The 72,089-nt window shown below is 34.7% G+C and overlaps 1 protein-coding gene and 1 long non-coding RNA gene across 2 annotated transcripts; one reads left to right on the forward strand and one right to left on the reverse strand.

Annotated features, from left to right (window-relative positions):
• Positions 1-650: 650 nt before the first annotated feature.
• Positions 651-43,800, reverse strand: LOC121432088 (alpha-catulin-like). Its single transcript, XM_041629940.1, has 18 exons — positions 43,762-43,800; positions 42,338-42,527; positions 31,866-32,041; positions 30,801-30,920; positions 29,409-29,498; positions 28,505-28,699; positions 26,488-26,697; positions 14,218-14,304; positions 13,223-13,381; positions 12,332-12,424; positions 11,638-11,788; positions 11,187-11,224; positions 9,234-9,242; positions 6,203-6,253; positions 4,140-4,343; positions 3,512-3,691; positions 2,300-2,383; positions 651-1,775 (listed from the first exon to the last, which is right to left on the reverse strand). The coding sequence occupies exons 1-18, from the start codon at positions 43,798-43,800 to the stop codon at positions 1,590-1,592; spliced, it is 2,262 nt and encodes a 753-aa protein (XP_041485874.1). The 3' UTR covers positions 651-1,589.
• LOC121426051 lies at positions 15,038-17,845 on the forward strand. Its single transcript, XR_005971553.1, has 4 exons — positions 15,038-15,267; positions 16,101-16,184; positions 16,444-16,653; positions 17,645-17,845. It is a non-coding gene; the product is annotated as an uncharacterized LOC121426051 (long non-coding RNA).
• Positions 43,801-72,089: the final 28,289 nt, after the last annotated feature.

Below are 72,089 nucleotides of genomic sequence, written 5' to 3' on the forward strand. Positions count from 1 at the left end.
AGATTACCACATGTGTATCTTTGTCGCACTATAAACGAATATACAAAAGATAAACAATAAAGAAAGGAAAATGAGAAGAAAATAAGCACCAGATGTAGGAGAAAAATAAAGAGAAACACAAGAAAGGGGTGGAGAAGAAAAAGAATGAGACATAGAAATAAAAAAAAAATAGAAAGACCAGTACAAGGAGAAAGAAGAGATTGAAAGGTAGAAATGAAATTCAAATACAGAAAGAAAAACTTAGTATTACTATTCCATGCAGAGGGATTGCATTAAATGACAACCTGTGCTTGTAAAACCATTGTACAATGTTCATCACTTACAGCTTAAAACAAAAATGAAGAACAATCGCTCGGAAATGGAAATCACTTAGTACCTATCAATGTAATACACAAGCATACTAGTCTGAAAAAAAAAAAAGCAAAGTTATACGTTTATTGAAAATATGCTTTGAAATTGATTTACTATAACAGAAAGGTAGAAATATAGTTTAGAGCCATGTATCCCTTGCATATTGTCACAAAAAATTTCCTTTAGAAGTTTAAGCATGAATTGATTCCAAATTGACTTACATGATTGTACTTGAAAGTAGATTAAGGAAGATTATAGCTTCCATTGGCTTCTCATTTTGGGTGTCATGAAAGTCATGATTGATTGCACATAACAGTAATTTATCAAATATAAGAAAATATCACTTTTATATTTCATCTGATTGTGTTTCATATTTCATTGAATGTGATTTGAAACGTTAATTGGGTTAAAATATCTAAGTACTCGGAGCATAAGACATGAAAGATACAATTACTATGCAAGTGGACATGATGATAAATATTAACATTGAAATCTTTTAATTATTATCAATACTTTTTTTTATTACCTCCATAATCATTGAATAAAAACAACCCCAACAGAGAAAACAAATGCTTGATAGTTAAATTATTTTCAGTAATCCCAAAGGATGACAGAAGATTTATACGGCAAAGAATGCCACTTAATCTTGAATTTATCACATGATGATAAAAATCAACACTAAAGACAGCACCAACACATTAGCAATAATTTAAGAGAGTACATTATTCACGATTCAAAATGAATACTGCTGTTTGCTCAAGTTCATTGGGATGGTCATATGAGAAGTTAAATTCATAAAATGCTAATCATGTTTTAATATTTGATGATTACTGGACATTTTTAATTACAAAAAGGAAAAGGTACATTAGGTGGGTGCAGGTCTTGTCTATCCAGTGTCTGACGAAATAATGGCTCCAAGACAATTTGTTCTTTTCCAGTAGTACACCCTCAACACATGTGCAAACCCTATGCATAGTTTACAAACATACAACTCTCTGAAGCACCACAATAGCTTTCCAGAGGTTCATCCTGACATATCAACACCTGGTGTATGCATAGTAAAACATGACAATAGAGACGTGGTGATCAGGAACTGGTAATACATGAAGGTAAAAATGCTCACAAATTCCATTCACTTGGATAAAAATTACACGAGTGTCCAATACAGTTCCAATGGCAAGACTCTTCCATTAATGACTGATTACTCCCTCTGTGAGTTTGGGTCGATGGGGCTTGTGTTAGAGTCTATCAAAAGAGTTCATTTTGTGGAGTGTCTTCTGCACCCTCATGATGGATCCGTCACTCATAAAGCCAGAGCTTTGACTGAGGGGTGAGTCCATGTCCGAGCTGTTGCTATGGAGATCCATCATTTGGGGCGGTTTTCTCCATCGGGAGATGGGGGAGTTTGGGGTGGACACATTGTACTAAAAATAAAGAATGAGGGGGGTGAGAATGTTCAACATTAATACAATATGTAAGCCATCAGAGGTTACCTTATAATAAAAATACACATGACCATATCCTTATATATAGTTTTGCAAGGAATCACTTCTGCATGAAAACAATAACCATCACTGACAAATCACAACACAATATTTTGAGACTTCAATTTTCTGCCAAATATATTAGCAACTTTAAAAGCACTTTACTCTGATAATATAAATGCAAAAAAATAATTTCTGAACTGCAACATGCCATAAATGAATGTATCATGATTTAAACCTGTAAAAGTTGATTGTGTCATCTATTTTGTTTGGAAGTAAAAGTTTAATTCAAATTCAAATATTTTTTTTCATTTCCAACAGGGAATATGATACAGAACATATAAAATTAATCTGCTTATTCTTGTAGTGCATTCTTTTAACCTAAGATTGTCATGTGTCTAATATGCTTGCACAGTTCCAATAAATACAACTGAATAAACAAATATAAATATATATAACCTCACCTTTGAAGATAATGAGTAACATATAGGAACTATTCTAACAATACAAAGAAGTAGACTCTTGGTTTCTTGAATCGTACAGTCAACCTATGGAGGAAAACCATAAAGAGAGAAATAATACAATTGATTTAACAGAAATTCAGAGTGCCTAATTGTGACAATGGATCGTGGAAGAAACTTTCTCACATACAGCTTAGGAAATGGTGATTGTAATTTACTTTAGAAATTAGGTACACTGAGGACTCTTCAAAATGATAGGATATTGACCAAGTTCTGATTACTGTCACATTCTGACACAATAATACTTGTATCGGAGTACCCATAGATGTTTGACCCATACATCTTTAAGCTGTTTTTATAACTTTTGAATGTTGTTTTTTGTGTCATTAAATTCAGTGATCATGGAAGCTTCAAAAATTCTTGATGGGAGGTGTCATCCTCCTTCATGAAAATTTCAAGCTACAATATTCACACTCTTGGAGATAATGAAAATCCTCTGGCTTCACATGACTCTACACCGCAGAAAAATGACATATAATTAAAATGTGACAATGATTAAGAAATTCAACCAACTGTTATTATCATTTGTATCATTTCAGAAAATTAACACTCCCTCCCCCAAAGTGATGGTAATGAACTCAGAGGTGATATTGATGGTAGTGATGATAGGTGTCTGAGGTAATGGTGAATTTAAGTTTTGTGTTGATGTTGGAAGCAGAATTCAGAATTCTTCTGTATCTCTAAACACCTGGGCTCCGTAACATAAAGATTAGCGATCAATCGCTAATCTGATGCAAAATACTGACCAGGAACCAATCAGAAGTGTTCTTTCATAATTGCAATTCATTGCTAAGCATCGTGTCACTGGCCCTGATGTACATGTAGATTTACATGTACACCGATAGCTCAACATCTCACAAGATCCATCCCAGGACCAAGTAGGAGTTTCATAAAGCTATCATAAGTTACGAACCACTTTACTGGTGATCCTTTCTTAGGTACCAAATCAACATCACCAAAAAGCTTGTGTATATTTATACTTGACACAAAAAAGGAACAACAGTCATTTATGAAACCACTTGTAACTTACAAAAAAAAGAAGCTTTATGGAACACCCATCAGGACCAGGTACATTTTAAGTTTGGTGATGTTCTGATGAAAACCGACACCAAAAGGGCAACACTGACCTTAAGATCATCCAGTGTCCAATCTTACCTTATTGAATGTACTGGCTTTTCCTGCTGATGGTGACTTGGTAGTGAAGTTGAGCTGCTGACAGTGTGATGGGATCTGCTCTAAGTACATCATCAGTTCATTCCTAAGCTGACAGTCTGGAACCTGACCAACAAACTCACGGACTGATCGGAAGAGCTTATTACCCTCTTCAGCAAAATACTGAAAAGACATTTTAAAACAGAAGAGAGATAGAAATGAATCAGATCACTATATAAAAATATGAAAATTCGGATCTCTTTTGGCAGGAGCATCAACATGCTCAACTTTTTTTTAAAGAGTAGCTAATCAATTTATCATGTACTTTACTGCATGCTTATGACCATCAATGTTGCATAAATTATCAAAATTATGCAAAAAGCAAGGTGATACTTAAAGCATTACCAGTATATAATGTTATCTCCAATTTTAGCATAAATGTGATTATCTCCATTTTTATCAACATCAGCAATCCCATCATCATCATCACCACCACTACCATCATAATCATTAGTATCATGATCATCAACACCCCTACCATTAACATCTTCACTGACGTTTTCAGCGTTATCATCATCATAATTAATGTCATCATCACCATCTCCACCATGACCACCACCATTGTTCTCACCTCTGCTTGCTTGAAGAGGTCTAATGTTGTCTTGAGTGATCCCTCCCCTCTTGTGAACATATACATAGCATAGGCCATACTTGACATGTTCTTGGCCCTCTTCACGACATCATTGGCTTGGTCCTCCCATTTCTCTGTCTCTGCATCTACCTCAGAGGTAAGAAGTTTGACCTCTAACCCAACCTTTGCAATCTTTGCTTGTTCCTGAAAGATTAGCCATACGTGATATCAAATTATAATTTCAAATTGAAGAAGTACACAAAAAATAATATGTTCTACAGGTGTGTGAAAATTGAGCACGAGAGAAAAAATTAATAGCAGTTCTGAAATAAAAGCTCTCAGAAAATTGACATTGATTAGTAATAAGTTTAAAATCTCAAATCATCAATCACCTACCACCTCCCCCCCAAATAAAAATGCAATCACGCTATGCAAGCATTGAATATGGTGACTGTTTTTTTTTACAATTGCAATAACGATAGGCTTATGGATGAATTTAAATCTTTTCAAGTTTAATATTTCAAGCATCCCTACAAGGTTTGGTAATTTTGCACTTGCAATATTTGGGAAATTGTTCAATTTCTCAAATAAAAGCTTAATAGTCCAATGCTTTTGTATTTAAGTATTTGTTTTTTTTAATGTTAGCTATGATCATCATGGAACACCAGATAGTTTTTATTTAAAATTATAAATAATCACAGCATCGTGAAGCACAATGTGGAGAATTTCACTTTTTACAAAGAAAATGTGCTGTAAAAAAATAGCTTGACAACTCAATTAAGATTGAATACATTACTTTTTGAACAAAAGTTACTCCTGACAAATTTGAGAGATTTGAAAGGAGCACCAGGGGAGCGTTTCATGAAAGGACTTGTCAGACGTTTTATCCGACAAGTCCTGTTTTATCCGACAGTTACTATAGTAACAGTGCTTCTCAACCAATCAGAATCCAGGAAAGTTGTCAGATCTGACAACTTGTCGGACGAAAATATTGATGAAACGCCCCCCTGATATACATGTAAATATGCATGGGTAATTTTAGAATGAAGAATTCCACATACTGTTGAAAGTCATCACGGAAATGACAACAAACATGATATTATCCTTTACAATGAAATACTTATGAATGGTCATACAGGAAGGTAAAGAATTATGATAATAATTGGGAGATGGCAAATTTGAGAATGGCATTTCATAATGTGGTAAAGTCCTAACTTTAATACCAACTTAGCCTGAGAAAAATTAACCTGGGTGTTGCCTAAACCCTTTCTTGTGCTCAGTTAGATACTCAATTATTTGTACTCACTTCAAATGAAGTTGAAATCTGACCTATTGGTATTTAATAAACTTCTTGTTGGTAATAGTCTTCTGAATGCAAAGCTGTTCAAGATTTTTTTCGAATTATAGAATGTTCACTCCTGTTATACAATGTAAATAAGAAAGGATCACCGGATTCACCTAAACTCATATTCAACTTGCGAACAGCTTTATGAAACAACTTTCCAGCTACATGATGTTTTTAAATGCTGTCTAAAATTTTAGAATGGACTTTAAATGAGATTTGAATATTGCAAGCCAAATAGGAGGCCTATGTGTTTTCCTGGGGTTAAAAAATTGTTACTTCATTATTTGAAACCCATTCAAACATATCTCCATCCTTAAAGGGTTATACATCATTCTGATTGTATGGTTGATATATGAAAATCCCCCAAAACTTTTCATATTTCAGTTAGTAATTGATAATTAACCTGCTACCTTGTGGAGAGGATTTAAATTAAATTTGTTTCATGAATATCACAATACTAGGGCGACAAACCTTGTATCTCAAAATGCTACATGTTTAAAAGTGAAAAAGGCATGGCTGCAATTATAGATGCATTCAATGGGAATATATCACTTCGCCAGAGCATGGCAGCTATTTTTTTCTTTTCCATAAAAAATAGCAAGGAATTGGAAGATAATCTTGTCCTCAAAACTAAAGGGCATCTTTCCCAAAATTTCTTTGCACGTTATTTCTCAACCTAGCAGACCATAATCCCTTTTTAAAAATAACCCATTTTTACCTGAGAATCCAGCTTGACCGGTTTAGCAGCTTTGGCAGTGGTACCATGTTTCTGTTTGAGTGGAATGGTATAGATACATAGACACACACAAATGGAATGCAAGATTAGCATGTTAGTGAAATGCAAATATATCATGAGCTCGTAACCAGATATATTGGATATAAATCAAGACGTCACATGGAGAAAGAAATGCTGCAATAAGATGGTGCAAAGGAAGACATATATTGCTGCCTTTTCAAGGATGTAAAAGGAAGCAAAGGTTTGCAAGAAATGCATTATATCTATTATTATTTTTATCATTGGAACACAATGATACTTCATAAATTCATATTCTGATTAACAGACAGAGCGACAACCCTTCTCAGCCTGAATGGTGCCATAAAACAGCTCATATTGGAAGAAATTACATGGTCTAATGTACATCTTTTGATTCTGAAGTTCTGATGCCTGTGATGATGACAAGATTTGAAGATGAATTCATGCTTTACTTGTTAATATCAAGGTATGTGATTTAGAAAAAAAATCAGTCATTTTTTGTTGCAGATTTTTCCTTCAACAAATAGAGAGAGCTGAAGTGATATACCATAAATTGAAACAATTTTTTTTACAGTAATTGAAAGCAAAGAAAGCAATTAAATGCATTAATCCAGTTTTTGACAAAATCTCAAAGGCAAATTCTTAATGTAATAGCCAGTGACAACCTAGCATAATATTATTTGTGATAAATGATGTTGCATTATATTCATGCCTATTATTGTGTATAATTATTTCTTGCTACGCTTCATTTATTCTTTGTCAATTTTACAGACCCAGCCTATCCCACAATACAGCCTGCTTTAAAAAAGATACGGCCATATAGGAGCTTAATGCATTCATTAATAAACATTAACAATGCTCTATTGACCAGCTAATTAATAGTGGGTGCTCCCATATGATCATGGCAAATGGAAAGAATGGATCAATGCAATGCAATGTGAAGTATTTCAAAATATGAATGATGAATTTTGCTCCCTTAAATGTTTGTATTCTTTTTACCAGATTCACATTTTAAGAAAAATGTCAAATCGCGATGGAATATGAATTGTCAGTATGAACAAGCTGAGAACTTCAATAAAATGGTACGTTAATGTATGAAGTCTTATTAATAACGATATTCTGCTTCGATTTTCACTTAACCTTTCACAAGCAACATCCTCTTCCTATCATCTTCATTTTTTACCCCTTTTCCTCCTCTTCTTCTTCTTCTCCTCCTTCCCTCCCTCTCCTACACAGCATCTTCCTCCTTCAACATGTACTTCTTATTCATCCGTATCATCTTCTTAATTATCTTCTTTATTGATTACTTCCTTGTCTTCTTATCTTCTTTGTATTAGTCTCTATTTCATTTTCTTCATCATTGTCTTTTTCACCATTGTATCTTCTTCTAATTGTCTTTTTCATAGTTTTCTCTTTCCCATTCCTCCTCCTCTTCATTCCATCCCTCTCTCCTTCAGAGAGGGGTTTCCTTTTAACTGTTGTATATATTTTTTCCATTTCTTACCAAATTTCAAGCCCCCCCCCATCTCTTTTTTTCAAAATTGTTAATTATTAGATTGTTAACTTCTATCATATTCATTTTCATTAAAACAGAAAAAAAACCACCAACAGTCATTCTACAAGATCATACATATGAAAATTCTAAAACTACGACAGAATACACTGTTTTATAACCTTGCTTTTAGGTGGATGCTGTAGGGAAAAACACATTACATATCACGAGGACGATCTAACCAAAAATATGCAAACAATTTGACAACACCCTGGACAGGCATCAAAGTTATAAATCAAATTTGAGTTTTGGGTCAGTGTACCATTCAAAACTGCAAATGAAGTCATAAACTGATGATTAGAAATCAACACAAATGCATGATTCATTCATACAGGTATAAATGATAAGATGTCATAAATTTTAGCTTTACAATGTTAACAAGAAAATAAAAGTATGTGTAAAACTGGATTGAAGATGCAGCTCAATATGAGATCAATGTAGCATGGAATGTTCAATAGTGGTCAATAGATGGGTTACAGCATGTAAAGAAAACCATCAAATGTCACGATGAAATGGCAATAAAAGAACCGATAAAAGATGAAATTAAATAAAAATGTCAAATGAATCCTGCTTAAAAATATTTTAGTAATAAAACCCAGATTTTAGGCCTTGGTATTAATTATTAATATTTATCTAAACAGGTGAGGACATTAATCCTGAATCCAAATGTATTATTACTATCAATATAATATTAAGAGAAAAAAAGGGGAAAGTCAATAAGAAAGGAATGGAATTATCATTAAAAAAACGATGACCAACGGTATCCTAATCCAAATTTTGAACCAATTTCCTTTCCAATATAGACAAACTCAAATAAAAACATATTTTAAAGCAATGTACATTTAATGGTAGCCAATGAGGAGTGCTGATGAAATATTATTTATTCATTAGGAATAATTATGTTTACAATAGATTTATATATAATATGACATTATACTTATGATAATGCCATGACAGATACCTAGTATTATTGTTTAAAAGCATGTGACATGTTCTCGGAGTTCAAAACAATGATCAATATATCAATCATTTTCTACATCAAAAGAAGAGTATTGTTTAGAATAGAAGCAGAATTTAGTTGATAATGAATTGAGTATTAACGTTGAAATATATGACTCTTTTCCCTTTATTAAGTTCCAAAACAGCTTATTATTTACAGGCTTATCGTTTCTATGGTTTCCATTCAGAAATGATTTCTTATTCTGTGGTGAGAAGGGAATATGCCAGAATCCATCAAGTGTTAATAATACCATTATAAATTCACCCATGCCTTTCTGAGCATGCTCCATAACACACGTCTTATGGTATACATGTAATAAAAGAGTGAAAATTCAATTTCAGAATGAAAAATAAATACATGTGATGAAAAATGCAGTATGGTAAATGAGATATGGTGACAAGTATGCATACGAATATGAAAAGCAGGTATCGTGGAATACTTACAATATCAGCCTAAAAAGTGCAAAGAAATGAATAAAAATTTCAAATAAAGTACACATATCAGCAAAAAAAAAAAGACAGCAAACAGTAACACACTACAAAACAGGATTATTCATAGAAACAAAAAAGAGAAAGTATAAATGAAGTCTTGATCAACAAGACTAGGATTTTTTTTTCATACAATATTCTTTTAGGGGGGGGGGGTTGCAAAAATATATAATACATTTCCAGACATAAAAGTCTTTTTGTAAACTTGTCTCATAATGTGGTTGCCAACCATTCTGTCTAGCTGTCGAAAAACCAGCTGCCAAAATAAATCATTTTTATGCATAACATGCCAAAGGCAAACTTAGGGTCTGTTGAAATGTCATGATTACAAGCATGGGTTGTCTTTTGCATACATGAGGGGCCAACAGGTCATTCTATTTACATATAATGTGAATGAATAGGTCAAGAAAGGTGATATTTGTAATTTAAAACTAAACATTTGTACAGAGGAAATAGTAAACTAAATAAAAGAGAGTCCCCAGGCTGCATTTACAGCGTGTAATCAGACACACGTTAACCTCAATTTTAGTACAATTACCTGAAGCTACATTTTTGTTTCTGCAGTTTTTAACTGGCTGCAGTGAATATATTCTTTTGAACCTTGCTTTTTTCAATAGGATTTGGGTAGATGGAGATCCTTTTTATTTACATTTATGATTGTTCTTAATAAAAAAGTTCTAATTTGTCAACGATAACAATAAATGAAGGCACTCATGGTATTATTGTCTTACATTAAACTATATTGTAAATGTATAGAATTTCTTACATCAAATTATATTGTAAATGCTTAGAATTTCAATATCCAAGTTTGTAAGCATTATTATTTTCTAATAAGCAAATACACGCAAACTTTGAGCGGAAAAAAAGCAACAAAACACTAAAGACAGACAAGTATATTATGCTACGAGACAGTCACACACAAAGCACTGAATAAATAATATTGAATAATTCTACAATTGCAATCATAAGAATGCATTCAAAACAGAAATTCAATATTTGATAAAGACTTATTTTTTGCCTATGTTATGAACAAATCTGGCTTGAAAAGGCATGAAGATTACAAGAACTTGGGTTAAATATTTCAGATGTAATGAAGTATTTCATATGCCAAATAAAAAGAAAAGCGAGGATCAACACATACAATCAAAAGCATTTGGGGTAATAGAATAGATATAAATGTGATCAGTTATCTAAATAAAATATTTGGTTATGCAAATGTATTTTCATTTTCACAATGTCAAACCAAGAGTCTATTTCTTTTATGACAGGAAAGCTTTTTGTTGAACAGTTACAAAAGCACTGAACAGCTTAAAATTTTGATTGGTTTGTGTTGGTTTTATGTAAAATTCAAAAGTTTTGCTAATTGAAAGCATTTTAATTAGAAATTAGAAGTTTAATTTTGTAAATACATTTCGTTATTACAGTGTATATTACATATATTTCAACGGAATGGACAAGTGGTCAGAATTTTGATATTTATGAAGGAGCAGCACTCAAAGGGACACATCAACAAACAAAATATTTGTATAGCTGTGTTCTCATAGATTAACCTAAAATCACCATCAGCTTGTAGCAGTGTCCAATTACAATTGTGTACTAAAAATGGTGATGTTAAAAGTTAGCCCCAAACATAGTCAACTACATCTGATTGATACACTGCTAAAACCCATTTACACAATTTATTAAAGCTATTTCTAAAGTGAAAAACAACAGACACACACATAGCACATCTTCAAAAGCTTTTGAAAATGAGGTAAGATAAAAAAAAAATTAGTCTAAACTTTCAACTACAGTAGCCTGCTCTTAAGAAGATGGAAAGTGGAAAGAAGAGGAAAGGCATTAAACAAAGAAAAGAGGTAACAACGACACAGGAATGACAAAAGACCAATTAACAAAGAGATAGCTTACCCCTGGCCTAGGAAGAGAGAGATATACTTGTTTGTTGTCTGGAGAGAAAAAATATATATTTTTAAATAATATAAATTTTTAATACAAAAGATTAATGTAGGAAAGAAAATATAAGAGGAAGAAAATATCATAAAGAAAATGATAGAAAGAAGAGTAGAATGATAAAAAAGAAAGAGCTCAATAAATATTAGTCCAAAACAATAACTGATTACCTGGAGTATATTGAAAACAAGATATCAATTTTCAGAACTGGAAAAAAGATGAAAATATATATCTATGCTGTCTTCCTTTGGAAGACTCATAAATTAAATTTTCCTAGAGATAAGTGCAACCTCATTTATTCTGGCAACTTTATCACTGAATGATACCAAGCTATACTCCCTGTAAGTAGTAAATTGTAACAAAAGGACAAAATAGAGTTATATATTAAGTGTAATACTTAAATCCTCACTTGTTTTGCCAACACAGCAGTCGTTGACCTCCTTGACTAATGTACTAAGGTCGTTAATTTGACTTTCCCAGGTATCCGCAAAGACGTCCAGATTCTCTCGAGCTATTTTACTATTATGGTTCATTGCCAGAGTGATTGCGGCTCCTGTAAGCTGTATTTGATGAGAAAGGGAGAAATAGTAATTTATATATTTTGAAATTCAGGAATAAAATGAGTGGTCTCAAAAGCCATATGATCACCCTGATTTAGACCAAGATGCAATTATATACCATTTCAGTGACCAGATATATTTTGATACATAACAAAATAATAGTGCATCGCATTGATAAAATTAATCATCAAATCCTTTTATCAATCTTTTATAACATCTTGGAAATGATAGCAGATCTTTAACTTTATTTTCTCCTCGATTTGAACAAGCAGTGAAATGCCTAAGAAAAAAGACACCCTTTCTTGACTATGTTTCATCCAGTCTTAGCTTTATGTACCTGTTTCTGTTGCACCTAACTGTCCATGCCTCAAAATACTCCATATCTGAGTTATTGAATTAATTTTCATGCATGGTTTCATGAAGTTAAAACAGTATCATACCATTCCACAATCAACATTCCCACCCCTTGGCTTCACCCCCCCCCTATGTGTGAGAGACAAATAAAAAAAATAGTTATAAAAAAATAGTTATCTGTCCACTTACCTGTGTGTCCAGTGTGGCTACACTATTCTCTGCATGATCACAACTGATGGTCAGTGGAGCTATTCTGGATACATGGCCAAGTAATCTACAAACCTTTATAATAACAAGACACACAATCATTTGGCTGAGACAATAAAATCAAATAGTGTAGTATCCCAATTATACCTTTAAGAGCGGTTTAAGATGTTCAGGAGATAGACAAAAAATGCACAAAGAACATGGATTTTGTTCATTTTAATGTTAAATATTCTTCCCCGAAGTGTGATATACAGGGCTTGTTGCATAAAAAGGTTATTATGGTATATTTTACATCCAATTCAACTTCATGAGATACTTGATTTCTATTGATTGTGGACCATAGTTACCATGGTAATGTTATTTCATCTAGTTTTAATTACATAAAATTACACTACACTACGTAAGCAATCCATATCTATTGTTCGAAATACACATGAAATGAAATACTCTGAAAATTTGCTTTGCCCAATTGATTGGGTGCCCGGCAGCCGCTGTGCAGCGCCAGATCGACGAGGCTCTATCCCTTTAATCGTTGAACGCCAAATGGTAGCAGCAACTCCCATCTTTTAACGTCTTTTGGTATGATGCGGCCGGGGTTTGGACCCCCGACCTCCCGGTTGTGAGACAGAAGCTCTACCAACTGAGCCAACACACCAGTCTAATCTATGTTGAAGTTGGTTTTATAGGATGCCTGTATTCACACTCACAACACCAACTTAAAATCATCCATTGTCAGAATTTAGCTTTCTGTGCATTGCTGCAATTTACATGTATGATTCCAAGCTTAAAAATGTCTCTTGAATAGAAAACAATTATGAATGTTTGGAGAGGATCACAACAAAAACCTTAAGAGGATGAAGAAGATTGCCTTACTTCTCTAATTTGATCAGCATAGTCATGGAACCTAACGGTAAGCTGTTGAACGGCATCGACCTGTCCCTGAGTGGCTACTTCCTTTAGTTTATGGATGGTACTGTGGTCATCCCCGACCTTGAAGACTTCTGATGCATGATCTAGGGCTGTGTGTTGAAGCTGACGAGAGATATAACAAAATAATATCATTCATCGATACTGCATATACATGTGTATACACATACACAAAGGTTCATTTCACCATGCTGTGGTGATATCAGGTCATATTCATTTCTGTATTGAAGCAAAAGCCAGGGTCATAACAAATGTGTGCCTCAGAATTATTTTAAACACACTACGGTCTATGTATTGTTATAATTATCAATGTTATCATTATTATTGTAAGCCTTATTATTCTTGTAATCATTATCATAATAATCATCGCTATTGTTAGTATAATATTATTTTCCTTAAACCTATTATAATGGCAATTATGTTATTATTAAATAAGCTAAAATTTCTTGAAATATGGACCATTCTCACACACCTTTAATAAATCTAAGGTTAATGATATTCCATCAGATCTAATCTATATATTTTTTATCCATTTGACATAGCTTATCAAAGAAATTATTTGGATTAGCTAATGACTGCTTGTGGAAAAAGGGTATAGTTTGTATAATTTGTTGCTATGCCAGGAAGGCTCATGCATGCTTTCAACTCTTCAAGAAACTGAATTTAAAAAAACAAAATTGAGCATAATCATTGGTTCTTTTTATCACTTATGTTTCATCTTTACTTTCTTCTGACTTTTCAATAAACCACAATATGAACAAATAATATCAAACATAAATTTCAATTAAATTAATCACATAGAGTTAATCACAACATACTTTGAATTTTGATGAAAGATTCACGGATCACTGGCACTGTCCCCCAAAATACCATCTTTTAGGATAATCTACTTTTATTACACTATCCCAGTGATATCTTCCAATATTAAACCAGATAATCACCTGTTTCTTTAGATCTGAGATTGATTTGACCATCTTGACCACCAGAATCTCAAGTTCATCTTCCTGTAGGTCAGACGGATGCTTGTCCTATGAAGAGAATGGTGAGAATGGATAAGAGACAGGTGGAAGAAGGGGGATGGGAGAGGAAGAGAGATAGTAGAGATGGTAGGGAAAGAAAGAACCAGAGATTATAAGAAGGAAATAAAGGAGAGAGGGAGTGAGAAAAAAAAAGAAAGAAAGGAAGAAAGAAAGAAAGAAAGAAAGGAAGGAAGGAAGAGTAGAAGAGCAAGAAAGAGAGCAGAAGGAAAGAGAGGGGGGGGGGGGGAATTGTATGATTGATGGGTGATGGTTCAATGTGAATTTTCAATAAGAGAATGATTGTAAGAGGATCTTCATAATACCAGAGCCTAATTTGCTCCAGGTAGAATACTGTGATCACCATTCTATTATGGAGGTTTTAAGTAGAATAAAATTAAAAAAAGTAAAGGAAAGGAAACATATAACAAATAGAACACCTCTGGCAGTCTTGCCTGTATCACGCCATTCGATATCGCAGCAGTGCTGACTCTAAAAACAGCTATTGAATAATTATTCAAAAAAAATTAATATGATAACAAAATACTCTCCATTGAACCAAAATGACCTTTGACCATGAGCATGTGATCTACAGATGTGTGCAAACAATCATTTATACTTGATTACCAAAAATATGTCTAATATGTTTCATGAACTAGATCCATAAACTTAAGGGCCCGAATTCACGAAAAACCTAGCTCCTGGTTTTTGGTGGTTTAAACCCCCTCCTGGTTTAAACCCGAGCTGGGTTTTTCATTTGCGTTTCACAAAAGAGGTTTAAACCCCGAGGGGGTTTAAATGCGTCATAAAACGTCATGAAACGTCATATTTTTTAGTCTGCTCTTAGATGTGGTTTAAACCATGGTTTAATTTTACGAGCATGCGCACTTGAGGAGTTTGTGAAAAATCCGTGAAGCGAAGAAAATTCTTCTTGCGGTCCTGGACCTGACAAGTGGTCTTCTTGATTAGAAATTCGTAAGTATTCTTTTTTGAATTCGTAAAAAAAATTCCCACTTTCCTTCTCTGGAATATATTGATACGTTTTAAGCAGTTATATGAAATTGGTAGTGTTGTTTTTCATGATTGCGAACGAGGTTTTGGTATTGACAAGTCCAGACGATGCACTTTATCGTCGCGTGTGTATTACCACAGTCCCATCCGTGCATTTAAGTGTTGGGATATTTTGTCGCTGTGTTGTTGAACGAATTGAAGGTGCTCAGCCGCGGGCCGGGCTGAATTGTTTTATGAGCTTCACGAGGATATTTATATTATTATGCCATCTATATCTTAATTTGTCAATGTCAAGATGAAAATGAAATATCTAAATCTATATAATTTTTGTACTATTTGGTGCATTTTAAGAGGAGAAACTCGGAGTCAGAAAGAATTTTTTTTTTTTTCAATTTGATTTTGAATTTGCCTTGACTAAACTTTGTAGGCCTACTAAAAAGCCTAAATTGCATTTCAAATTCAAAATATACATTTGTAGATCGAGACCTACCTTTTTGCTTTCAGCACAGGCCAATTTTTGAGGCTGTAGGAATATTAAAGAGTTGATTACTCAAAATTTGGTCTAAAGTCTTTTCACTTACAAATAGAGAAAATAGAGCCCCCCCCACAAAAAAAAAAAGATTTAAGTTAAGTCGTTACGCCTAGGCCTAATTTTGAAAGGCATATTCCAGTTTCAAACAAATTATTACAATGTTTTTTTTATTTATTTATCATTCACAGTGTTTACTGTGAGATTTGCATTTAAAAAGTGATAAACCAATGAATTTTTTTTTTTCAATTTGACCATTGTTTCACAGAATTACATCGGCATCAGAGGTACCATACAGTGTAGGTCTCTATGGATTATCTCCATCTTCTTCACAGCTTTAAATTACTAAGAGGTATGATTATTAATTTGATTTACATTGTTTTGATTTGTTTAAAAGTATTATTGAAATGATTTAAGATATCGAACATGAAATATTTAGACTGAAGAAATGAAATGGCTTGAATGTAGTTTTTGTTAATCTCAGGAAGTAAATTAAGATTGCAGTAATTATGTTGGCAGATCAAATCTACATGCACATGTACAGTTTGGAATGATTATAAAGATCACAAAATAAAAGAATTAAAAATAATATTCAACTCTTCTGCATACAGCTACCTTTCCCAAGACATTGTGGGCTACATGATGCTAAAAATCCATCGAAATCGTACAAGGATGGGCCATCTCGAGATCAGTATCGACTGTCAAAAGAAACCATCACCAATATGCTGGAAGCCGAAATGAAGAGGGACACACAGCTCAGAGGATAGATCAACTTCCTGTTTATTTGCAGGTGTTGACAACTCTCCATTTTTATGCAGTGGGTAAGTAATTTAACTTTTCATAAACGATTATTGAATGTTTCTTGGCACTGTTAAATCTAAATGACTGAGATTGTTTTAGGACTCCAGATAAAGCTGATGACATGACAATATCTAGAAATCAGAGAAGGAGCACATAAATAAGAGTATCATTTCAGCAACAGTCAAGTACCTATGACTTGCATAATTTAAAAATTCCAAAACTACCACAGCAGTAGTGAGGCTCTGCTTTTACAACTGTTATGTCAGGTTAGAGTTATAAATTTTGCCATTAACCCGTTGTAGAGCTTCATGAAGTTCACCAAACTTGCACACAAAATTTTGAAATTTTGAATATAAAATTATGCTAATTTATGCAAAATTTATTCATGCTAATTTATGCAAAATTCATAATAAAAAAAAATGCTTCTGTATTTGTAGACCAATTTTGATTTTTTTTTCATCTGTCTGGTAGAGCTACATGTACATGAGGGTCCCCAAATTTCCACACAGACTTGAAATTTTGACTAGAAAATTATGTTAATTTATGCAAAATTTATTCATATATCACAAAAAATGCTTCTATGTCACTTCTCTATTAATTTCAATTCTGTTTCCTCAATTTATGTCACAAATATAATTCACTAGTGACGACTTGGCTGAAATTAAAAATTGATGGTACATTGTTCGGGTACTGTACAACCCAATTATTTTTTTTTTACCTTTAATCAAAAGATGTGCAAAACTTCAAGGTAAAAAGTCATTAAAGCACTGGGCAAAAAATTATTCAATAGTTGTTTTTGAAGTCAGCACTGCTGCTATATTGAATCGCATAATGATGGCGAGACTGCCAAAGGCGTTCCACTTGTTAAAATATATTGGAGAAAATTGTATGATATTTGTACAAGATGAATATTCATTGTTTAACATCTGTATGTGCTTCAATGAAATGTTTTAAATTACCTCAAAACAATCACCTCACCCATTAACCATATGGTTTGTTTTTATTTTACAGGATCATTTTAAAAGATGCATGGTGATGAGGCAGCAATATCGCAGTCATCAATGTGTCAGAAGCTGAAGCAAGAAGGAAGAGGCAATACATGAAGATTCCTACAAGAGAAGAAGTTGAAGCAACTCGGAGACAGTTCTATCTGACTGTTAGATTTCCAGGAGTGAAAGGTGCAATTGATGGGACACATGTCTACATCAAGAGCCGGGGGGGATTGGGCCATATGCTTCTTACATTCCCCTTCCAACTTCATGTGGAGAGGAATGCCTATAACAATGGCAAAAGCATTAAGAACATAGAAACACAGAGTTCATTCAAATTTATGAAGAATACTTCACTTCTTTATTTGTTGATAAATTGATTATAACCCTGTGATTCCTGCAGCTTAGCTTCAGCAACCTCTCTCTTTATTCAAAACGTCCATTCGTAGTTTGTGCTCCTTCAAGCTCATATTGTGTCTTTCAATCTCATTTCATGCTCTTTCAATCTCATATCATGTTCTTTCACTCTCATCTTGTACTCTTTATAAAGTCTAGACCATGTTTCTTCCATTGAACTTCAATTCTAATGGCATGCACTTCTACCAGCTCAAACTCTTCTGACAGATAATTCTTTTTTCCTTGAGATGGGTAATTCAAATTCCATTTGCAGAACAAAGGTTTGTGGTATTGCTGTAGGGTAAAAAATTCAATATTGAAATGCATTTAAGTACATAACATATAGTAACAGTACAGTTGTAAAACACATACTATAAATCAAGTTGTCAAAGATGTATGTTGTTTAACGTACTGGTAACTCTCTACTTGATAGGTTCAGCTTCTGACACCAATGTACATTGTGTTTTCTGATTGTTCTCGGAACCATAAATTGAACTTTTGAAAACATTAAAGACTTGATTATAAAATTTCTTTAAAAACAGACAACAATGCAATGCATTCTTTTCAGAAGTATACAATATTCAGTGCACAGTTCATTGAATTGCTTGAATCTGGTAACATACATATATTGAAGCCCTTTTCATACTTCAAATGATTCACCCTCCCAGTTCAGTTTTATAAATCCCTCTTTACCTCTAAATACCTTACTACATATCTGTAGTATATTCAGATTATTTTGTGTGTACTGGTCAGTGTATTGTGCATCCAATTAACATGATCTTGTAATTACATGTACATGTACTTGATTTGGGGATCATGTTTAATTTGCTACAGTATTTCAACTACATCTGATATATGAGTCTGGCCAAAAAATATTCTGGCAGAAAGGGTCAATGGAAAAGGGGAAAAAGGCATGGTAATTTTAATTATACTAAATTACCTTGAAGAGGAATGCGATTTTGAAGAAAATTCCATCAGTCTGGGAATGTTTCCTTGATACCTCAGACAGAAATGAATTTGTAGAATTTGTCCTCGTGGTGAAAGAAATAGATGAACTTCTGTTCTTTTGCAGATTTATAAATTTCAACAATGTGTCACATTCATCTCAGTTGGGAGGGTTTTATTATTTTGTTTCAAGGAAAGTGATGAATACTCTTGATAATGTTATCATATTATGATTTGGGAAGTATTTTGAGAGGTCCACTATGTGAGATAGCTTTTATTCAAAATAGCTTCAACTGGACATGGAGTTTTCACATTTGCAATCATTATTTGTGTATAAATTGCAACAAGCATAAAAAAGAAGAATGACCTTTCATTTTGTGAGGATGCATTTCCTAATTTAAGAACTGTTTATTTCAATAGATTATTAAACATATTTTTGTTTCATAAAATATTTAAAAGATAAATGTTCTTTACACGGTTGATTTATTGAGATATGTCTTTCAGTCAATGATGGATTTGAAGTGGAGGGGGGGGCAGGATGTTTGATTAGGTTTTATTTAAAGTTCTTATATATGCAAGAGTATTTTGTAATCATGTATTACAATAAGGATTAAGAATGCAATTTTATAGTGCTTGCTTCAAAGGATTTTCACTAGTAGGAAAATTGTATTGTGCACTTTGTTATAAGTAGTAAGTACCCCCTTATATATATTATGGGGGGGGGGGATGTCAGATATATTGTCAGACATATTCACCTAGAATGGGAAACGAAATCAGAGTAGATGCACTTGGTTGTTTGGGTGGTGTAACTTGAGGCAGTGCTGGATTTGAAGTTGCCGTATTCCATGGTTGAGGGAAATAAAGATGATTGTTTAATTCTGGGAATGCTTGATATTTATATTGATTTTTAACAAATTAAATACATTAATGATCTAAACTAACTTATTAACAGAATTTGGTATGTATGAAAATGAATTAATTGGATAATCAAATTAATAAAAAAAATCACTTTAAAAAATAAAATCAATTTTTTATTAATGTCAACACAGTTACAAAAAATAAGCGTGAAGGGAGTGAAGTCAAAGTAGATGCACTGGCTTTGCTAGGTGTTATTGGAACTTGATATATTTTTTTTTTGGGGGGGGGGAGAAACATTGTTTATTGGATTAATACATTACATGTACATGTACTGAGAATGTTATATGCCTATAGAATGTACACTAATGAATTTGACATTTGAAAATATTTCCATTATATTTTTTTGCCAAGGTATTTTGTTGTACAATCATTAAAACAGGAAATAATTATATGCTTGAATATTGAAATTTTCATGATTTCTCTATGTATACCGCCTTGAAATATTGAAATAAAAAATAGCTAACTTTGAAATATTTAAACTGCTTTGATGTAAGATGCTTCTTATTACAGGTATTCTGTTGATGCATTTTCGAAAGAGCAAGGGGGGGGGGTGACAGAGAGAAAAAGGTAGTAGGATGGTGAATGTGTGTGCAGTAGCGTACCTAGGATTTTCCACAGGGGGAGGGGGGGGCAAAATCGTCCGCAAAAAATGACAAAAAAGGGGTCTTCAATCACAAAAGGATTTCGTACCAGAAAAAAATGGACAAGCAAAAAAAAAACAACTCGTCAGGGGGGGGGGCAAGGATAGGTTCCTTGCATTATATTGGTTGTGACTCGTCAGGGGGGGGGGGGCAGTCTGCCCCCCGTAGGTACGCTAGTGTGTGTGACAGATATAGAAAGAAAATGAGCGGCAACAAGAGAAAGATAATGAGATCGAGAGAGAACACTTCATCACTTTCACTTCAATATTGAGAAAAGTTTCAAATTGAAATGAGAAATAGAAATTGATATAATTTTTTTTGATAAAAAAATATTCAGGAAATATATATGATAAACCTCTAATTTTTTTGGGAATGAAATAAACTTCTAATTCTAGCTACAACTACCCCACCCCCCCCCCAAAAAAAAGGTTATCTTTCCAAAAGTCGGGTCATCTCGTCCCAAATACATGTTTTATTTCGATTTTGAATGATCTTGTATTTTTACCATCATAAAAGAACTAAACTATTTTGAGTAGGGATTTCAGCCAATGTTTCAGTGATCCACAAATATTTATTTTTATGCGTGCTAGAGTTATGGGATGCACTTTTGATTACCATTAACAAAATAAAGTCAAGATTTAGGGAAAATATCAGGGCGGTCTCAATTTTAAGAAAGGAAAATAAACAAATTGGAGGATAAAGTTTACTTCAGAAAATTTTGGGACGTGTTCTTTCTAGAATTTACATTTGAATTGATTTTTTAAAAATATTCTTGGCGATGGAACTGGATTCAAAGGTCGTTCGCAATTTTGATTATGACGTAAGAACAGCTGATCGACAATCTTTGTTATGACTGTTGTTTTTATACTGAAAAAGCATTAGAAGATCCATACTTTTAGAATATTGGTTGCCGGACGACTATATACGGGCATGCGCGTTGTTACTCTCAGCCTCAGCTAAGCTAAGCGATCGAGATCGTAGACATGCAAAATCAACAGCCGATTTTCATATTAAATATGCCGCTTACCACCAAAAATGTAAGTATTAAGAGAAAGCGATCTGATAAGATACTACTACTACTGAAACTGTTGAAGTAATTATATTCATACCTCAAGTTTCATCGAGTAATCTTTATATTACATCTGTTTGTTGTCATTTTATTTTCAGCCGAATTAAATTTATTCAATGATTATAAACATGACATCGATGTTTACGGATGGGACCGACGTGAGATTATCGTCGACGCGCAGACGACCGCAATGGTTGAGACAAATTTTCATTTTTATTGCATTTTGTGATGTATCTAAAAAATAGCGGATGTACAATACAATCGACTCATCCAACAATGAATAAGTTTTTAATGTACTTTCATTTCATGTAATCGATTGAGATTGCAAATTTCGGTATTTTATACCCCAGATTTTGGATTTTCGAACCCTGTTTGCCGTGGTCAGCAAAGACGTAGCAGACAACATACGCTCTACTGAGCATGCTCAGAACCGTGGTCTAAAATAAACCATGGTTTAAACCATGGTTTAATTTTAAACCATGGACTAAAGAAACCATCGTTCGTGAAACAGAGAGGGGGTTTTAAACCCCTCGGGGTTTAAACCATGGACTAAAAAACCTAGGAGGGGGTTTAAACCCCCTCGGGGTTTAAACCTCCTTTGTGAATTCGGGCCATAAACTTAAGAAGTTATGATGCCAAAGACCCCCAACATGACCTTAGTTCATTGACCCTAAATGACCTTTGACCTTGGTCATGTGACCTGAAATTCGCACAGGATGTTCATTGATGCTTGATTACTCTTACGTTAAGTTTTATGAACTAACTCCATAAAAATTTAAAGTTAGGATGAAAATTCAACAAATACTCCCAACATGCCAGAAATTCATTGACCCTAAATGACCTTTGACCTTGACCTGAACCTCAAGCAAGATATTCAGTGATACTTCATTACCCTTATGTGTAAATTTCATGAACTAGGTCCATATACTTTGTAAGTTATGATTACATTTTAAAAACTTGCCCCTCAGGTTAACATTTTGATATTGATCCCCCACATAGTCTAAGTTCATTGACTCTAAATGACCTTTGACCTTAATCATGTGACTTGAAACTTGCACAGGATGTTCAGTGATACGTGATCACTCTTATGTCCAAGTTTAGTGAACTAGGTCCATATACTTTCTAAGTTATGAGGTCATTACAAAAATTTAACCTTAGGTTAAGATATGATGTTGACCCCATCAGAAAAGCGGCGCCTAAAGTCTTGCATTGCTATGCAGGCGAGACAAAAACTTGACTTTCCAGGAATAAGCACAAAGGATATCAATTGCAGTTTCATGCAAAAAATGGAGATTGGCAAGAATTTTTGTCTGAAATGAAAATCTATCCCTTGCTACCCTTGATACAATTTCCAGGAAATTCAACTATGTAAATCTGTTCCTTGAGCCATTATTCATGTAAAGCAGCTACAATACTGATACCCATCTTATCATCATGTTTGTAAAAAGCCATGCAACTGGACTAAAAATGCATTAGAATTTATATTCACATACTTTAAGCCTTTGCCTCCACATACATCTTAACTGAAAATGTGTATTCAGACATAAAGACTTCCAGCAAAGAAATAAAGTTGATTCTGAGTAAAAAAAACATGGATATAAATTTCTACAAGTTGGAAAGTATAATGTAGTGATCAGTAAGATTTGGACAAGGATTTTTAAGTGCTCTATGGATATACTACATGTACATCGGAGGGTGTTTCACAGATCTAAGTGTGACTGCTTAAATGCTTGCGCACATATGATATAAACTCTTTGTGACCCCCCCCCAGATGTGAAATGAGGCAATTTACAAGCAGAACAAGCTGCATCTTTGATTAGGGTCCTTCTATGCAAGGTAGAGAGGAAATTACAAGAAACTCATTTCCTACATAGGCAGGACATAAAGGCAATCCCACGTGAGATGTTCTCACAAGATGGCTATGATGTTTCAATGAGCATTTTTCAAATTGTCTACATATAATGGAAAATGTCTATTTAACAACATCTGGGGAATGTATTGTGTTGTAGATCAAGGATTTTTTTAAAATTATAGTGACCCTCCCCCCTCTCGTCCATCTTCCTTACTCACAGAATAAACATATAGGATTGTGTTAGAGGGCAGGTTCTTTACAAGTTGCATGTGTCAGATTTGTTGTGTGTGTTGTAAGATGAGCATCTGCACATCTTACAAATAGTTGATATTGATCCGATCAATTGCAACTATGGAAAGTCAGCAAAGTCAACATATAAAATGCATGTTTGTTAAAAAAAATTCTAGATATGAATGTACAGTTGAGGCCAAAAGTTTACATACACCCAGGAAATTCAAAGAAAAGATGACACTTGCGAAGCATCATAAAATTCACTGTATCTTATGAAGTATTTATGCTATCATGACAAATTTGATATCAAACAAATGAGTATATCATGCCCCTTCATCACATTGCTTTGTCATCAGCAGGTGAAAATATTGAGGTGTTTTATTCCCAAAAAATTCTTCATATTTTAGTCAAATTAAAAATAAAACCTTGACAAAAACTTTTTATATTTGTGCTAATTACTTCTTCACACAAACATTTCAGATTACACATTTTTGTTCAGTGGTGACATTTCATGATAGAAAAAGCAATATAAATCATAGATTTAACATTTATCTATTTCTATGAAACAATTTTTGAAAATATAATGACAAACAATAGAATACATTTGTCACAAATATTACTTTTTTTTTCTTTTTAAAAAAAATCCACCTGAAATTTACTTTAATCCAGCGGCATTCCAATCATGTGAGAGAGCTTAACATGCTCTTTCATTTGACATAAAATTCATGGTAGTATTTATATTTCTGAAGATATAGTAAATTTTACAGTTTGGAAAACAAACCAATTTCACTAAATTCCATGGGTGTATGTAAACTTTCGGCGTCAACTGTATATGCACAAATTCATTGATTTCTTGACAAATTGGTGTGTTCTCCTATGTTTACAAAGGACATTTTGCAAATTTCCTGTATAAAAAATTATGACACTGATGGATTTCCATAGAGTTACAACTGATTCGATCAATCTTAACTCTTTGTAAGATGGGGGCCCAGGAGAGGAAGGAAGATTCAGCAAGCCTAGCCCCTCCCCCTCCATCCCTTATCTTCTCATTCCCTCGCCAATGTTCATTTGGACTGATAGATTTCTAATTACACAGGATCGAGTCTTGTTCTCTTGGCGCCCATAGGGCAGTTCCCAATTAGGGGTATGGAATATTTTCACCGAGCCTTCTGGGTATGAAAACATTCCTTGTTGTTCTAGCTGTCTTGGGGTGCTCATATAGTACATTAAACACGGCATGGCCATCATTCTTCACACTGGTCAACACACATCATCCATTCACATCAATCAGATCTTCATTGAGGAAGAGAAAATTGGGGAAACACAAAAATGCACCACTCCCTCCCCGAATGGATTAACATTTCATATCAATATAAACATATTACATATAAACATAATAACACAAATTACATACAAAAAACAATATGAAATAAAATACCCTACATGTATATATTCCTGTGATAAATATATCAATAAGAATCAATATTAACTTTATTCTCAGAATAAATCCTAGACGAAATGTTTACCTAACCAATTACCCTAAAACTAATGAAACAAGGGGATTCGAAATCCAAGCCCCACCCCCCAACAAAAAAATACATAAATGTGTCTCCCATAATTGTGGGTAAAAAAAAAATTGACTTGGTGAAAAATGGTATCTTATTTCTTCTACTGCCTCTTTTATGCACAAAATCAGACAAGAAAAACATTCACAAAATCCTATTTTAAAAACACCAATACACTTTTTACACTTGCAAAAATGTCCTTAACCCCTGTACTGTAGGTGGGACTAAATTGCCATTTAGCCCCACCTATAGTATGGGATTATTTTGGCCCAGCATAACAGCAGGGTCATTCAAGCAATTGCTGTGCTAAGAGTGATAGTCCGAAGTTGAAAGTCACTTGTGAGAAAAGAAACCCAGCCAAGCTAAGGACAGTGTTCAATGTATGCCCTCGGGGCAACGGAGCCAGCGCCGTTGTCCAATCAGAGTAAAATGTAAGTGCTCATGAATTGCCACCACTAGTCCGGGATTACTGAATTGTGTGAGAGAAAGGACGCATTTCCTTAACTGGGTTTAGGGAGATTATTTGGCCGTGTGAAAAAGGAAGACAAATAGTATGGGATTAAGGATAGTACAGGGTTAAGAAAACATAGTGTAAAAAGCCTATTAGGGTATCTGAAAGGAAAAGTTAGAATACAGCATTACACTGACTTCGGGCATAAGGGGTGCACAAGATAGCTGTAAGAATGATGACTGATAATATCTGACTGATGGTCTTCCCATATACAGGGTGGGGGGGGGGGGGTTGCATCACAAATCTGACAAGAGGAAATGATAACAGGTGTTCAAGTATTTTCAGAAAGGAAATGTCAGCTGAAAATAACTTGGTACTGGGATATACAAGAATAGATCTTATATATTGTAAAGATTACATCTTTTTCTTTAGTTTAACAAGCAAGAAATATGAATAAACAATCCTTTAAGCACAACAACCACTCTCGAAAAATCATTTATGAATGATTCTTGAATGCCATACATATAACAATAAACATCAAATAACACTTCAGGGGCTCATAACACAAAGCTTAGCAATCATTTTAGAACTTTTTTTTCACAATTGATTGCATTGAATACAATGTACAATCAATTGTAAAATAAAGCGTAAGATCAATCACTAACATTTGTGTTATGAAACCCAGGATAAGTTAGATCCATTCACCACAGACCTGCACCCTAATATCAATACAAACTGAGAAACAATTCAATTTATCAGACAATGTCTACGTTCATAAACTTTCATCAATCACTTACATGCATTATCGTTCTCCCATGGTCATTGAGAGCCGTCAGATTAGCCCGGGCCCTTTCACATAAGGTCAGTATTCTTTCTCTGTGTTCATGTGAAGTATAGGCAGAGTCTGTAAAGTCCTGGGTGGTGTCGACGAGCAGGTCCATGGCTAGCTGCATCTTCGTTCTTGTAGGTTCGTCAGCAAGGGTTACTTTGGAGGTTTCCACCAGATCCTAATGAGGAAGTCCATGAATATTCATCACTAGACTCAGATTATACTTATCCAATTAGAAAATTTGCAAAAATAATATTGGGAGCTTGCACATCACCTATGTCACTAATATAAAATATTGTCTTACACTTTATTTTCTTTCCTCAGTCTTTTTTTCTTCAGGTGTACTAGATCAGCTTTGTGATTAACGAAAAAGAATTCAATATATTACTGCAAACAATCTAACTTTTCTTACACTTTGTGCACTAAATTCATAAAATTAAGATTTTTATTGGATCCCCCTCTCTGATAAACAGTTACACCACAGATATATACCACAGCATGCTTGAATAACACAATTGATGGATTGGTTAAAAATCTGTGACATTATCAAGTAATCATACTTAAAGATAGTTAACGTAAATTTGTTTGGTTTATAAGAATTAATAAGAATCATATCTTTGTTCAGCTGAAATTTGTTTCATTTATCCTGGGGTAGTATTCTGAGATCCATTTTATCTCAGATAAAATAAAATATTTTATCTCCGTTAAAATCAGTGAGATAAAATACCCTTAAAATCTCTCTGAATTGGTATTCTGAGAACAGTTTTATCTTCATTTTATCTCTGTAAGACACAGCTGTTTTTCAATCAATATCCAATTAGAAACACGCTTTTATAGCTCTCTCATATTACTCAACCAATGAAAATCCATTCCGCCAGGAGGTGTGGCAAAGGAGTGAGATTTTGTCAATTTATTGATTTTAAATACGCTTGCGCGTCTTTACAGAGATTTCTTTTAAAAAAAGACAATACCCTATCTATGTTTTGAAGTCTATTTTGCATCTTTTCAAGCATCATTTCAAAGACAAAATTTAAGAAAAGTCTTATGAAATACTTCCTGATTGTACAGGAATAATGTTAAGGTGTTATTCTTAATAGATATATATATTTTTTTCATTTTCATGTCAACATTTGGAGTTAATTCACTTAGAAATAATGATGAAATCAACATCGTGGAGATAAAATAGCCCCAAACCTCTTTTTTAAAGTTTATTTTATTTTTTCATCAAAGTAACATGGGCGCAAGCAAATAATCTGCGTTGCAATGGCCAGATACGCGATGAGTATGTCTACGCAGGCACTGCTCTGTTTCTTATCATCATAGATACGCAAAATGTAATTTATACGAATGTCATCTCAGAATACCGCCCCTGATCTGTGTATCTCATTACCTTTTTATAAGGACGATCAATTAAAGGGGAAGATCATCTGACAAATAGTTTAATGTAAAAATAGCAGAAAAAAAGAATAAAAAATATTGCTGAAGGTTTGAGGAAAATCCATCAAAGAATGAAGTATTTTAATCATTTGATTTGTGACGTCATATGGAAGCAACTTTCCTACATATCGTGTAGTGAAAGAACAGTGTCATATTCTCACGAAATTTAATAATGGTTTTTATTGTACCTTCAGTATATCAATAGACAAATCATTTCACACCTGTTCCTGAAAAATAAAAAGTTATAGTGAACCGTTAAAAATGTGAAATTCATGCAATTTATGTTAAATAACATGCGGCAGCTGCTTGAATATGTCACAAATCAAGAATTTATCATTAAGAGAACTGTTTAATGGACTTTCCTCAAAGTTTTACCAATATTTCCTGATATTTTTCTACTACTTTTACAGCAAACTTTTCTTCAGGGTGAACTTCCCCTTTAAGTGTTCCAGTCTGTGGTAGAAACCTAAGAAAGATGAAAAAACCACCAACATATTATACACACACTTTAGGATAACTAAATCTAAAAACATAGCAACAAGACCTACATGTAACTCCTGCATGATACTGTGCATATTAGGCCACGATGTAATGCCGTTTGGGGAAGAGTGAGAAGAGATGCGCTTGTTGTCGTACTTGTCGTAGATGATGTCTTCCACGTTGGAAAGGGCTTTCCTCATGTTGACGAAAACTGAATCGCGGGTCTTCTTGGCTGGCTCACATTCTGGATGTCTAAGGCACGTCTGGTCAGGGTTTGGAATACAAATAGGATTAAAAATTGAATGGGATTAAGATTACATTGAAGAGAGGCATTGGGCACAGGATAGTCTCAGCAAACTAACGCTATTGCGAGTATACAAAGACATTTTGCTGGTGCATATCAAGTTACAATCAGCTGCAATAGGATGTTCCAAAAATAAAAAAAGGCAATTTTGATAATGATTCATCAAAAGTAATTGTTATTTTTTTGCAAAAACAAGCTTTATGCGGGTATACAATGACCTCTGTGACATTCGACCTTGACATTGTGGCAAAAACCTTATCAGAAATAGTTCCTGCTTGAGGCATTTATCAGCCAAGTTTAAAGTTGAATCACTAGAGAGTTTCTAGGTTATCACAAGAACATGAATTGGACAGATGAACAGATAATCCCAAATCAAAATGCCTCTATAAGCCATCCATATTGGGCAAAGGCATTAAAGAAATTTAAAAAATTGAAGAATTTCTTAAATCAAATCAGTAAACCATACAATTCTGCTTTCTGTATCCAGTATGAAATGGACAAAGCAGGACAAATATATTTTCTTAAGTTGTAAACACAGAGACTGGACTAAGGAAATACCTCAGTACCTTTGGACTATCAGGGTACTAAATCTTCCTTTAATTGATCAAACTACCCGTATTCCTTAAGATGGAATGATGATGAATCTGATAGGGATGTCTTTGCCTTACCTTACATGATGTCAGCAGCATTGTGGTAGACTTCTCTAGGGTTGATCGGGTGCATGCCATCTTGGCTTTCGCTCTCTCATCTTTTAAATCCTGATAGACAGTAGTACACAAATATACATGTACTGTAATTGAGAACATTAGTAAGAATTGGTATAGTGGTTATGACTCTCGTCTTTTAATCTGAGGGACATGGATTCGATTTCAAGTCATGGCGTGTTTTCCTTCAGCAAGAAATTTAGCCACATTTTGCTGCACTCAACCCAGGTGAGGTGAATAGGTACCTGGTAGGAATTTATTCCTTGAAAGCAGCGCAAGTAACAGCTGTTCTGCTAAAGCCAGGATAAGTATGTTGCCTTACTGAAGAGTGCTTAGAGACTTCTGGGGAGCATTTCATGAAAGGACTTGTCGGACGTTTTATCCGACAAGTCCTGTTTTATCCGACAGTTACCATAGTAACACTGCCTCTCAGCCAATCAAAATCAAGGAAAGATGTCAGATCTGACAACTTGTTGGACAAAAATGTTGATGAAACGCTCCCCTGATAGAGTGTTGTGCTATACATGTATTAGCAAGTATAATTATTATTTTTATTACTGGAGCAGTTCTAACAAGTTTGGACTGCTTCAAATGTAACAAGTATGTGTGTGTGTGTGTGATTATTCTAATGGCTGAGAAAAAATGATGTGCATTATATCATTTAAGATAGTGATGCAGATCCTTGTTATTGAAATAACGTCCTTATCTAAAAATCATGACTGGTCTAAAGAACTGGTCACTTTTATCAGTCATTAATAAATTTTCCTGCCAGCCATGATAAAGGACAGGTCATGTGATAGAGTTCAGCCAATCACATGATCAGGATCCATATCATCATTTCATAATCACTCTTCTTAACCTGTATACATCAACTGAGGGAAAGGATGAACATTTTAAAGGTGAAGAATAAATTGGATGGTAAGAGCCTACATCACCATCCCACTGGGGAGATAAGATTATATGTTGAAGATGTAGCTACCACAGTATACTAATTTGAATTCAATAGTGAAACAGAATATGAATTACAGTTTAAGAGGTACCTATGTAAGCAAGAAAGGAAGAAAGAAAGAAAGAAAGAAAGAGAGGTAAAAATAATAGGTGGCATTACTAAAATATAATAAATGAGAAAATGTAATAGATAAAAGAGAAGGGAGATCATGCAAGGGGTAGAAAGAAACAAAAAACATAAAAGAGACTTAGCGTATGCATGAGAGGACGAAAAAAGAAGACCGAGAAGATGAGTAACGTACAAAAGAACAAGGGAAAAAAAACAATTATAGAAAGAGACGAATAGTTAATAAATGAGAGAAAGGGGCATTGAAAGAGAGGCTGGATATAAAAGTATCCAAAACATACCATCTGCCTATCCCCAGTTAAATGGGCTAGTTCCACCATCTCCCTGCCAAACTGACTGAAGCATTGAACAAATTCAGTAAAACTTCTTGTCTTATCGATACGCTCTAAGCTGTTACATACCTGGAATGTAAACAGGAAAATTAGCATATACAAACAATTAATTCTATCACATTGATATTCAATTATTTCATCAGTGCTAAATGCACTCCTTGCGACAACTATCGCAGGGCTGAACAAAATACATCTAAAGCCTCTGATCACATTTCAGCTGCCTATATCAATCACTGCTACTTTCCGTTGAAAAACAGATTTTTACAAAGGGCACTGCAACACAAACAAAATAAGTGATTGATTGCACATAGTGACCAATGCAATCAATCATAAAAATCTATTCTATGATAAATTATGAAGGTTTACATTATAGGTCCTTGAACGTGAAGTTGTAAGGTGATGTGGCCCTGGGGATAAGTCCCCTGACTTTGAACCACAAGGTCCAGGGTTCCAGTCCCACTGCAGCACCAATGTTATTTGGAAGGATATTTACCTACTTTTGCCACTCTACATCCAGGTACTAGTAGCAAATGAAATTTACTGTTAATTTCACAACATTGTGTTATCATACATGGCATCTAGCTGGAGTACCCCCCCCAGAATGTGCATACATTGTATGCAGGAAAGACAGATTGAATCTACTGACCCAGGTAATGATAATCAGCAAAAGTAATATGAGAAATATGAGAGTATGAATGTATTCTGTTATTACAATTTAAATATTTGTTCTTATTCATTTGTTCTCCATAAAATTAAAAAAGACATATTTTGAACTATGTTCTCAGACTTCCTGATGAGAATGTGACTAAAAACCCTGATATTTGGACAATTTTTCTGTTTTGCTAAAAAGAGATTAAAATGAACTTGCATAACAACAGGTGATATTACAACAATAGAGAGATATTCATGGTTACAACTACTATAACGAAACACCCAACATAAAAAAGCAATAACAATAATAAATATTAAAAAAGAACAACATGATCTCAATGTACACTTAACCATAATACTTACTCGATTTCTAGAATTTGATATCTGCTTGATAACAATCTTGTCAGCTAACAACAAGACCCTAGTAATGGCTGATAGAAGACCTCGGGCAGCCCGAACCATATTACCCTTTCCAGCTGGACTGGTCATCTGTCCTGCAGCATCATACGTTACATCAGTCAACTTGGCAATATTGCTTCCTGTGTTTAGAAACGAAGAAGAAAAACAAACTTTTCAAGGCTAGCTGATATTTCTGGCATAAAGTGTTGGGTAAGGATAGTTTAATTGATTGGGCAAACTCTAAAGTATTGCCAGTAATTATTTTTTTAACTAATTGTTGCGTCAAAAATTGTACCAGCTGTTGGCATTTTGAGCATTTACGAAAAGTTTGAATGCAAATCAGTCAAAATATTGCCCCAAGGTGTGTTGGAAAGATTGGCTTTACACTTTCACAGTTCACCTTGCCATATATGCTTATGTATGAGTTTTTTTTATGCAGCAGTAACAAGTAGATATTGAGGGGGGGGGTACACCTCCTCTCTTTCCTCTGAACAGACATATCCATACTTTCAAGGAGTGTTGACGAGGTAGAAATGATGTGTGGTGGCATTGAAATGTCAAAATAATAAAAATCAAAACATATTTCTTACCAATAATGGGTAAGGGGAAAGTACTCTATTTCTTACTTCAAATGCTTTTTATTTCATAGCTGATAATAAATAAAGCAGGTGTTAGAATCTTGGAACATTTTCTTCATGTTCAACAGAAAATAAGATGCATGAGGGACATATAGGTGCAACTTAAAAGATCAGAAAAGAACAAGATGAAGGTAGAGGATTAAGATGCAGAAAGAGAGAGAGAAAAAAAGGGATAGATACGGATAAAGACAGTCAGATGAAGAAAACAGGAATGAGAAGAAAAAAGTTCAAGGTGCCAAAGAAGGGAAATAAGAAAGGAGGAAATATGAAAGAAACATGTTTGAAATAAGAATAAAAAAAAACTCTAGCTAAAAATACAAAGTTTTTTCATTTAATCTTCTATACAGAAAACTGAAAAATAAAGAAGAGAGAGAGAGAGGCTGATAGATAAAGACAGAAAAACAGAGACGAGACAGACAAGGAGGGAGACAGACAGACTGATAGAAAGTGAAAATGACATAGATTGAAACCGAGGGTTAGGGTTTGAGCGAGAAAAGTACAATGTAGCTGAGAAATAGAGGAGACAGAGACAGAACCATTGGAAAGAGCAGGGAAAGTGATATACTGTAGATTTCCTTGGTCTAAGCAATGGACAAAGAAACAGAGAGGACTTCAGATAAGTCTCATTTTAAGAAGACATAAAATCATCAATAAACATCACATAAGAAGTGGGTCAGAATGCTCTGGAAAATCAAATTAATCCGAAGAATCCTAGCAATGATGAGCATTTCATGACAGACTCTCAAAGAATTCTGTAATGTCATGCACCTGCCGTGAATTTTCCATTACATTAACAACATCTACAGATGACCAGCATGAAATCTATCTACTGGGTTCGGCAGCCTTGGATAATTTTTTTTCAACAAAAAACAACTTCAAAAATGTAATCAGTATATGGAATCGATGTATTCACTCTCAGCCATCCAGTATATAAAGCAATTAATCTTGAAGAAAAAATAGAATATGTTCTAACAGTTTTCTTTACTTTGTAGAGTTAAAATAATCACATCTAAAATAACAAAGAATCCTGAATAGGATTTTTATCATTATAAAGCAAATAATGTCCAGTTGATCAAACTAAATACTTGTTATACTTTTAAGGAAAGATCCTTCAGCATCCCCTCCTGCTATTCCCTAAATAAGAGAAACTTTTCATGCAAGTAGATTAATTTGAAACTGTATACTATCTTTTCTACATGTATTTTTAGACAATTGAAGACATTACCAAAAAAGAAAACATTTTTATCACTTCCACAAGACTAAAATTTTAAATGTTTAGTAAATTGGGCCTTTGTTTCATTAATTTAACACCAATTACCTACTTTGTGTGACAAAAGATTTTTCTGTTTATGTCTAAAAGAACTATTATTTATCCATCTCTGAGACAATAACTATACTGTACATTATGCTCTTAAAATGTTCCATCAGTCCGAATGAAAAAGGCAAAAGGACTATCAATGCAGTATCAAACACAGTCTGAGCAACATCCAACATGTATCTGATTTTACGATATGGGACCCCTAAAGCGGTGTGAACAATTACATCCCCTGCCCAGATCTCTGTACTCCCTATATAGCTTCCGCCTGCCCTGCGGACATAATGTATCTCCCTTTAATCAACTAATCAATGCCAACTGATACAGGAAATGAAAGTCGGATGAACTGGACCGTCTTAATGGTCAGTGGCCAGTGTGAACGTATCCCCTGATGCTTATTACCCAATCCTCTCCAATTAGCATGATGTGTTCACATAGAATCTGTTTTCACTATCTTAAGTATATGAAACTTACATAAATGTTCCACATGTGCATGTTAAAACTCTGCACATGTTTTACAGATGGAAATATTCTGCTTTAATCAAATGTTCATTTCAAATTCTCTATCTGAAAAGCTCACTTGAAATACACAAGATGAGTTGTACGGTGATGCAGAAATTATACATGAAGAAAACGGGATAAGAACTTGTTACATGTGATAAAATATGCATAGACCTCTATATGAAACAAAGTAAGATTAGAATAAAAATGGCATTAAACAGCTTAATAATAGGACCAAAAGGGCATAAGACAATATGGTATATTACCAAATTGGCATTAAACAGCATGAGAGTAGGACCAAAGGGCATAAGATAAAATGGAATATTACCAAATTGGCATTAGACAAAGTGGCCCATATTCTGAAGTCCAGTGTAACTTAGACCATGATCTAACTCTATGTTAAAGTTATGGGAAGCTGAAAATGTCAAAATATTGTTTACATTGAATGTTTTTTTTTTTGCTTAATGTCTTCCTTCCGTATACTTTTATGATGAAGAAAAGTATCTGTAATTATTCCCAGTCAGTTATGAATGACTTGAATGGTAAATGAGCAGATGAATTGAACTTGTACTTTTAGCTATACCTGTCACAATGGCTATCCAGTTTACTGTAGACCAGAGTTTAAAGTTTAAACAAATGAATAAAGATGATGAAGAATTAGACAAAGTGGGATAAGACTAAAGGGACATTACACATTACACAAAGTAAACTTAGAGAAGATGGGGATTAAAACCAGTGTTATGAGGTCAAATGGGCAGTATACAAAGTACAAGAAGACAAATTGGGTAATTCAAATCCCAACACCACACACTGCAAATACCCCGGTGTTGATTTAACACCAGTCTGGTATATATTTTGTTCCAAACCAGGGAAGTGTTGAAACAAAACCAGTTAAGAATCTGATCACACTAATTGGTGTTAGCCTAACACCAAACAAGTGTTGTTTTAACACCTCTCTGGTGGGAGTCTGTGGACTAATATAGATACCATGCTGGTGTTAAATTAACACCAGCATTTTTGCAGTGCTCTAGACCTTAAAAGGTACCAAGCAATATAAACCCATTTGACTGGAGTCTGATCAAGCATGATTCGGGAACAGGATTGTGGGTGCTGAGAAAAAGGCCAGGTGACGCAGTAATTCAAAGTTGTGAAGTTGAATAAAATGCAATTTGTCATGCCTTCCTGGAGCTCAAAACCAACTGAAAAAGAGCGCCTACACCTCTTAATTGAAATCGTCTATGCTTCATCAAACATAAAACATTTTCACACATGTGTCTGCCCTTCATGTTCACGCCGTAATTCTATCCCACCATGCACTTCTTAAAGGTGGGCTGTGTTGTAATGTTGAATTTCTGCGAACGATCCTTGATTTGAGTCTATTGTTGAAGCTTCATCCAATCTCTTTGGCATCGCTCCACTAGGAAGTCAAAATAAGAATCAATACTGATGATATGGATTTCAAATAGATATTGAATATACATGTATCATACACTTCATTAAGCATTGGTATCAAATTTAATAAATTAAATAAATTAAAGGGTGACTGCTATGAAAAACCCTGACGTACAAATGAAATTTTAATACAATAATTCAACTTAACTTAATGTATGAATTTTTTAGTTTTTATTTCAATTTTAAAACTGAGTGTAATTTCAATGGTCATATTTCAAGCACAAATAGCAAGAACTTATCACTTTCATATTTTGGCTAGAAATATGATTTCACTGTCTCAATTATATTTTCACAAAGAATTGAGCAATGACAACTATATACATGTAAAAGTCACTACACATTTGTATGTTTCAAATGAAAAAACTATAATTCACTGTTTTTCACAATACCACAGCTTCACCAAAACTTAAAGAAAACTTGAATGTTGACTGGATATGTATTTTTCATTTTCAGTGAACTGCTCATCTGAATAGTAAATGTAAACTAATTATGTACTAAAACCACTTATATCTAAAATGTAAACTAATTATGTACTAAAACCATTTATCTTTATGTCTAGAAACAGTGTGGATGACTTTCATTGTAAACATTCCCTCATGATAAAACCTGCAGCTGCAAACGAACAATCCATAACGGATGATGTTTCTAAATTTGATAGCATTAAATCAAGACAGTTTATTCTGAAGAAGATTTTTTAAAGCTGGACGAGCACTAAAACCAGGTGCGGATCTAACAAGATTAGACTCAATACTTGACGGGACATCCATCTTGGAAAAAGAAAATATGGCCCATGAAATGCTATTGCTCCTAACCCTGACTGAATCTGCCACCGTTAAACCTCATGACCACTGGACATTGGGCAGGAACTTAGTATGAACAGGGTGAATTAAGTGTTGTTTTAATCTGTCAGACGTTTAAACATCTTTTGACAGTCCATGACATGGGCTGTCTTCAACCATTAAGTGGAGAATTCGGATTGGTGACAGTAAAAAAGAAATACTAGATGCCTCCGTTGAATACATGAAGGCAAAATAAGGCTTGCTCACTGGAAAAAACAGCCCGTGCATTGTTTTTTTTTATGAATATCAAACATATTTGTGAAAAACAAAAGAAAACTATTAAAATGCAGTAGCACTACAGCAACTATGGACAAAAACTATCATAAGGATATCACTGCACTGAATAAAAAGAAGAACTTCATAAAAAAATTGTATAAAAGTTGTATGTACATTGTAGCTAATCCCATTCTGATCGCATAGTTTATAATAATGATTCCTGTTGGGATAATTACCCTTCAATGCTTTTGGCTACACCCATTTATTTTAAGTGTAATTCCCATTGGTTTCAGACAGTGGCGGATCTTTCCAAAGGGGGGAGAGGGCACATTTTCCTGAGGAATAATTTTACAAGAAAAAAGTCTTCACTTTCAAGGGGGGGACTTCTGTTTTAAAGGCATTTTTTTACATTACAAATTTTAATTGTGCCTCTCAAAGGAGGGGGGGGGGGCACAGGCCGGCTTTGCCCCCCCCCACGGATCTGCCAGTGGTTTAAAACAACATTTTCCATGCAAGTATAGGATGGAATAGGTTAAGTATGATCACAAAAAGAGTATACTAGAATTTAGCAAACCAAGGGTTAAAAGGCATAGCTCAGAAAAATTGTATCTTTCCAATAAAGCCTGCCAGGCATATATACTGGCACCCAAAATGTGCCATCTCCATCTTTATGTGGCTATGGCAGGAGCAAGTGATTTATTCAAATCTGTGGAAATTAACTTATTGTAGATCGCCCCTTAACCTGAGGCCATCAATTGAATTTTCCTTTTTAAAGAGTAATAGGCTAGACCTCAGCCTCCTTATTTCATTACAAGTCACGGTACAGAAATAGGTCCTAAAATATGCATTGCTGTATGTGAGAAATTAATAGTAAATCAATTGATCAATTCAGGCAAAGGAATTTTAGAGACAGGGTCTGCTACTCGGTATGTAAAATAACATTACAAAAAAATACAGTTCAAAAAATAAAAACATCCAAATAATTAGGTATCTAGGTGCTACCACTACAGCAAATGTTTAAACCAATACAAAGAGAAATTTCTATACCAAAACAATTCAGCTTTAATATTACTCACATATATTGACCGTGATATTGGTCAGTTAACTCAGAACATTGAATGATAATACCAGCCTTTAGTCCAACTTTATTCCCAAAATCTCTGATTATGTATTAATGAGAGTAAATGACAGGAAGAAAACCGTTCTAAAGTTCTGATCATAAAATGTACATGTATATTTTAGTAGCATTAGCACAGAATAATGCAACCTTTAACTAAAAAAACAGTTTGCAACTAATAGCAAGTAAATACTTAACTTATGAACAACAAAAATAATGACATTCTAGCATCCTACAGACAATGGTCATATTCTCACTATTTCAACATACACTCTGTCTCTTTAAAATGCAAAACTTGTCTGAGAATGAAACTACTTCTCTTGAAGATCCATTTTCCTTCCGAACCAAGGCAACAATGAATAATTGAAATGTGGAAGCCCCTGGAAAAGGATGGTAATATACATAGCCATGTCTGTTTGCCGCCAGAATTCAAAATTATTTCCCCAGCATCTGGTAATCAATAGCTACATCTATTTTAATAAACCCTGATGTACAAGTGCAGCATGCATCGTACCCACTACCAAGGCTCATCAATAAGTGCTTCTGCATCTCCAGTACTTCTGGCACTTTCCCAAATGAAAGATTTTTTAATTTCTGTGGTCAAGAAAAGAACCAATATTCATACCTATTTCCACCATCCCGCTCTACTCCAACTGAATTCAAATGTCCAGTTGGGGATATTCAAAATCTTACCCATAGCTATAGAAACATGCCCATTTGATAGTTAAAAAAAAGCAAAAAAGAACCTTGATACAAGTCCATGATGATTATATGGGGACTAAAAACAAATGCTTATCTATAAAGAGCTCTTTAATACTGCACAAATGCGGTTTAAAGTTTTAAACAAGTTGTTTTAAAAAGTTCAAACAATTGTTTAAAGGTTTAAACAACTTTTTGTTAGAATGCCAGGCATAAATAGCATACTTAGAAATTTAAAGAATGTTTTAACAGTACATCATAGTTCTGTACTGTACTGTCTGATGTACGTCCAACCCCTCACATTTTTACCCATATTTTCTATTCTTCTTCCTGTCATGGTGTAAAGATAGCCACGGTTCTGTACTATACCTTTTTCCTTGAATCAAATATTTTAGGCTAAGGTAAAGTAAATGAGGCCTATAAATGATGCCATGCATTTTCTAACAAGTGACTAATGAAATCATATATACACATCTTTCGATAAAGCAGCGAAAAATGTCAGAGTCCTTAAACATTTTCTTGTTAGTTTGTGAATACCTTCATCTCATGATATTCCAAGGAAGAAATAGGAAAGTTTGCATACTTCATACGAGTTTGAAAACTCCTGAAACAACAAATCATTGTCACATGTTAGTGCCATGACACTTACCATGTAAAATTTATAAATAAGTTATACAAAATGCAATACAGCTGATTCAAATACTTTATAGAGAAAGTGTAACGGTCTGATGACCCACTTTGGATTCTGACGAAGATGAAATCATCGAAGCATTAAACACTCGTCCTAAGGATTATACCTCCTTCATTTGGCTATGATATACTGATCCATAAGCTATTGCTTCATTGATCTGTTAATGGAGGCATAATGTGTGAAGAATAGATGGACCTGACATCTTGCCAAAGCGTTCATACGTAAGACAGGTGAAACTGATCCAGTGGAAACACAAAATTGAGTTAAAAACTTAAGAAGGTTTTTAGGGTCATGAGAGGCTTGAAATTAGGTTGAAATTTTGTTTGAAAGAAAAACAAACCTGCAAACTCATACTTTGAACTAGTTTACAATATTTACACAGGCTGAAAACTAGTTTTCTAATTCATACAAGATTCTGATAATATCCACAGGCAAAGCTGAACACTGGCACGTATCTCACCTCAGATAAAAATACAATAAGAATGTCTCTCAGTTATATAGATCAATTAATTTCAAAGTCAATTATCCTTAATTTTCATGAACAATTTGGAGTACCTTTCTGCAAACTGTTTATATACTACCAAATGAAATTAAATTTCTTTAATATTATTGAACATATAATTATATGTTGTTTCATCCTGAATGATAACTAAAAACATGTACTGGACCCTGTTCCATAAAGATTGTCATTAATGGTAAGTTCCATGCCACTGTTATCACTCTATACTATCAAAATCATGATATTCTATTGGCCGAGAGCAAAGAGTTATAGAAATGTAAGTGAACTATAAGCATCCCACCGCTGCCACCAATTAAAGCCTAACATGGATTTTTGATATTTCTCAGAAGATCTAGGAATAATTTTCAATTGTGTCCGATATCTCAACCAGGTGATCTTATAAAGAGGTATATACACCAATTAAAGCAATATTTAAGCTGTAAAATTAGTACAAGTAGGGCAGAATAACGAGGTTTGAGGTATGGAAATTAAACGCTATGAATGGGTTGTCACATCCCTGGTGCAATATTACATAGTTCATAATGGGGTTCATAAAGAGCATAAGTTCATTCTCTACTTTAGAGTAGAAAATGGAAGACCTGCTTGTCTGGATATGAAACTGTAAAAGACGCAAGCTGTTCCTTTTTAATTAAGCCCTCTTGAAAAGAAAATCAATGAAAAGTTTAAAATGCACTTCATACTTGTGAACTTCCTTTTGATGAGGAATACAAACTAGTGGAATTGGGAGTAGAAGGGGAAAAATTAGATCACCATCTTCTAGACGTGCCTACAGGGTTCAGCAACAGACGCTGAACTAATGGAGTTGCCTGGCAGAGCTTGTCTCACTTGTCTCACTCCTATTGCGATAATTATTTTGCCTTACAAGGTCCAATAATATCTCACAATGTACATCTTCATCTGCTCCTCCTGGCATTCCCTTGAGACGATGCAAGCGATTGCTTGGAGAAGTAAACTAATGATGTCTGCAAGGGACAGTCGTAGTTCAACCTGGTCTCTCTCAAAACCTGTCGACATCACGACTAGGTGGTAAAAGATGAATTTTCATGGGGAAACGTAGGTATTCAAGTAGGTGTTAAGATACTGGCTTGTAAATTATTTCTAAAAACCTTCCATTGTATATTCCCCCAATTAGTTTAAAGTTCTTGTCTCTTGATGCAAGACGATGTCCATACTATAGAATATATTTCAAGTAAAGCAAAAAGAGTATCAAATGAGTTAAAGTTTTGTATCAAATGAACTGCTGAATGGATAGATCCAGGGAGTGTCATGTATATCACAATGCTGTAGAAGAAAGGTTTAATCAACCTGATTTACACCCCCACTTACAGGTTAACATGTAAATGAGTAAAAGAATTTTCAATTTTTCTTTCAAGCAGAAGAGGAAATTCTACCAAGAACAGATACATAAAAGTATATAATTCAATATGTTAAATGAAGAAAAAAAAATCTTTGACATGTAGTTGAAGAAACCTTTACAAATTCTAACAAAACAAAAATTCTTCAACGTGCAGTTGAAGAAACCTTAACAAATTCTAAAACTATATTCTAGAAAAAAAACGTAATATGCTGGGATCTTTGCATGTGAACATATTTAATGTATGACTTCACACATGGTCATCTTGCCTGAAGAATTAGATATAAATAGAGCTGAACTAATGAGGTAACACGGGGGCAATCAATGCATGACCCGCTACTTGGAGCTTCCAAGGTAAATATAGATATCTAGAAAAGGAAGTTTTTGCCTGTAACAGCTACGCAGTTATACATGTATAAGACAGTTTATTGTTTTGAAGTGATCATGTTATAGATCACTTCTCTTGTTCTTTGACATTTCATTCAAGTAAGCAAAAGCTCATTCTACTTCAAGTGATAAACCATCATTAATTGTTGATTTGATATTTTTCCAGAAACTTGATACGGTTCTATTTTATTTACATCTGGTGCAATAGAAATTTGTATGCGATAACCCCCCCCCCCATCCAATACAATGACATTACCAAACAAGGCCCAGTTTCATAAAAAAAAGTGTTATCAATGGCAAGTTTAAATAAAGAGAATTACCACATGAAAAGTGCTTGTCAGCCAATGAAATCTTTGGATTCTGCACTAGTTTTCATGAAAAAAAGGCTGGCACTGATAACCTTTATCAAACAGGGTTCATCAGATTACATTTTAGCTCAAAAGTATTGATTAAAGATTAATGAAGTAGTGATAAAACTTGCATTAGCCAACCAAAATCATGTTTACATGCCAACTTAGTTCAAAAGAATGACCAGTAACCAATCAAAATTGGTGTTCCAAAATGCAATTAAGCTCCAATCTTGCATGGCTGAACACAGGTCTTAGGGTCTTTAACCAACCATATTCAAACCAATGGGGAGCCATCCTATGGAGATTTGTTAAAGCCTCTACTAATGAGGTTGCCCCCTCAGGTAGAACCACTCTCACCTGCAAGCCTGGCCTCCCTGCAGGCGGCACTCATGTCATCTCTGATGTCATAGTTGTCGCCGGCTATGGTCTCGCCCACAGCGACAAACTTCTCAACAGCAAGATGCACAGCTTGACCCACGCGTTCGATGGCACGGCAAGTCTTCTCCGACCTCTTCGATTTCTCCTTGTGGTTCACCAGCGTTGTGATCTGTCAAGATAAAATCAACATGTTAACACCGCTTCCTGTCCTTATTCTCATGAGGTGAAATATATCATGAAAATAGCCATTCGTCTGGAGGTTCGATATCAATAAATTATTCAACCAATAATCATCATTGTTTCCCCCTTCTGTATCCTCCTGGGATCAAATATGTCAGGAAAATACTTATGTTAACATTTACTAGCATTTGGATGATCAATAATATCAATGTCAAAACAAAAATGTTTTTCTTTCATTCTTTTGGTAGGGGGATTTTTTATTCATCAAAAAAAAAAGGCATCTTCATCACCACAGAGTGAAATGTCATAGCATATTATCAATTACATTGATTTATTTAAGCATAATGCAAAACTAAATAAGCTGCTACAAGAAAAAATTTCATGACAAAGTCTTCAAATTCAAGTTTTTCATTACAATACTGTTATAGATCTATACCTTGTTTGTTAATATACATAACCTAACTTTGTGGAAATGGAGGTTGATAAACAAAGGTTCTGGCAGGAATGCTATACTTCTATTGCTCATCATTTTGCAATTACACATTAATCAGAATTATTTTGCTCATATTTCTTATCTATATACATGTATATAATCACCTGGGAGGTAGATTAACAATGTTGGAAATCACATTTAAAAGATCAATAGTATCACTTCTCTTGTAAAGCTCTACTATCTGTTTAGATGAATTGACATTTACACAAAGAAGCAGAGAGTAAAATATCCTCTTTGTTGAGAGTAAGGAAAAAAAGGAAATGCTAATTTCTTATGGTCTTTAAAATCAATTTAATGAAACTGTCAATGAATTAACACATACTGTGGGACCCCGATTAAAACCATTCCTTGATAATCTGTTAAAAATTGACCAAAGAACATGGAGAAAGATGACATTGTTTTCATTTTTTTTAGTGGGTGTCTGTGTTTCTATATGCTCTATGCTATTCTTTTAGAGGCAAAGAGACTTCATTGATAAACATGCTGTTGGGCACATGTGAAACTTGTTTAACGTATCCTTAGAATATCCACGTCAGCTTTCTCCGCTAACGTAGCCACTGCTGCAAAACTGGAGCATCTATTAGAAGCCAGCATCCATTCTCCATCAACATTTCTTATCTGTGCCCCATCCTCTGACTTCACTGAGAACCGGCGGGTCGATCTTCATGCACGGTGAAGCTATCATATTACCCTATTCATGACTTTAGCACTCCTCTTCACTCTCATCTACAAGTCCATATGCCTTGCGATCCCCGACATAACGTCTCATCTTGCTACAATGTAGGGACGACTGTCTTACGGAAAAGGAGCCTACCTAACTCAATTGCGGACTGATAATTTCTTTATCAGGGAAGGATAATTTGATTAGAGATTTCCATAATGATTGCAAAAGTGACATTTAGCCTGCAGGCTGGATATTGCCTTTCACTTGTTTTAGACTTATGCATGCCACGTCATTAAAGACAATACCTGTATTGTTGTTCATGCCTCAGTTGTACAATATCAAGAAATTTTAATACATATCACAGAGGTACTATTTGTCTGGGATGCACACGCACACCAGCTTTGCATTATGAATTCATCCCATATTTTAATTTATTTATGGAGAGAAACCAATAATGAATTCCTTGAAAGTGAATATCATTCAAATGTAAATTCAAATGTTTCTTGCTGTTTGCAGCAAACATAAATGTATTTAAAAGAGTAATGATAAGAAATGACTTTAGTAATATATATCTTGATACTTTATCACTGTGAAAGTATTAAAAAAATTACTTCAGTATCCCTCTTATCCTGCCAATATGTTGAAATAAAAATAACCATCTGAAATCTACTTGTTAGAATGATTCTGATGATTTGTGTTGTCAATCCAATGATTTCTGAACTAAGCATGTCTATTTCTATTACTTTCTAATATTAATTGTATTGTATTGTATCAGATCACAATTGCGGACGTTATCCTCTCCCTTTTAAGCGTGCATCTGCTACATGGGTTTACACAGGCTCCATGCAAATGAAATATCAATCCAAAGACCATAACCGTCCCCCTCGAAAAAAATAATGATAACAAAATAGCGAGAAAAAAAAATCATTGATTTACTTATTTTGTTCATAGATAAAAAAGGACCCCTTAAAAATAAAGCTTAGTGATTCATCAAGGGGCTGTTTTATAATTCATCATGCACAATTTTTAATAAATAAGTGTTTGGTACCACAAAATCGTTAAATAGCCTTAAAAGCAGAAATAATGAAGCTTTTCGACATGCACTCAGAGTAAAGTCGCATGAATAACTATAACGCCAGAGCAAAACAATATAAATTATATACAAACACAAGAGACAATGGACGGCAAATGGTGAGCTGTGATTGGCTATCAAGGTAAACAATGTAGGCTTAATATCAAGCTTCTGTATGTCTGTTTTTAGGCTATTTTACAATTCTAAATGCATTCAATCATAGAAATCAGCCACATGATCAACCATAAAACTTCCTACTACAGGGCCCAGAATTAAAATTGATTTTTTTTCCCTCATGTCATCGTGGAGCAATCATTGCAAATCACATTTTGTGAACTGTTTCCTGGATGACACCTGATTGACAAGCAGTTTTAATTTGCAATGCACAGGTGAACACTCTACACATGACTGACCTAATAACCTTATTCTAAAGGTTCGCTACACTGCATAACAAGTTTGCCGATGAAAATGGGCAGGCCCCAAGGTAATCTGGTCAATTTATCTCACTCAAACTGTCCAGCCAACAATTTTATCTTTTGGCTCACTATTTTGGAAGCATCCTTTTTTGCTCTCTTAATCTAATGCTGCTTTTTATATTCCTCATAATCATCATGATACCTGCCACTTCTATTCATCTTCTTATTACATGACTTTTGATCGAGGAACTGTCTCATGTGATGCCATTAATTGAAAATGAAATCACCATTCTTATTTTCATACATGTACACCTACAGTACATGTACGTGCAAGTTTGTAAACATGTCCACAAAAGCTTGCATATCAACAATCAATTGTTTCTCTATCCCATAATTCATTCATACCACTTCAAATGAAATTGCATTCCAGCACCTGAAATGGGTTGATGAACTCTGACATCCCAAATACACTTACATTTTGCTGGCAAATAATAACAAATATGGCAGCAACGATGCCTGACATTTGCTTATTACTTTTCCCCTATGCCCATAGCCAGTGAAGTGACTCATTTTGACTCACGGCATTATTACAAACACTCGCAACATCATGACCGGTTCATATCGTTTGCGTTTCCCCGGTGCAAGGCGGGGAGATCATTGTGCGAGCCTTCCGCAGGGAGCTCAGTGCAGCATTATAATTGTGTATGGTTGATCGACTTGATGACCGCATGTGTTGATATGCAGAATGTGACCCTTTCTTATCCAAGCCTCACTGCATTTATGTGCATGCATACAACCCCAAGAATTGGCTAGACACCCTCTTTGATGCATAAACATGGACACTTCATACCTGAAGATGGTACCAAAAGCACCTTGTAAAAATTGATATACATAAAATATTTTCCAAAGAAAAAGTGTGATGATTTCATGACCTACTGAACATGTAAAAGGCTTGGGCTTACAAGTGCACTGTATAATAATATATCTGAATGTATTTGGTGTAAAACAAGATGTCCTTAGAATGCCCAATAACAATAATATACATTATAATATCATGCATATAATAAGATTTTCATTCTATCATTTAACAATGCCCAATTTAATTCATTCCAAGTGCTTTGGGTTTTATAGGTAAAAGGCTTGAAAAGTAATAATGGTAATGAATAATAATTATGATTTCATGGTCTAAAACATGGTCTTAATGATATTATATGTTGATATCCAAGGTTCGCATATATTTTCCGTAAGTTACATGTACTTACACCCCATTTACTGTACACATTACATCTCATATTCAGCGAATTCTGCAGTGTTACAACCTGCGAGTGTCACTACAAGTTCCAATCATATCATCTTATCTTGATAGTACAGTCCAGCCGCAGTACAGATTTCATCTACAATGTACATGATTAATGAGTTTTCAAAAACCAATCCAGTCATTCATATATCACCAATCAATATGAGCAAAATATACTCTGAAAAAAAAAATTGGTAGCAATATATGAGAGAGGGGGAGAGGGGGAAGCAAGACGAACTAAAGACGAGCCAATGGTGACATGATTATTATTTTTTTATTGAGTCATGGGGGCATCATACAGTTACATGAACCAAGACATCTCCTTTCTTTCCTCCTCATTCTCTTTCGTCCTTTGTCATATTCACTTGTAAAGCCACAGGGGAGAGTAATCCCTCCCACGTAGCACTTTGATATACAGAAATACATGTATAGAGCCCGAAGATCATAAAATCCATGTTAAAATGTGACTTCAAACCATTTTCTGTACACTCTATAGACAAAAAAGGAAAATTGATAATACATTCACATCTTCTGAAGATAGTATTAAAGTGTAAGTTGTCAGAAGGCCATCCCCACTAGGTGGTTCCAAATTGCCTCGATCACAAGAATCCCTGTTAAATTACGAGAACTTTTTAGGCTAAAAAAATACCCATTAATTATTCCTGCATTCACACCGCCCCGAAACATACCCTTCGGGATAAGTTCCCGAAGTTACGAGCATGTGCAGTATGGTCTGATAAGCAGGCAAGGCGCAAGATTCAAAATCCCTAGCCCAGCAGCCACCCACGCCACCGCGCCCAACGACACGCTGGGCTAAAAGTTCCCGTAAATTGCTTTCACATCGCCAAAATACCTGCGACCTTGGAAAAATCCCCGCGAAAGTTCTCGTAATTTCGCCAAGTACCTACTATTTAGCGGGTATTTTCTTTCGGGGAAATTACGCGTAGTTTGCTTTCACATTACCAAAATACCTGGTATTTTCTGATCGGGGTAAATTTCCCGATCAGAGGATACCTGGAACTGACAAACTTCGAGGCGGTCTGAAACCACCTTCTGTAGACTTCTGGCATTGAGAGGACTAAAGGTACATTCATGAATAACCCACTGAATGGTGCACTTTAAAATACCCATAACACAGGCAATAGCATTACATTCACCAAGATAATGATGACAACGACAGTGATAATAATGTAGCAAGTTTGCAGGGGTTTGCATTTTAATAGTAAATTCAAGCAAAACTTTTGACATGAGGGGAAGAGAATGTACGTCTTTTGACATGAGGGGAAGAGAATGTACGTCCTTACATAGAATACAAGAGTATATCGGATAATGTATACGGTTCAGGTATGTGTTAAATGCACGCAACAAATTATTGCATTGCCCTCATCTGACCAACTATAAAATGTCAGATTTGAGTGAAAACTTGATAAAATTTTCATCCAATGACTTTAAAAAGCACTTAAATATATGTTTTGACTGCATAAACTAATTATCACATGCATGATCTCCTTTGTGCAGTAAAGATGGAAAAAGATATTCAAAATTGACCTCACTTTCCTTTTTTTTTTTGGGGGGAGGGGGCTTATGAGGGCAAGATAATAATTTTTTAAAGCCTTTTCAACTATTCTGAAGCCTTAAGTAGTTGTAAACTATGGGTATATTTCTTAATTTGGTGGATGTGAACACACCTCGTGACATTCACCAAGAATTGATCTCTAATCCTTATCAGTCCGAGGCATGTCACATGAAGGGTTTTACGAGATACAGCTGCTCTCATTAACCTCTTTAATATGCCCATAGGGTATAGGTTTTTAGTCTAACAATGCACTTAAATCAAAATCAAAGTGGATGCAGTGAGCAGTAACTTAAAAAAAAAGTGTTCAAAATCATGGTGAATTGCTTTATCATGAGGGAAAAATATAACAAAAAGCATGCTTAAATGTATAAAACTAGACAAAACTTATTTAACTGAACTCTGTAATGGTGGAATATGCTTAAACTTTCCAAACCAATAAGCACATGTGTGCATTTTTTATCTTGACAAGACCTGGCTAAAGACAAATGACAATCAAATGTCTACAGAGCCGATTTCCTAACTGTTACAACCCTAGAAATATGAAGTACATGTACCTACATATAAATAATGTTCTTACATTCTTGGATGCAAACACAAGGTATGAGTAGCTAGTACTTCACAAGTGGCTACTTCTTTTGACACATACATGTAAAGAAGAAGTTTGTAAGAAGTGGGGTGAAGTACAATGCACTTAACAGTTTTAACCCAGTTGTTTTGACAAGGACCCTGGTTGCAAGAAATAGCTTAGGAAAGCTTCAGTTACCAAGTGGACACTTGTTATCTTTTGAAGTCTGCCGCCATTGCCGACATCAAATGCTATTCAGTATGAAGAACTGGTTTCCGCTCTCCCAAAATGCACAACATTTAGGGCAATGTTCTATTGACATTCAAGAGACTTTGATAGTCTGAGCAAATGTGTTTAACTCTGAACTAGCTCTGATCAACTGAACGAGGGAAGAGAATAATGCAGCCAATCTAGCTTGTTCCAACTGAGTTCCATGGCATTCGCCTGAGCAACAAATTCTCTTCTATAAAATCTGAATAATATCATGAAGGCAGAACATGCATGTAAACCTTTATCTAAATCCTAATTCTAATCTTCACATATTCCGAACTATAAAAACCTATCGCCAACCTAACCCCAATTATAAGACAGCAGCAGTCATCTTGGGGGCAAATTGCCTTGTTCTGACATTCTGAATGACACAGGTTTCAGACCTGGCACTTGGACTGCCTGTCATCTAGATGATATGCCACAGGAATACATATCCACTAGTCAGACTCTCCTCCTCCTATCCTCCTCTTTCTTCTCCGAAAATGTCACTGCTGTCATTGTTTAAAACAGACTAATGATTCTATTTTCATCATCGTCCCTAAAACAAGTTTAAACAAGGTTATACAACATGAAATATCATGCCCCTCACATGTTTTTAGGTTAAAAGAGAGCTTTTTTCCCTACATAACCTTCAACCTTTTGCCTAATCTGGTATCATCTGGCATGTTGAAGACTCTGCTCTTCACAAGATATTTATACTCAAGAGCTTTCTCTGAGATTGCCAGTGATTTCAATCTCCTAAGATCACATTTAATCCCCTTCAAGTCTCACCCATATTCACTCCTCATTCAGACTGATGTCTGAGGGGTAGGAGCGGACTTATCAAGTTCTTATTCGTTCTTGTTCCTGTCAGGACGGATCAGACACCGACTCCTAGCAACGGAGAGAACATAAAAAATTGTGTGATTATGGGAATCATGCGGCATCTCTTATTCTCTTCACATTTTGCGCATGGGCACATTGAATGAGAACATATTTGCCCCATCTGTCCACACCCAGGGGTGTTCTCTCTTCAAAATTTTGTCTTTGTAGCCCTCCGCCAAAAGAGAAGGGAGAGAATCCTCAGAAAACAAAATTCTCCAAGGATCAGACAATTCACCTCCCCCTCTGATAGTGTCAATACATGTCATGAGAAAGAATAAGTTCAGGAGGGACTGTTCTGTTCGCTTGGATGGCAGTCTGAACACTGATAAAGTGGATGCCATCAGAAGACAGATGACATGACAGATAGAGCATGAATCTAAATCTTCTTTTTTCATTCCTAGATTACCCTCAAGATGGCTTCTGTAACAGTTACATTACCAAGCTCATTGCCACTGTCTTTACCAGAAAATGAGCATTACATCGGGGGCTTTCTCCTAATAAACTCTATGCATGTAAAGATAAGGATAACCTTGGCTAGGAGTTTTAAAGGCGAGAAACACAAATTAACCTGAGAGCAAGTACGTACTTGATGAAATATTTTCAAACTTTTCATCACTACATACATGTACATGTACTTTCCCAATTCCCATTCGTACATACATTCAGTGTAAAGGCACATCCAGGTTTGACAAAAGTATGATTGAATCCTAAATTTGAAATTTTATTTTGTTTCATGTCTGTAAAATGGCATGCATTCATATTTCATAAAGCAATGTCTTTGTAAATCTATGAAAACATGAATTTTAATACTTCACCATTTTTTTAGTGTCAGCTTCATAATGCAATAAAATTTTCACCACATTCAGCCTGTGTCGACCCTCCCCCCACCCTCACGCACTTCTCCTCTTATGCCCCTTCACTGAGATGGATTGAGGATTGATTCAAAGCGGATGACAAATTCATCTCAACTTGACTCCAAACGTGACTTGGGCTGAAAATCTCCCGCTTAGGCCCAACCCAAGCCGAAATTGATTACGGGTAAACAAAACCCGGGCGGATATCTTTTGAAGAACGATTAGTCCAAACCCTTCTGACCCCATCTCAGCCCATATCTACTTAACCCTTCATTTCAATTGGATCTTCAGATGTAGGAAAACACTAGATGATGCTGACAGAGGCTACGCCGTGCAGAGGACAATTCCTTTCTTTAATACCAACTTGAATTCTAGGACGCGTGACCGAATCACTCAGGGTAGCGTGAATTTGATGTCAGTGACGGCTTTGGATGATAATACTTCAATGGTAATGCCGGCTCCAAATTAGATTGAGCTAATTTCTCTGTTATACATAATGCAAGAAAATTGATGAATTCTAGGTTGAATACCCTTTACACATCATAAAACAACTTTTGTTGAAAGTACTACTAAACCATACAGTTTGTTACTATTCAATTGCTACATAGCTGAATTTCTTCTCTCGTTATTTGTGTGAAATGATTCTACTCTCTGTGGCCCAGAGTGACAATATAAACTGAGTTATACCATCCTTTAAATGTGCTATGCAAGTATATCATAGGATAAATGAATAACTACCATTTGCATGAAAAGAGAACTTTCCTCTACAAACATCCACGGTTTAATACCGACCGAGATAAACACGCACACACAAATTCAATCTTCCTCTAAAAATGTGTTATGCAAGTAGAGCGGGGGTTACATGACTAAATACCCTTTGCTTGAAGACACACGACTCCCTCTTGGTAAATAGGTATGGACTATATACCGGGCCAGTCATAATGGATGCGTGACTGAATCATTTAGGTCAACGTGAATCCTGTTTTAATAGGATGAGGCTCAAGATATGAGAATGTTTGCTCTTTGTTGGAATAGAGAGCTCCATCTCCATATGACATTTTCAAAGTATTACAGGCTGAAAAGACAGGATGCATCTTGCATATAGAGCAACAGCTCTCGCGGGCATAAGTTAACCAGGGGTGGTTGGGGAATAGGTGAACTTACAGTACAAGGTACCTCTGGGTACATCTAGGCATGGATCCTACTAGAATTCCATGATCTAGGCAAGTGTTCCCTGAAAGCTAAATCTCCAGGCATATATGCTTTATATCTACAATAAATCATTAATTGTACAGGAAATCCATTTCAAGAGAACAGGCATAAAAAGTAACTAATTTCTCAGGTATCAAGTAGAAAAGGGATCATATTTTCTACTTCAGCAAGGAAGTTTATATCTTGCAAATTCAGACATTGTAATGTCAGAAAGCTTAATTTTACCAAATAAAATCTTCTATTTCATTTATGACATTTGAATCTAAAATTTGATGTTGCACACTATCTTTTACTTTATCTTTTTTATTTGTGCAAATTTGGGAATTCCATCACATGAACCACTTCAATTCTGAATAATTATGACCAGTGCTGGACAAACAAGATAAAGCAGTTAGTGAATTTAGTATCTTAAAAAGGTAGACTATGAATACTTTCATTTTCAATAGATTGATTCCTTATCATGTGATTCACACAGCAAAAACTGAGATGTTAGAGGACCAGACCAGTTATTTTACACCGGTGTAAATTTGGTGGTGTTGGTTTTACACCTATAGGTGTTATCACAACACCTATGGTTGTTACATTTACACTCTTTGGTGTTATGTTTAATCTCTAGGGTGTTATTTTAACACATCAGGGTGTGGTCCTATATTAACACCAATTGGTGTCAGTTTCAACACCACAGTTTTTACAGTGCACATTTCATGAATCTTTTGAGGCATTTACTAGTATAGGTATCATCTATGCCAAACACCTTGGGGAATTGTTATTCTGTGTATAAACTTCATCAGTTGGCATATATTCACAACTGCCTGATGATCACAGAAAAAAGTTGATTGGAAAGAACTATTTTCATCAATTTATACTTGTCTGATTCCCAACCAGAATAAGATGAAGATCTTCTGGTTTCTGAACATACATCAAGACTTTCACATTCCTATTTAGCATAAACTGTATGCTCTTTTCTTGCTTCATGTCAAAACAGATTGTAACATTTAAAGAGTAAAGAAAACATACAGTTAAAGTAATGGGTATATTCTTTGAAGAATATTTAATCTTCCACATGGGCAGTAAATTACCCTTTCTAAATAACTGATCTGAAAATGCTAAGCATGTTTCCTAATTACATGTACATTAGTCTGTATATGCCTACATACAGAAAATTGAATAAAGTTTCCTGTTAGATAAAGTCAATGTTATTAGAAACCCCAGACAAAAATAATACAGTATCAATTCAAACATTTAATTTGTGATATGAGCAGGTGGATAACACCTTATTAAATAAAGTTCTGAACCATCCTACGAAAACCCCAAAACATTTTGTATGAAATAATTTTGTACTGATTTGTGACATTGAAAAGACCAAGTGAAACAAATCAAGCTATTAAAGTGCAAAATGATTTTCCCCGACATCCTATCTGGAAAAAGCGAGAAAATAATGCCATCTTTCTCGATGCAGACAGCAACGAGGTTGAACACACTTTTTATTATTCTCATCAAGTCTTACAACAAATGTCAGAAAGATTGTCCTCACCATGAAAAACTCATTTTGAGTGTGTGAAACCATTTTGTTTCCTCTTTACATCAGAAAGGCACATACGTACCAATTAGGGAACTTTATCAAGAGGTGATCATTTCTTCTCGAAGATAAAAAGAGAAGAGACAAATTGAGATTGATGCATCGAAACATGCCAGACATAAAAAGCAACACTCTCCCATTAGCACAGCTATTAGTACAGGAACCTAATTGAGTAATTTGTTATAATGGGAATTGATAAACACTTCAACGGTGAGAAAATTTAGGCTAATATCGATAATAGAAGTTCAGATGATTATCTCTCTCCCTGGATGAAAAGTTAATGTTTTGTTTTCACAGTGAAACATGATATCAATTTGATTATTTTCAGTAATTCCATCCTTATGATTAACCTACATGTAACATAAGTACATTATTGCAATTAAACTAATAATCTTTCTTCCAGATTTATAACATCCCTCTATCATACTGAAACAGAATAATCATGAAATATGGGAACCCCTGGATTACATCCTTTTCATGAAATATTATTTCCATTAAAATCAATTATTGAGAAATTAACAATTCTTTGTGGCAAAAATTCACTCAGAATTCGTACCCTGAATAAAATTGAATATCCATGTGAAATAATCTGTTTGAATTTCATCTCCAGATTTATTAAATACCGTTGATCTGTTTCATCACTGGGTAGAGCTGACAAACATGAAAATGTTTAAAGAATATGTTTTTTTAAAGAAGGAGATATTTCTTATGTCTCTCACCAAATCAGATTTGGAATTCATAGTCAATTTAAAATCACATAGACTATTTGTACACCTAGGCCCTACTTCACAAAATCAATTGGGTATAAAAGAGTACCCTAGGTTTTGATGTGTAGATACTACCCAATGTCCTGTTATGGACCAAACAAAGGTGTTACTGTGAGGAGAAATTTAACAACATAATTTTGATTAATGGTACATGTATCATTCATTGAAAAGAAGACATCTGGTTGTGATAGTGCATGTAATTGGCAGACAGAGACATTTAATCAAGTAGGAATTTAATATAGATTTTCTGCTAAGTAGACGAGTTCAAACATACCTTCTTGTGCTTACTTTCAATTTCATTATTTCCAATTTATCACAAATTTTACTGATTAAACATCTTCTCATGAAAAAGACCTTATAGTAATATTCTCTCAAAGCATTTCCAAGAGCTTTCCATACAACAGAGCAGGTATATTAATGCAAAAATTTCACATTTTTTCTTGAAATATCCAATCCTGAATATCTCTCTTGTGAGAACAAAACAGCCATTCTGGGTCCCCATACTTTATTTCGCTTTAATCGTCTGCGAAATGCCAAGCCATATGCTAGCAATAAATCAACACAAACTGCTTATAGAATGTGTTCAATCGACTTTCATAAGCTTATGTCACAAACATGAATACAAATCAAAACTCAAACACAAATCATGATTACTTCATGGAGCATTCATTTGTGCCATTTATTCCTCTGTTTAAGCCCACCCACTGCACATCACAGATCACCAAGTTTAGCCCTGTCAGTACTCAGTAGAGGTCAACATAATGCATATCTGAAACAGAAGAATGCTGGTTGTGTGTATGTAAAATCAAGATTGAAATCTGTGTTCCATATCAGGATTCATTTTTTTAAATGTTTATGTTTCTGTAGGCTTGTAGGTTTAGGCCTACATTTGAGAGACATGAATTTTTACAATTGGTATTAACAGATTATTGCTTGAACCGTAACTTTGATTTTGAACTATTTAGAATGCGCATGCTGTAGGGCAATAAAGTGACAACTGAACACAGCCCGAGATATGAGACTGATCTAGAATAGATACACAGACATTTATTACCACTGCATATCATCACCATCAATAAATCATCTCTTTAGTATGCTGTTTGTCCAATTTGTAAACTTGAATTGCAAGCAAGGCTAACTTTATGATACTGTACATGTCGTCAAGTGTGTATTTACATTGAGGTACACATGTAGCATTAACTTCAGAAGGAAATTGCGGTGGAAAATTCATTATTTTTTTTTCCAACAAAAAAGATTTTTATTGATTAATTTTTACCATTTTAATATAGATCCAATTCAGAATCCCTTGTTTAATCCCAGTTTAATCATCAAACGTTTATTCTTTTTTTAATCTACATCAGTCGAAGTGTTGGGGAATCATGGCCTCTCTATTGTACATGTAGCTCCAAATAATCAAACAAACTATACATTTTAAAAAGGTTACATTAAGTGACTTTCAAGAAAATGCAAAAGTACGCGACTGGTTATCTTATAAATTCTGAACATTGACCATCAGCAGTCTTCCACTAACAAGCTCTCTTGTGTCCTCATCAACTGCCACAGCCTCATGTCTTATGCTGCTCAGGGTTTTAAACTAAATCCCACTCTAAGCCAATCTAGGGTGTCAGGCGCGATACAGCGGATCGCTTGTCTTTTGGTCATGAAGTTGAGGTGACCTCTTTATGTAAACAACATGAATATAAAGGCATGGGACTGACGCCCTTGAAAACTCAAGGGCATGGAAGGAGATCTGCTGGTGTAGTTACAAACCTTTACATAGCCGCCTAAAAGCTGGCAGCTGACTTTCACCCAAAATGAAAAATATTTGGAGAGTCCAGAGACTATCTAATGAAAAATAGTTAAATGTAGTCCTGCTTTTATACAATTGTCTTAGTTTTTAACAATTCATTTACTTCTGACATTACAGATCGATTAGATTAACAGAATGGTGATGGCTATCTACATCTATGATTGTGTTTACTGTATATAATGCATTAATAGAATTGATTGTTTTGATTGTTTATGTATACTACTGTAGTACTGTATATATTCTCTGGAACCTCTGTTAAAATTTGTTGAAATGAACATACTCTGCTAAGTAACTTGACTGTGAAAAATGAAATAAACCAACCTGGAAGTAAAAGGGACAGTGAAATTTCAAATTACATAACTAGTAACTTAGTTGTTAATCAGAGAATCATGTGACACTATTGTATATACAGGATACAAATGGCAAATGCATTTTCACAAGTATTTTGTTATGACTTTATACTGACAGCAAGAGTCCCAAGTAAATTTGTCACTTGGATACGAAGAAGGGGGAATTACATGAATAAAATCAACTATTAAGATCATGAAAAGTGATGAAAAATATGGGACCACAATTCTTCATGTACCTGTGAAAGATCAAATGCATTTGTTCATCATGAATTCAAATAACTATGAATATGAATCTGTAAAGGTATTGAAGTGCTGAGCCTAAAATAATGCACTCTCTTAAGCCATGACATTGAAAAGTGTTTATCTGAAATAAATCAATTGTTAGTTTTCCCAAAGCTAACATATTACTAGTAATGAGATTCAATACATGTATATCATTGGTAAAGCCATTCCTCAAACATTCCTCATGTCGCGATGACATAACCACCACTATACATCAAACTCCCTCGTATATGACAATATTAATGGAAAACATTATTAACGAATTCTATGACAAAGCTAACTTCGGGATATCTAAAGGCTTAGCTTATTTAATGAACCTGTGTTGTTACAGCCAATTTCAAATCATGAATAATTTATCAGCATGAGAGCAATGAAAAGTGCAAGTGACGTTTTCGGCAATTACACTTGACCTTTCCAATAGTTTCTACCGTACTAGAGAAAATTGAAAACTAGAATGGCAGAAAAGAAAAATGACAATGCAAAGAAAATCTACTTTAATAAGCTCATTCTTTAAAGCAAAAAATAATACTGAATTGAAAGTTTGATGATTATAAACATTTGCCATGATAATGCTGATGGGCTTTAATAATGCACTTTGAATAATTCAAAGCATTCATTTTTTCCTAATCATTATGATTATTTTCCAGTGTATACATAACATGATTCAGATACCTGTTGCATTCAAGCAAGGGGGATTCCAGCATAATAACATGATTAAACAAGGGTATATATTTCGCATGAATTGAAGAAAAAAAGTTGCATTAAAAGCAATTGTGTGTTCAAACAATAGATCTTCTAAAACATTTATTTGAACCAATTGTAATATGTTAACATGAAACAAGTACAGAATCGAATTGAATTCATTTATTCATTTACCATTAAAAATATACAAAATCGAGAATATACAAACAAACATTACAAAGTATAAAAATGAGACATTATACAGATGATGTATCATGATTTTCCAGGTGCAAAAGACTGCGTTATGGTCACCGTATTTCACGTATTAGTAAGGACAGTTCAGGGGTCGGGATAATTCTCGAGAAATATGCCGACAAACGTTGTGTGCACTCACACATTCCTCATAATAGATGCTCCTGAGATAGATCAGATCATCTAGCCTCGGGAAAGTAATCACATCAAAAAGATTACACCAGGAAAAAACTCAGCTTCCCCAGAGAAATTAATGTCTCTCACTTGCTGAGCCACTGCCATCTAGAGCTCTCCCTCTCTCTTTCTCTCTATAGACCCATCCCCCTTCCACCCCTCTCTATCTCTTGCTCCTTCTGAGTATTCTGCTGTCCTGTATACCTGTCCGCCTCCTCCCCTCTCTCTCTCTCTTATAAATGCTTATCTTCTCATCCTCTATCAGTCTATCCCCCTCTCTCCATTACTCTACATCATCCTCTTTCTCTATCTCACCTTTCTATAACACCCCCCCCCCCATTCTACCTCCTCATTTTCATGAAGTTCCCCCTTCCCTAAACATGATCTTATATACTTCTTTATACAGCTAAGAAAAGCTAACCTTTTTCTTCTTTTCCCCCTTCATTTTTGACCACTTATTCCTCTCTATTTTTCTCTCTGTCTCTTCCCATTTCTCTCTATATCTCTACATCTTTCTCTCTTACTCTCACTCTCCACTATCCCTTTACTGTTTTATATCTGTCTGTCATTATTCATGGGATATCACACTGAGAGCAAATTAAAAAAATGAATAAAGCATGAGAGTCTGATGTCTTGACCCAAAAGAGAAGCTTTATGCAGAACATGTTGGAAAGTAGGGTACACAAAGAAAGAACCTGGAAAAGTACTTTGATTTAAACCGCATAAACGTGTCGTTGCATCTCAAGACTCTAGTTTTGTTAAATTCTATTAAGTTCCCCCTATTTGCAGGTCCAAGTCTCCATCCCTGTATCATAATCACATTTAAAACTCATTTTAAAACCCTTCTTGTTTAAAGCCTCAATGTCAAACAATTGTCAGTGTGTGCAATGCTGGATATTATAAAACCATCCTGTTTTCGGGTTTCCGAGAAATATCTGTCCAATTTTTCTCAAAGGGTTTGATATTTTTGTTTTTGTCATTAATTGTAAGGGCATATCCTCAAACAATCGGCTCATACACATACACTTTTATGTTGATAAAGGTCATTTTTCCTTTGAATTTGTTCATTTTCATAGGGAGAAAAAATAGCATTTGTGGTTTTTTTTATTTATCATTTTTATTTTTTGCTACAGTCTAATCAAATAAACTCAAAAACACAAACTAAGTAGGCAGCACCTGGACTAGATTGGCTCGGAACAGAAAGTCATGGAAGGATCATGGAGAGAGAGGGCCTACATCCAACTGTGGATGAACTCAACCTGAGGAAAAAAAATCAAATAAAAAGAGAATTGTCAGAGGCATGTACAAACCTGGAATTGAAGTTGTTATTGGATGTCATCTTCAATGAATGTGGAATCAAAAAGTTCTAAAATTAATACTTAATGACTTCACATCTGCATTAGATGTTTATAAACACCACCCAAAAATCAATAAACTACAAAAGCTGTTACGTGTGCAGGAAGTGATATTTTCCAACTAGCTTCATCAAACTTAAAGAGCTGGCCATCTAAAAAAGCTTTGACTATCAATCCAACTTTAAAGGCAGTCTTAAGCTTTGGTTACTGTTAAAACAATGGAATTATAGACACCGTTCTCACTACCTTCCTAAAATAGAATAATGGAAACTAGTTTAACATATAGTGAGAGCGGTCAGAGCGATCTTCCAAACTGGTTCAGAAAACCACCTCGCGACATAGCTTTCAAGATCGTTTTGCCTCGTTAAACTGGTTTTTACGTGAGGACACAACCGTTCTTCGGGAAGCGATCTTCGCACATTTGAGTGCGCTGCTCAACATGACAGGTGTAGAATGCCTAAGCTGCGGTTTCGAATTTTGCGCAAAACATGTCATCCCACTGACAGCATTTCCATAGCAACAAGATCGCTTTCTGTGAGGTGATTTTGAAAACCACTTTTGTGTGATCAAGTGGGAGCGCTAGCAAGCGATCTTCCAAACTGGTTTCTTGAGTCTGTTTCCAGTAAGAAAGCATAATGAGAACAGCCTCATATTCAACTATCATTCTACCATCCCAAAACTTAAAGAGAACATACATGTAGTGACTTTATATCACTTTTCAATGACAGATTTTTAATGAAATTCATTTGTGTGTGTGTGTGTTTAATCAGATTTTACAAAATCAGAATTATATATTCTTCTATAAAGTAAAGTCTTTTCGAACGCTTACACAATAACATAATAGAAAAAGAGATTGCAAATCTTGAAATCTGCACCCCATTCCAATGGACCATGAACCAAACACAGGTCACATACATGTAGGTTATCAAAATATGAACTTGTCATATACACAGTTTGAATCCCAGGCTCTACAGACATTCTTTTAATATATGTAGAACAGGGATAAAGCTATCAAAGGGCGTACTGGTGATATGACAAGTTAAGATGAAACGCACCAAGCTATCCTTCATGCATGCATCATGTAACATTATTAAAACTGTTTATATGAGTTGACATCCCAGGGGGGAAAACCCCCATGCCTGAAAGATGATCTATCCCACTTGATTAATGAGAAATCCCACTATCTGCCAGGTTCCTGGCCAGCAAAGCTTGTCTGCCTAACATACACAATCTTTGGATTGTATCAACTAAAGAGGGAGCGACAAGTAAATTTAGTTGCTGAGATTACATCAATACTTGGCGGAGAGGGGATGGCTGGGAGGATATTCAACTGTGAACTGGATTCAAACATCAGGAGTTCCTACACTCGTTAGTAAGCATCCAAGAGACCCTTTTCCTTTTTTTCCAAGGAGCCCGGATGTAACTATGCTGCACATTGCTTCAGCGTAGAATGAAAATAAATAAAAAGCCTGGAACACTTGAACTCGTCATTGTTACATAGCCTGTAAAAAGAGGAACACACAGACTGTGGATGAGGAATATATAGAAGGGTAAAGAAAGCAGCAACATAAAGTAAAGAAAGAAAGGGGAAAGTCATAGCATGGATTTCTTCTAATTCCACTTCATAATTCATTCTTATTCATTTTCTTGTATTCCTTATCAGACTTTAAGTTCTTACTTACTTTACAGCCCCCCTCATTTTTAAATTTTGCCTCACTTTCTTTTAAAATTGTAGCATTTCAATCAAGAAAACAATTATTTTCCTTTATTATGTACCGGCACCAGTAAAAATGACAAATGCACACGTCTAAAGAGTCGAATGACTATGAAGATTTGATGGAATGGATTATTTACTTTCAATTTCGCGTGCATTCATGGTTGGGAATGGACAGTGAAAACTCCTAATCATTGCAGTATCTTAGTTTACAGGTGCAGACCTTTTGTCTGGTGAAACGGTGTGCTAAGGTCTAGTTTCTAAGACTAAGCAGACGGCAGAGGCTACAGCAGATGTCATCATTCTCTTTATTGCAACCATCATATCAAAGTGGATGTTTTTAAAGATAGTTTGAACTCAAGACTCGGCAAAATCAAACTCGGCTATCATAACACTGTCTGTGAAAACAGACTATTTTGCAGCATGCATGAGCGCCAGGGTGAATGCCAGCTAAAGCTAATATGCAATTAATTGTTCATTTACCCGTACCAAGCTATTATGGATGGAAAAGATTGTAATGTTGCTATTTAACAAAGATCACTGACAACATTTAAAGGGATTGATTATCTAATTTTTAAAATACATCCTGATAATAAGCATCAAGGTATATGTATATGTTCGGACGTTCCACACCAAATTGTCTTCCATAGAGAACAAAGAAAACTTAAAATATCAAGTAACTCCATTTCCTTCACCAAGAGATAAGATTTAAAAAAAACAATAGTTTTATTGCCTTATAAAGAAACAGGTATCACTATTTCCCAACCCTTTTTTTAATTGTCTTATCATGAGGCTAATGCTTGCTTTATAGCATGGACCTATATGGGTCCATATTTATAGTTACTCTCATATTTCTTGGTGTTAAAACCCCTTCATACAAACAAGAGTGTCGCTAAGGCGAGAACATAATACGCCCACCTGTAAAGCAGGAAATTGAGTTATTGGTCAAGCAAGAAAAGTGGAAGGTGGCGACTTCACTTTGACTGTGTGACCTCAAAATCAATAGATTTCACAGGATCTATGCTAGTATCATACACACCAAATTATATGAGCTTAGGTTAAGTTAAACTGAAGTTATCACGTTTACAAGGAAAAGTTAACGGACGGACGGACACCAAGCGTGATACCATAATACGCCCCGTCGAGATCGGCACATAAAAATTCTGAGCCATGTCTATTATGCTACGACCATGTATGTAGTATCCAGCAAGTGTCTTTTACTCACCAAATTATATTTACTGCTTAAATGTCTATTATTATTTTGATAATTCAAGATGAAAAAATGCTTCCCGGATTCCTACGTGAAAAACACACTACAACACCTACTTTTATAAGATGATTTACAGGTGTTTGCTCCTGTACATATCTTTGTTGATTTGTGTATTGTTATTTTTATCCCTGTTGGTTGAGACTAATTCAATGCTGTCTTGAAGCTTTGCAATTAATGTTTGAAAATGATAGGACAATATTGGCAAAATAAATGAATAAATAATAACATTATACAAATAAGATTGGGTCAAGTAGTACATTGTTTAATATAATCTAAAACATGCTGTTTACTATATGTATGTGAATCGCACAGTAGATGCTTAAACAGCTTGAATAAGTGTTTCAGATATTAAACAACCATGCTTAAATTATTGATTTTTAACAGCGTACAAAAGGTTTAAGAGTACTCCCACCAAATCATTTTCTCAAACTTGATTCATGAAGTTATTTTCTTGTTTACAGTATACGTTGTATTTGTGTTTGCAAACATAAATCCCTTTGAGAACAGTACACTGTACAACAATCCACCTTACAAGTGTCTAGTATAAAAATAGACTACATAATAATATTACTGTATGTATTCTGATATGAATGATCATGTTCACAATGAAATCAGCATCCATCGTAAATATTAATCATCATAATGCTGAAGGGACAAATTAGGTCAAGTCAGGATCCATCAATCAGAAACCAATATCAATATTATGCAGCGAGGTTCAATTCAAACAGAGAGCATTCTACGAGTTTCCCGTATTGATAATTACCAAATTTCATTAAAACGGCTCATCATCACAAAGCAATTTTTTTCCAATCATGATTCATTTTGATTGTACTTTCTTCAAAGTATAATTACAGTGAACATGCTACATACTATGCACTCACCACATCCTTCCTCCCTTTCTCTCTGTGTCCATCTCCCTCTCTAATATATGCAATGAGCCTTTCAAATGAAACAAATATTCAAAAAGCTTTTAGGATGCAATACTTACAATTAAACTTTGCAAGCGAATCATTTTGAGTTGTACAGTTATAACGGGGTAGACTTTGCTTCCATATTTGCAAAATCCCTTTTCAACGCCGAAAAGTATTCATTTATGTTTTTAAAGTTAAGCAGAGATGTTTTGCTCTGGAGACATTACATGTATGCATCAAAATATATAAAGTATACTGAAATGGATAATAGTCCACGTTTGCTTTGAGTAGAAATTCTACCATTTTCAAAAGGCCAAATGTTTCAGTCCTAATTGGTAAATAGCATGATGACATAGAATTGGATCGGGAGGAATCAAACAAAAACATAAAACTAGAACAGGATGAAATATGATAAAGTTTATATTAAAGAGAACGAAAACTTACAAACTAATTTACTACAAAATGAGCTCAGCCCACGCATTCAAAACAGAAATTGAGACACTCCCAGGCAGAAAAGTACATGTACAGTGTACCATGTGTACAGGTGGTTCTCTCAAAATAATGAATAAAATTATACAAAACAAAATCAAAAAGACATTTCCTTTCTATAAAGGAATCAAATAATTACACCTTTTAAAAAAATATATTTCAAAACTTAAAAATTATACTTTTTTTTTCATTCTTTCGTTTATGGCATTTTAAAGGTGAATAAGTACAGTTTTTAATATTTTATACACAGATGATAATTGAAAAGTTGTACACAGTTTAATATAATTGACATTAAAAAAATTGAACAGTAAATGTACGTGTTCATTGTACTGCAGAAAGAAAAAAAGAGAAAATCTTTACTACAACAAAATTCAAGTAATGTTTCAGGATATTTTTTAATGTAAATTAGTATTTGATAAATAAAATTAATATGGAGAATCGACAGAGACGAACTCAATATTTTAAAGAACAATAATGGCAAAAGAGTTTTAATATGATTTGATATCAAAATAATTATGTGCAAGGTAACATAACTTATTCCTTTGTTTTCTCTCTACTCAATACCACCCCCAACCTAGTCTGCAGGCACAGAGTGACAGACCCTGATTGAAACTTTGATTAAAAAGCGGGTCTTCACACAAAGACTAGCACATACTAGAGGACCTTCAGTACACAAGGAATGAGTAGGATGCACATTCAGACCCTTAACTCAAGTGAAGGGTTTGCACAGCACACTACCCCCAACCCACCCCTTCTTGTTCACATTGAACACATTTTAATTTCTTATCCATTCAATTGACATGCCTGAACAAAAATATATAATTGATATATTATAAAACAAATAGAAATTGTTTGTAAATGAAAAGTACAATAAATCATTTGCAGGTTATAAAAAGTGTGAATTAAATTACAAATTGACCTTAACTTGAAGAAAACATTTACAGCAAGACAATTTTAATATCTACTAAATAATAGAACAACAACCTGGCTATTTGATTCAATTGCTTTATTAATAACAATTCTGTTGGTATTTCATATATATTTAAAACATCACTCAAATATTGATGTACATTGTGGGTTGTGGTCAGTCTTAACGAGTTGACAGGCCAATCTGTCTACATGGGTATGTACATAATGCTTGCAAAATCGCCAAACATAAGTTATGCACATTTCATAGCCTGAATATTGAAATGTGTTTGTGCAAAGTTTAACAGGCTGAATTTAACGTATAGTATGCCTTTAATTAAAGTAAAGGATGCAATGTTTTTTTCATCTCCTTTCAAACCAAAGATTTTCAGATATTGTAAATTTATTACACATCTTCATCAGTCAGGGAAACTCCCGCTTTTCCGAGATCGTTTGAAATGTCCTTTTTTCGAGATAGTTGCGTTCACCGAAGCGTGAATCACCGCTGAAAACCTTCGCCCTGTGTAGTCTTTCTCGGCTGTTTTCAGACCCTTATGTATGTGTACGAACACTTGGTAAGAGCGGTGAAAATGTGTACGCGTGTACGCGTGTTAATAGCTCCATTATACAAACGTGCATTCTTCTGGACATTGTTATCTTTAGAACATGTGCCTCTCTCTCCCCCTCTCTCTCTTTCTCTGTTATTTATTGTCAAGCATTCAATTTGATTTTCGTTCATCACTTACCCTTAATCCTGACGTTAAATGTACCGTAATTAGACCATATTTTTGCATCCACCGTCATATCCGTAATATCCCACTTTCATGTTAATTCCACCTCAGCATTCATCTTCAGCTTATGATCTGATTCACAATCCATAATCAATTCATTATAATATTATTTCCACTACTAGTGCCGGCGGAAGTCATGGAAATTATTAAGTCGATATGCAATTTCAAAACATGCCGAATACAGGTCTGTCCTAAAACAATCATTGGCTGGTTGACGAAGCCAACAAATTGGAAAAAAGTATACTGTATTCACCTTCAAAACATACATACTGCAAAGTATTAGCATGATTAGCGGTCACCAAATCAAGTGCATTATAAAAGTCTGCCTGTCAGCTCGATCCATGTCCAAACTTCCCTCAAACGTCCAGCCCAGATGAGAATAATTATCATGATGTCATTATGATCATGACCATTCTCCATTCGACATGATCCATGCTAGCAGTGAACAGGTGTGAGATCAATGGTTTAGATTATGAACATTATCGAGAACTGCATATCCATTTTCCATAGCACTAAACTGCCGGAGAGCTGGTTAGAGGTTATTACCATAGGAACGAATATATTTTCCGAGTCTTTCTTATCATATATTACGTAATGCCGTACCCAAAATAACTTTCAGCATGATCATGGAATGTCCATGGTAGTACCATAGCTCTATGCACACTTTGTACACGCAGTACACACACACACCACACGTTCGGCTACAACATGTAGCGGAGTATCGCGGCACAAAGGCTGAACGCAGAGACTAACCTCCTCTTACGAGAACTTTTGCTTGCATTTTTTCAGCATAAATGTGTCTTCTTTCTTCAATAGCGTCTAAGCACCACGGTGGCGAATTCTATTTTTTGGAATATAGATGAGAAATTTAGTTTTCTTTAACATATTTGAAAATAAAAATCCGCCACCGTGGTGCTTTTTTTATATGAATTTTTTAGTGAAGGTATGTCAAAAAACCCCATTCACTTTGTACAGGAAAGCTATTCGGTGGGATCCTCAAAGATTACGTCATGCGACCACAAATCCCTGTTTATCGGGATTCTGTCGCTCTCGCAAAAGCGGGAGTTTCCTTGACTGTTCATTTCCTTATGTATCACAATATTTAGGATTGAAATACTCAAGTTCTAGTTTATATAATAACCTGCTTCATACTAGTGATTTGTTAAAACAGAAGAATAAGTACGATATGTTGCCAGATGATAAGAGATCAATTTATTTTATTGATATTAACATGCATTGCACACAAAAACATATTTATGAATGAAATGCATGAAACAGATGAATAAAAATGTTATTTCGGAATAGTTCTGCTGCTATCAGTCATATAGCTTAAATGTGAAGACATCTGAGAAGTATTCCTTTGTAGCTGATATTTTACTACAATATTCTTCCAAAAGAACATGAAAAGAACTTGATAGTCCAGATATTGTTTTCATTTTTACCACAACTTGAGTATTTCTTATTAGCCCTATATTTCTCACAAGTTAAAACATGCTTTGTATGCTTTCTTTATTAGTACATGCCTTTAATTTGAATTTAGTCTTCAGTTTTCTGAATGATGAAATGACATACTAGGACATTTCATGTTGATTGAAATGCTAAATTCACAATGATTCATCATGCTCAGTTACCCCATTCTCAACAATTTATCAATGCCTGGCTTCTTCTGAACAAAGAAGGCATTCAGAAATGAAAATAATTCAATATTCCAAGGCCCTAGATTCTGAGCAGTTAAATTTAGAATCTAGAAAAAAAGATTAGAAGAATGATGTGCAATGTACTTAAAAATTGAAACTAAAGGGTTTATTCAGAAGAAAATAAATTCCTGACTACATAGAAGATAATGATAATTTTAATACTGGGGATTTTGCAACATAACCCTTAACCTTCATATATTTTTTTTAATTGGATAGATACAAAAGTGGATAGAACTTGAGATATGTTAACATACATTGAACTTCAGTATTATAACCAAAGTTCAGAAAATCCCTTCTATAGGCTAGTAAACAAAATATACTTTACTAGCCAATCTGGACAAGTCACTTTGAATGAATAGGGCCTTCGTCCAGCTAATGAGTAGAAAACTGATATATGGAGTGCAATAAAAATGCTTTAAATGGAATGAAATAAAATGAAAATATTGTACTATATGTAGAAATATCAAAAGTATAATGCAGATCCATGTTGTTCATTCGATCCATACTAGAAATTTCAATTAACTAGGCCATGACCCTTCTGTGAACTAAAAGCATGGCACTATATCATAGCTAGCTTCTAAGACTCTGTGACCCTTGTAATATATACTTTAATCTTGGGATGATAAACATTTAGGCTACTGTCCATCATATCTTATAAGGTAATGAGGCTGAAAATCCCACAGGGTCATTTTTACTTGGAATATATCCAAGGATGGGCTGCAGTAGGTTAAACCTGCTATCACAACACGGCTATAAATATTCATTAGAGGCAAGTCACGTCAATACAATCGATAGGTGGAGGCGAAGGCTTTCTGCACTGTACCTAAATTGGTTGGAGAGCTGGAGTAGCTAGACGGAGGAAGGCGGGCGAACGGCCTTGTCGATGGCCAGCCGCTGTGTGGAGGATGGGAGTTTGGATGGGGGTGTTTGGAGTGGGGGAGACAGGATGGAGGAGATGCTGTTTTGAAATATCATGAGCAAGGGACAAGATCGCGATTTAATTAAGGATGAAAATTCAATAATACCATTTCTTTTCGATCGAAATCTATTTTCCAGTGTTCCAAGGCGGCGTCTCCAGATGGGTTCTTCTGCTTCTGCTCTCAATCCACTCATACCATTCCTAATTAGTTCTCTTTCTCTCCTTTCCTCATCCTTTCTTTCTCTTTGATCTCCATTTAACTGGATATTTGCTTGCCCTATCTCTCACCTCTCATCCCCTAACTTCAATTCTCTCACCTCCCCATTCCTTCGCCTCGCATTTCCTGCTCTGTCTTTCTTATTCCACTTTCAAATTATGACAAATTCCTTTACATGTATAATAAAATCAATATTCCCTTTATCCTCATTTCTATTAATTCAATCAACTTTAATACTGTTTGTAATCTATACAAATTATGTCTGTTTGCTTTTAGAAACTCCCTGTACACTGTCCATTAGCTATGATCTGATGATACAGAATAATAATCCATACTAAGCAATGAATACATGGCCATGGTATTCATTAGGCTCATTTCACATCTGGCAACTAAACCTCTTAAACATGAATGACTACTAACTAACCCAAAGTGAAGGCTTTCTCCTAGGGACCTCCTTGCATTGTAGCACACTTCCCAATCCTGCATCTACAAATATACATGTGATATATTTTAGTATCTACATGTACAGCTTTTATCAATGCAAACTCATATCAATAATTTCATGTTTCTATTCGAAATAGTTTGATTTTTTGTTGTTTCCATTTTAGGGGATGGGTTATCGCTTCTTAGCATGTGAACAGGCTGTAAGTCATGTTTTTGTCTTGAGTGCTACTCAGATCAAGGTTTGGGCCAACTGTTTTTATTCCTTGATGTACATGCCTGCAAGGCAAACAATCCATCGAAATATGCCATCTCTAAAGTTTGGCTTTAGAACGACCTACTCTGTAGGGGCCATGAAAATCCGTAAATGGAATTTGTCTGAGAGCCTTCTAGGCACAAAGAATCATGAATAGTTACAAAGGATGTGGTGGAATGCAACACATTAGATTATGGGTAGGTAATTGCTTCATATTCCACTTTCCATAACATACATTATGGCACTAAAATAATGTTTCTGTATGTATAGGCTCTTATCAGATTTGGACATGAACAAATACCAATGAGTACCAATGAAAAATGTTCCATGCTTTATTTGTCAAAGCACATTACAAAACTGCCAATAACAAACAAACAAGTTACATGTATTTATTTATCAACCTTCACGAATACGATATAATTTGAATTTGCTTTCAAATGCCAAAACCATGGAGTTATTACAAGATCATATTTTAACATGAAGACACTGATTTCAGTTGTTAAAGTTGTGTAGTAAATATTAAAATCCATGAGATTTTAGGAATACATAACACTTTCACTCTGTAACTCAAAATATAATATTTTGCAAGAATGATATGAGCCTCAGAGCAAGTCATTAAAAAAAAAATTCTTGTTGGGTAAATACATGTCTTTTATTGTTAAGAAAGTATTTGTATGCAATTAAATCGACGAGGATGTCCTTTAATATCCTTTCTAACTAAATACATGTACAACACATGAACTTATCAAAGCCTTCTATAAAAATTTAGATCATACTGAATGTATATGAATTGTTTTAAAATATAATCTTACGCAAGTGTCTTGTGACCTTCATAGCATTCAGTAATTTTTTTTTTTTATCTCTTTCTGTTGAAAAGATTTAATGACCTATCTCGGTAATGCTTTTATTTGTCTGAATACAGGCCTATTTAAACATTTATCAAATTTTTTATTCTACAAATAATAAAACCACTATTACACAAATTGAATTCTCACGTGTTTGTCTCATTTCATGCCTGAGATCTGGTTTCATACAAAAATATTTTTCATCACATTTGGTTAGTGGCCCAACTTTTTGAATTGGCATGAATATTGTATTAGAATTGAGATCACATCCTGCACATAGACATATCTGATAATGAATTTAAACTCTGAAAATTAGCCATATTTACATTTACCAGTACTTAAACTTAATACAGACTTTAAAGATATGGTTGCTTTATAAGCAATAAAAGAACTTGGAGAAAGCAAATCGGAAAAATCCGCTCATGAAACAGTGGAGACACTTCTAAAGAACATTCCCAACTCGTTGTATCTCGCACACTGAAATGATGTGTTGTGATGGCTGAGATCTTGATTAAAAACAGCTTGACCGCAGGGAGGACTAGCTAAATTGCAGCATATCTGATACCCTGAGCTGAATAATATTGATAGGTCGACAGGTAGAGAGGGAGGTTTATGGCAGGTGAACGACCCTCCTCTCGAAAATCATAGAAGTTTTGATAATGATATCGGGCAGGAAAAGAGAACTTGTGTTTAAGAACTGTGTTCCAAGAACACGAATTCTGGATTTCGATATGGAAACTGAAGGGGTAAAAACAACTAGGCCCTACATGTCTTAGAAAATTATTTTGAAAAAAAAACTATTCATTGCTAGCTCATGTATATAGTTAATCTGAAATAAATTTAGTTGTTCACACATTACAAAGCATGTATTAAAGTGCAATAATTGATTAATCATCACTGCCATGATAGGCGAGACCATGTGACTAAATCAGTAGCTACAAACCCCCATCCATATAATGTACAGAGGAAAGTGGAAGAATAGACAGCTACACCACATTCATTTACAGGGACTGCAGGAAGGGGGTCATGTTCAGCCCCCCCTTCACATCCTTTCCACAGCCCCTGTCTTACGTAAGGAGCATAATATCTTGATATGGCAGCAGCTACATACAACAACTTTGACTGGGTCATGTGAGGGATCATGTGACAGTATTTGGGGTGAACAGCCAGGCTCTGAAAACAAGCTTCCCTCATCAGCTACATGAAGACAAGTGAGCATTAATAACACACAACATGACACATCATTCCTTGGAGGATCGATGCAAACGAGCCCCTAGGGGGATTCTCAGACAAGATATATGAGATACCTCTGATGAATGATATTGCCTGTTGAGTGCAAAGAGGGTGTTAACCGTAATAAACGATATCACCTCCAGAGAGCAAGAAGGGCAATGGGATCTCTGGATATTTGGAATAGGTGTTTACCCTATACAGTAAAGGATAGAGTTTTGCCTCAGCTCAGATCTTTTAACATGCACATACAGTATGTTTTGTTTAATCTACACCTAGGTAAGTAGAAAATTGATGGCACATGACTAGTGTCGTATCACCATTGAACAAATACATGCAAGTCAACAATGATAAATAACCACCCTAGATAGGAAGAAGAAAGAAAATAAAGCAAGAACCAAAAGAAAAATAAGATCAGCAGTATCAGCACCATCAGAAGTAGATATGAACCCATTGGATATATGTACGTATGTGCACAACATAACACCAAAGACACTAAAAGGGAAGACCGGACACTTCGGCAAATTTTGAAATGCTTGATTTCACTCATGGGAGAGGGTGCCTAACAGCTTTGAGTAAATAAACTATTGCAAATTGACAAGCTGCTGTGTATTAAACATATGGGGAAAATGAGAGAGGGGATATTTGGGAGAGGGCACAAGGGCGGCGCATATTTTCTACCTTTTATTACCCATGAACCTCAATTCTAATTTCCAAAATAAAATTTGAAGAAAAAAAAATGTAAAAATTGTCTCTTCCTCCACTCCTCCCCCATTTCCCTCATATGTTTTGTTTGTACACAACCAAAAATGGCGAAACACGAAAGCTGGCGAAGGTTTGCTATACTGACCGCTGTGGGGCGCTCTTCCCGAGCATTTCACTGTGCGCTCTGACTGTAGTCTTCCCTTTGTAATGTTTTTTATAACACACACAAACATTTATATTTCAGATTCTGCCAACATTAAATGGGTCAATCCACATCAAATCAACCAATTTTCAGACAATTTGTCACCCGACCCTCTTCGATTTTCTTTAAAATAGCACCAAATGTTGCCCCAAGTGTCTGACGGAAAAATCTGAAATATTTTGCCCCAAGGTGAAATGGTTGCTAAGATACGGCCTCCCATAGCAACCGATGCGCACACAACAAAATTATTTTAAATAAAATTGCCTATTTTTGATTGACTACTGCAGCAAAGTTTGATTGATTACAGTCTTCATTTTAATTTAATTGGAAGAACTTTCTGGTCTAAACATGCAGAGTATACTGTAGCGCGGACCTGTCAACCGGATATCGCACACGAGGTCACCGAAAATGGCGTTAAGCATCCG

Source organism: Lytechinus variegatus, chromosome 1 (genome assembly GCF_018143015.1).
Source record: "Lytechinus variegatus isolate NC3 chromosome 1, Lvar_3.0, whole genome shotgun sequence".
Taxonomy (NCBI): Eukaryota; Metazoa; Echinodermata; class Echinoidea; order Temnopleuroida; family Toxopneustidae; genus Lytechinus; species Lytechinus variegatus.

What these genes read in the sequence shown, in the direction of transcription:
- LOC121432088 (XM_041629940.1), bottom strand. Translation starts at nt 43,800, where the DNA reads ATGAGACGTTATGTCGGGGATCGCAAGGCATATGGACTT. An exon ending in CAGGGAGGCCAGGCTTGCAG is followed by an intron (nt 32,042 to 42,337) that starts GTGAGAGTGGTT and finishes TTCTAAACACAG; the next exon opens with GAAGCAATATTGCCAAGTTG. An exon ending in ATGCTGATCAAATTAGAGAA is followed by an intron (nt 12,425 to 13,222) that starts GTAAGGCAATCT and finishes GTTATTATAAAG; the next exon opens with GTTTGTAGATTACTTGGCCA.